The sequence below is a fragment of the Pinus tabuliformis genome, chromosome 9, assembly GCF_031772625.1.
Source record: "Pinus tabuliformis cultivar Carrire ecotype Pingquan chromosome 9, CPIR1, whole genome shotgun sequence".
NCBI classification, from domain to species: domain Eukaryota; kingdom Viridiplantae; phylum Streptophyta; class Pinopsida; order Pinales; family Pinaceae; genus Pinus; species Pinus tabuliformis.
In genome coordinates this window covers 1,032,432,431-1,032,504,519 of record NC_142307.1, presented here as the reverse complement: position 1 = coordinate 1,032,504,519, position 72,089 = coordinate 1,032,432,431, and positions in this window count along the sequence as shown.

Genomic DNA, 72,089 nt, shown 5'->3' with positions numbered 1-72,089 from the left:
AATGGTTATCAACAATCACACTATATTGGTTATGTCCAACAACCTTATCAAAGTTACCAGCATCAGATACATTATGCTAGTATGCAAAGACCTACTACTCAGGTGATTCCATCTTATCCTAGGTATGCTTCACCTAACCTGAATCAACAACTTCCTTTTGTAGCAACTCTAGAATTACCAAATTTGAACCGGCTGATGAATGATCTAATTGTGTATGCCCTTTGGTGGCCAATAATTCCTCATAAACTGCCTTCCGATATTCCTAAATTCAATGGAAATCTGTGAAGATCCATCGAATCACGTAATGACTTTTCGTTTGTGGTGCTCATCTAACACCCTAAACAATGATTGGTTAGACTTCACCTTTTTCAGAGAACGCTCACTAGTCTGGCAGCAAAATGGTATATTGCATTTCTTAGAGCTTCATTTGATAACTTCAGCGCCCTTGCCGCTACTTTTCTAACCCACTTTCAGCTACCCATAAGGTACGAAATAGGAACATAACTCCTTACCGACTTTAAACAGACCACGACTACTCACATATCTTATCATATTCATGAATGGCAACACCATCGTCGAATGGTAAAGATGTATGCTCTTAATCAACTTTTGGCTGAGTGGTTTATTAAGTCCTTATTGCCTTCAATTATTGCAGACATAGCGAAAGCAGGAGTTGTCATTGAAGAGCAAGTCATTGCTCGTGCCCAATATGTAGACTTGATCTATACTCAGTTTTTCACACTCTATGACAAAATTCCTGACGCTCCCAGACTAGAATTTTCCATTCCTCCCCCTCCTGAATCAAACAAGGACTCTCATGCCAGTGATGGCGTCATCGGTACCTCAAGCATGCAAACTGCAAAGGCATCATCTAGTAAAGCTCTTATAGTTTTTAGTAAAAAAGCAAATGACAAACCTCTTGCCTCAGAGATTAGTGTCATGTCATCTGACAAGGAAAAGAATCCTAAGCAACCAGGCGGAAAGAGGAAAGGGAAAGATAAAAAGAAGAAACAGGAGAATTCAACTCCTGAAAAATCTTCTGAGAATCCTCCTAGGTGAAAGAAACCTCGTGATCCATGTTACATTTGTAACGAGTACCATTGGACAAAATATTGTCCACATCGAGTTGAGGTTACAAAATTGTTAGAGACTTCAAATACTACGGCGGTGTTGACTGATCCATTTCCAAACCTAGAAACTAATCTGGTTGCTATCGATCATGCTTCCACATCTCAAGTTCTTCTGCTATCCATCTCAAAACCATAGAATGATGCTTTGATATCGAAAAGGAACAAAGATGATGGGAATCCACCATCATCAAACAACAAGGCTACAAATCAACCTAGTAGTTTGACGACGACTTCGCTCGAAGTTGTTACACCTGTTATTCCTGAATTAACTATAAAGCCACCAAAGGGAATCGTACATAAGTCAACATTTAGTCATCATGCTCAAGCTACACAGAATTATAACATAGTGGAGGATCTGGCTCAATCACGATCTGCTATGTCGACGCTAGAAGTACTGCAGAATTGCCCCTCCCAAAAGCAGGCTCTGTTATTAGCAATAGGTGGGATTGATCTAGCGGATTCCAATATTATGGCCTTTGACCATAAAGGATATGCACCTCAGTTATCAGCTCAACTCGCTTTCCTTATACAGGTAAAATCCCTCAATAAAATTGTTCATCGAACAATCATTGATGAGGGGGCATCCACCTATATTATGTCAATGAGTTGCTAGAAAACTCTAGGTTCACCACCCTTGTCGTGATCATCAACAACATTAAAGGAATTTGATGGAAGAACATACACGCTGTATGGGATTTTAAGTAAATTTCAAGTTGAACTAGGGGGCAAGGCAGTAGAGATTCAAGTCGAGGTCATTGATGGAAACCTTGACTACAATATCTTACTAGGAAGGCCCTAGATTTATGCCATGGCCAACGTTGTGTCTACATATTTTAGAAAGATTGTATTTCCCTTCCAAGGTTGAATTACAATCTTTGACCAATTAGCCTTCTTTCCTAACAGTTTACAAGCTTCTGGGAGCATTCCATTGATCCATGGAAGTTCTCAATCACTTCAAAATGTCGGAGTAAGTCTCCTAAAAGACCCATCCTTAATGGGTATTTTGCCCTCCCACTTCCAACTGACCTTGCGGAAGTGGCCACGGTGGAAACCTGTCATATGATCTCTTCTACATCGTCTAAGAAGAACTCTGACAATTTTGATAGTGTGGGTCATCGCGAGATGTTACCCCCAAGTACTATAGAATCTTTGTAGCAATCAATTTTCTGGGCTTGGGCGGCAAACCCAAATCAGCACTCAACAAGTGTTTGGATAGATAGGTCTCTAGAGTATGGTACCTTTTCCGATCCTTGGTATCGTATACATTCTACAGATGAAGGAATCATTCAGTTGATGATGATAGGAGAGACGCTATCGGAAGCTTACTACCATCATTCCCACCTTCAAGATAACAATGAATATTATTCAAGCGACCTTAATCATCCTTCAGTTTTTGATTTTCTATCAAATACTATAAATACAGTGGATTCTGAGTGAAATCTATCCAATATTGAACAAACTATTACCATTAATATCGCAACCAAACCTAATGTTGTAGAAAATATTCATGTTGGAAAATCTTGTTCTCCATCAAAACAGGAAATCTACTGCGCTCTCTTTCACGAATTTAGAGATGTCTTTGCATGGTCATATGAAGAAATTCTAGGCATCGACTCGAGAATCGTTGAACATGAAATTAGGATGTATGCAGATGTCAAACCAATACGACAACGGCTTCAACCTATTCACCTGAAGAAAGCCATTGCCATTAAGGCAGAAGTTGAAAAACGTTTGCATGTTGGTTTCATTTACCCTGTTCCTCTAACTAATTGGGCACTGAATATTTTTCCTATGATGAAAAAGAAAGGAACAATTAGAGTGTGTGTCGATTATAGGGATGTAAATCAAGCATGTCCAAAAGACAACTATCCTACACCCTTCATCGACCAAATAATTGATGAATGTGCCGGATGCAAAATCTTTTCATTTATGGATGGATTTTTCCGATACAATCAAATCAATATCCGCCCACAGGACCAGTTGAAGGCTGCATTTATATGTTCGTGGGGCACATTCGAATATTGTAAGTTACCTTTTGGTTTAAAGAACATAGGGGCAACTTTTCAGAGGGCAATGAACTACACCTTCCATGACATCAAACACATCGTTCAACTGTATCCTGACGATCTACCGGCTCATTCGCGAAAGCAAACTAATCGTCCACAACATTTGACAGCCATATTTCTACGTTGTCGACACTATAAGATACGACTCAATCCGCACAAGTGTGTATTTTGTGTCGGTTATAGTCGATTACTTAGCTTCGTAGCTTCTAAGGATGGAATTCGACTCGACCCATTTAAAGTTCAGGCAATCCTTGACATACCTCCACCTTCAAATTTGCTTTAGATTCAGAAACTCCAAGGGAAAGCTAGCTTTCTGAGGAGGTTCATTCCACATTACACCAAACTCGCTAAATTTTATACGCATATTTTGAAAAAATAAGTACCCTTCAACTGGGATCAGGCTGTGCAAGCTTTCTTTGATGCTTTAAAAGGTTCCCTAATAAAAGCGTCATTAATGTATACTCCTGACTATCAAAAAGGCTTTAACCTGTATCTCGCCGCCACAGATACAACCATCACCATGGTTTTAGTGCAAGAAGATAATGGAATAGAACATCCTATATATTATTTAAGTCACAACCTTAATGATACAGAAATCAAGTACTCTTATGTTGAAAGCTGGCTTTAGCAGTTGTTCAAGCAGTACAGAGATTTTGACACTATATTCTCTTTCAGAGAACTACCATTGTGTTAGATTGCAACGCCATGAACTACATTCTGTCGCGTCAATTACTTGGGGGAAAATATTCCAAATGGATAGCCATTTTGCAAGAGTTTGATCTGGAATTCACCAAATCCAAATCGAAGAAATCTCTCGTATTCACAGAGTTACTTTGTGACCTCCCATCGTCATCCAATGATTTAACGTCTAAAGTAACAATCATGGATAAGACTCTATTTCCGATATCATCAAGCGATCCGCGGTATGGAGATATACTGATCTATCTCCAAACCCAAACTTTTAGGACAAACACCTCTCGCTTTGAACAACAACATATTTGATACCAAGCCAAAGATTACCTGATCGTTTGTGATACACTTTACCATCATGGTGTTGATACAGTTCTGCGGAGGTGCCTCACACATGAGGAGGCCAGAAAGGTCCTGAATGACTGTCATTTAGGTGCATGTGGGGGGCATCTATTTGGTTATGATACTATGCAAAAGATCTTACGAGTTGGTTACTTCTGGCTCACTATATTCAAAGATTGCATACTTGCAGTCAGAAGTTGCCATGCTTGTCAGATTTTTTATCACAAAACCAGATTTCCACCTTCACCAATGCATCCAGTAGTTGTTGTTGGGCCATTTTCTAAATGGGACATAGATTTCATGACATGTAAGACCACCTTGGCCGAGGGGCATGGGTATATTATAGTCGCTGTCAACTATTTTACAAAATGGGCTGAGGCGATTCCTACATTAAACAACAGTGGCAAAACAACTGCTCTTTTCTTTTTTAATCATGTAGTCTCTAGATTTGGTGTTCCACAAGATATAGTCACAAATCATGGATCTCATTTTCGCAATCACATGATGGTTGAATTGACTACCAAATTAGGACTATCCCATGATATTTCTACTCCATATTATCTGCAGGCTAACAGACAGGTTGAGGCAATCAACAAAGTCCTTAAGTGCATGCTGCAGAGAATGATTGGAGTCCACAAACGGAATTGGCATTTAATCTTGTACTCAGCTCTGTGGGCATATAAGACTTTGGTAAGAAATGCGACTAGATTTATGCCCTTTCAGTTGGTGTATGTTCTGGAAGTTGTCTTACCAATTTAGTACGAAATTTCATCCGTCAAGCTCGCAATTGATCTTCTTCCCGAAACTTCAGAAGAAGAGGCTCATTTCTTGGAAATAATCCACCTGGATGAAACCCATCATGATGCCGCACTGGCTAATGAAGCACATAAGAAACGTGTCAAGGCACAATTTGAAAAAAATTTCAAGCCTCGTGTCTTCTGGGAAGGCGACCTGGTCTTGCTTTATGATCAGGACTCTAACAAACTGGGAGCAGGTAAGTTCGAACCATTATGGATGGGCCCCTACATTGTTAAGTGGTTATTGATAAAAGGAGCCTACGAGCTGGTCGATTATGATGGGATTCCACTGTCACAGCCACAAAATGGGTTGTACCTCAAATGTTACTATGCTTGATTAAGTGTAGAACGCTCTTTGTATATATGATTTTGTTACATTTTTATTTTCTTTTAGAGTTGACATTTTGGTTAGGTAATCCACTTTGTGTTTGTTGCATATGTTAGAATTTTTGGAATCGTTTGTTGGGTATGCCGACGAAACTAGTCGTAGTACGTGGAACCTGTCTTCTGCAGCTTAGGCAATTTTCGCTCCAAATGGCGAGTTAGTAAGTTTTAGGGGAATATGTATTGGCCGATTGACGAACAACATCGCTAAGTATAGTGCGTTCATTGAGCTTCTCTCTGATGCCATTTTGCATGGCATATGCCGACTTGTTGTCAGGCTAGATTCACAACTCGTCATCCTACAGCTTACTGGTGTTTATTCCGTTCGGAACCCAGCTATTTATCGTATGTTCCTAAGAGTTGGGATTTTGGAAAGAAAAATTGATTCCATTCAATATCAACACATTTATAAAAACTTAAACACATTAACTGATTCATTAGCAAATTATGTGTTAGATAGACATTTGCAGCATCTATAAAGAAAAAGAATTTCACATTAACTTTTGCATCAGGATTGCATAACTTAACCAAAATAAAACTCCAAAGATAAAAAATATATAACTGTTTATAGTTTTTACAAAATCTTTTGTGTCCAAGACAAAATCGGTCGTATGACTAAGAAACTCAAAAAATGAATGTAGGGAAGCATCCTAGACTAATTGTGCCGGTGATAACATCTCACTGCCTGTGCGATCATGTCCAGGAGCCTAGTCCATTGACTCTGCCTGCCAATGGTGTGGCGCTGTAACCTCAATGGTAGCTCATCAGTCCTAACATCTTGAATACTGAGAGTGAGGCCCTTTATCTAACCCAGCAGCACCGCTAGGGTCTCCAATATGTCCAGATCTTGAAGGAGGGCCCTCCGTATAGCCTCTCCTGCTAGAGCGTCATTGTCTGCCTACGGGCGCGCCAAGGGTCGCACTGGTCCAATTTATGCACACACATACAAGTTTGATTAAGTCTTGGTAATATTTAAAAACATAAAAACATTATAAAACTGATAAACAAAGACGTGGTCAAATCATTTTAGCTATAGCGCTCCACTGCTCGCCAGCTGGTAACACCAAATCTAGGTCGCCTCGAAAATCCATCCCGGCGTATGGATATTTTGCAAAGACCATCTCCTGGTAGTCGAACCACTCAAAAAAGGCATCAGAGAATGAAATCTGTGATTGATCGGCATGTTTGGCCATAATATTGACCCATCTCTACATCCGCAGTTCCCCCAGTGCTGGAAATCCTAGTGAAATATATTGAGGCTGCATCAATGGAATCCTCTCTAAGGCAAAATTAGTCAATATGGAACCATAGCCAAAATTCTTGGTTCTTCCATTCTTTACTTTGGAGAGTTGTTCTTTTATGACAGGAAGTACTGCGTCACACCAATTGAACACCTTCGGTTCCAGGTATTCCAGGGCTCTGAATAAAGATGCCCTTTTGCGCCCATCACACGACGCATACTGACTGGCCAGTTGGTAGCTCAGTATGAATCGTGCCTTTCGATACTGGAAAGTTGCAATGATTGGGGAACGAGTTGTTCAAACCCCAAGGGCCCAGAAATGTGTAAAAACATGCTCAGAATCAAGGAAGGATGGAATGAAATTGAAGAGCTTAGGGTTAGCTCCTACCTGGTCCTGACGTCACAGAGAATAGTCCATCGGATCTCCTGAAATAAACTGGTGTAATTTGAGGGGGAAAACAACACTAGAGCTCCAAAATCCCAAATTTGAAATATAATGATGAAAATGAGAGGTAAAACTACTTTTATGTTTACTATTCATGTACTTCAAGTAAAATGGTAGTTTTAATTCATTTTTCATATGTATATATGTATTTCTAATCAGTTTTATGGAGTAATTGAGCAAGTTGAATGACCGGCGAAAGAATATGATATGTGCTAAACCATGAGTTAAACATTTTGACAACAAACTGAGCATGTTGTCACATGGTTTAAGCTCATTAAAAAATAAACCTACCACTGAGCATGTTGTCGCATGGTTTAAGCTCGTTAAAAAATAAACCTACCACTAAGCATATGTTACCACAAGGTTCAAGCTCGTTAAAAAATAAACCCGCCTTTAGTGAACAACCTTTGTGATTGCCATGCTATCAGCCTTTTGAGACTTGGTTCTATTTTGCCATCACCTCCATCCTTTTGGCTAATCAAACACTTCCACTTGATTTTTTACCCTTTTGAGGAATAGCTGCAATGAGTGGTCCTATTAGCCAACCTCTTCACATCACCATGTTTTGAGAAGTTCCAAGCTCATCCGGAACTAGTTGCTACCCTAAATGCCACTCATTCCTAAAAAACGAGTCTCCTTTAAACTCTTTTCAGACTCGTTAAATATGAAAAAATCGTCAAGCTATTGGCTTTTCTAGGTCGTTAAAGTAATCAAAATGCCATCCATCCTGTATATTTTAATCTTTTTTCGGACATGAGGGATTATCTCATGAAAAAGTTTGAGCGCTTGTCCTTTTCGGCTCGCTAAAGTGATCGAAACGTCATCCCTTTTGTATTATTTTATCCTTTTTCGGACTTAAGGGATTATGCTATGAAAAATAACTACTGGAGTTTCCTTTTCGTCCCTTGTCAAACTCTCTAAACATGAAAAGGACTGAGTTGTCTTTTTCATAAAAACAATAGCAACAAACTTGTCCACCCAGGCAAGAATGAGTTTCACTGTCGCTAGACTCACTAAAATGTAGCAACAGGTTTTCCCGAAGGGCAAATTATAGAACAAGCATATGTTATCCTCCTCAAGCTTGACAAAAATAAAGAGGTACTGGTTATTAATGACTGGGGAAAAAGGGAATAAAACTAGAAGAATTTTATGGTAGCAAGTCACTCTTGAACATTACACTTTCATTCCATCACCATGATTGAGTCAGGTTGGGTTATTCTATTCACCGTTCATTTCACCATTGGTCCTCCACACCATCCATCATTTGGGGTTAACACTATAAATCCATCTCAATGTCCCCAATATTTTCAAGAGAAGTCATTCAGTTGAGAAACCACCATCTAGTTAATGCCTCATCCACTGCAATACCTTGACCCTCTATTTTTTCATGACTGCCATTCCTGAACCTTGTGTCGTCAGATCGTTTTCATCTATAAAAAAACATTTTCTTCATTTCGTGTCGTAGATGTGGGATACATTAAGGCCCTCCTATGACGAGTCACTTCTTTTGGACATCAGCTCATTATCCAAGAAGTTAACTTGGAAACAACCCTTTCAGTACTTTGAAGCTTGCATGCTTCAATGGAAATTTTCTCACTTCCGATGACAGGTTAACATCAATGGCCTTCAACCAAACTATTTTTCATGGTGTTCAACATCGGATCATATATTCACACCATGTGGACTGTACTGTAGTACCCTGAGGGTCATTATCATTATCGGTGATTCCTCTCGCATCTGTTAACAGCTTACATTATTGGCTGGTAGTCAGGCAACGTCTTTCCATGTTTGACTTCAAAACATCTCTTCACATGGTTCGACTTGTACTTTGAGCGAATATTGAACGAGATTGAAGACCCTGGATCTAGTTTCATCCATCCAGGCTGCAATATATTCAGGAATATAAAGACATCAATGCACACAAAAGCTGCACATATAGTCATCTGAACCAGGAGTGATAACTCTACATTTGAGGAATCACCAGTCTACATATATAGGTGACTATATTTTATATGTACATGAAATGAATTTATAAAGTTGATCATGGGAATTCCCACCTCATCTAGATCATGAAAATTATATTATGATGATGTATTGTATTGTATCTTATATAGGTCACCTTCTAGCTTCGTAAACCTCGGATCCTCATGATAAAGCATTTCACCCAACATCAAAGATTTACGACTTCATGCTTTAGGGGCCAACTGTTATAGACATATTTGGGCACTGCAACCCCAATCTTATATGTCGATAAAATAAGGTCTCTTTAACCCCTAAAATTTTTGTTTCATACCCTAAAGGATCATGGTCAACTGATTACATCATTCCCCAAAAGTTCCACTTGAAAAACCATTCAGAACTGGCCAAAACTGGACCATACTGACAGCTCCACTGTCAGGGTGTGATGCATACTGACTGCTACACTAGCCAGGTGCAATGCATACTGATGAAGCCTTCTCTAGGGTGCGATGAGCGAGTATGGACAAATGTCCAAGACAATTTTCTAAGTGGATGCTCATGGAATCTTCTAGAAACTTCTCTTATAACACTTGCCTCTCTGAATTCACCCAGGGATGAGTAAGAGATCCAAGAAATCTCCAAGTGGAACCAAGAACAACAAGTGGAATGACACTAATCAAAAACACAGAGATGACTCACACCCTTGCACACATCTATAAATGGATCCCTCATCTGAGAGGTCTAGAGGCTGGAATTTTGTAATTTGCGAGGAAGTGTTGATAATTTGTCTTTGAGAAGGAGCATTGTATTGTTGGGTGATCTTTCTTTTCATGAGGTGAAGAGGGCTTTGATGCTGGGAGGATGATGTTGGATCAGACAACTGGGTTGTAATTCTCCCTTCATATTTAATAAAGTTCTTTGAGCTTTCCTCCATACAATTGTGTATTTGTGAATGCCATTGTAGGTTCATTGTACTTTTGATTCTGCAATGTTTATGATATAATAGATCAAGATGCTTTGATGGTGTTTTGTTACCTTGTCTCTACAGGTATTCTCTAAAGCAAGATAAGTAGGAGAGGCGTTGCAAGCTCTATCAAGGGGGAGAGAGATCAAGCAAGGAGTCAAGCGGATGATCTAGGTTGGTTCCCTTGCCTCTCTTTTATCTATCATACATAGGGGAAATCCCAAATTTCTTTGATTTTTTGTTTCTAGGATAGCTGCCAATCCTAGAGGGCTAGCAGATTGAAAAGACACTAGTTTTCCCAGAAACACTGACTTAACATTGTTGCTGGGTTCTGGCCAGGAGCAATCATCCTCCTACTACCCACAAGCTAATGGTAAAGTAGAGGTTATCAATGATGTCTTAAAAACCATGATCCATAGGTTAGTAGGGAATCATAAAACCCATTGGCATCGAATGTTATATCCTGTGATATGGGCATACCGAACTTTAGTTAAGACTGCTACAGGCTTCAAACCATTTCAACTGGCTTATGGCTTGGAAGCAGTTTTACCAATCGAGTGTTAGATTCCTTCCTTACAAATTGCCGTTGAACTCTTTCAGGGCACTATTGCCGAAGAGGAGTGCCTGCTATACCTAAATCAACTCGATGAAACCCGTCAAGTTGCCAAATTTGCACTCGAGGCTCACAAGTGCTGGGTAAAAGTCCAGTACGACAAAATGGTCAAGCCTTGTTCTTACCGAGAGGGACATCTTGTTTTACTTTATGATCAAAATCATGACCTCTTGGGGGTAGGAATTCTTCAACCGTTATCACTATGTCCATATGTCGTCAAAAAATCCCTCTCAAAAGGGGCATATGAACTTCAAGACTAGGAAGGAGTCCCACTCACTGAGCCTTGAAATGGGCTCTATCTGAAAAGGTATTATGCCTAGTACTACACTAGGCATCTACTTTGTAATTTTATGTCTTTATAAGTTTTGATTCTTTTTTTATGTGATTGGACTGTTTTGGTATTTATTGAAGTATTTGTATCATACATCTTTCTCACAATGCATATTCCTTCATTACCTTTAACATACGTAGGATACGTGAATGGTGATAGTCATCACACACAACACATTGCATCAGTTGCTTGGGTCATTTACACCCCTGAGTTGGAACTATTTTGTTCCGGGCGAGTCTTCCTTGGTACTGCCACCAACAATATTGCTAATTACATGTTCGTAATTTCTTTTCTCACTGAAGGGTCATCAAGGGACATCTCCAATCTAGTGGTCAGGTTACTCTCATCTTGTTGTTATGTAATTGACAAATTGTTATCACATTCATAATCCAACCTTGTTACATCATTATTTAAGGGCACGACTCTTGGAACTCAAATTTGAAGTTATCACATATGAGCACATTCCTAGAGAATTTAATACAGTTGTTGATTCATTGGCAAACTATGTGTTAGATTGGCATCTGTCTCATTCACTATAGATACATGTATGAAAAGTAAATATTTACAAAGTTAAAATTTACAAAAAACACTTAAAAAACATTTACATCATAAAATACCAAAATATCTGTAGATATATATATATATATATCGAATCTAGTCTTTTACATCAAAATATTCCAAAACTTGGGTGCTTTAAGTACAAAATGGCTATAAAATAAGCCTAGCTATAAATACCCGCCGGATATGTCAAAGAACCTGCTAAATAGAGCCTATTGCTCCTGAAATGATAACACTGCTCTAGCTATCCTCTGAAGAGGAACCATAAACCGCTCAGGCACACCGACTATGTGCCGCTGTATATGAGTGGGGATCTCCCTCACAGGAAGGGGGTCACACCCATGCTCAAGCCCTCTAGGTTCCTCAGAACCGCGTGAAGACTGTTAGCATCACCCCCCCCAAGCAGGTAGTTTTCCTCCCCACCTCATGTGGTGAGGTTCACCAGTAGGTCGTAATGGCACCACATTTGTGTCAAGAAAAAAGCTTCATGTCATTACTTGTTCACCCATAAAATCAACAAAAACATAGCATAAATATTCAAAAGCATAAAAATACTTTAAGTACTCTCAAAAATCATTCTAACCTTGAGGACCCCAGTTGGTCTTGGGAGGCAGCATCAAGTCAAGGTCACCAGTGAAGTCCATGCCCTCATAGGCATAGTCGTCAATCATCACAATTTGGTCACGAAGCTACTCGAAAAACTCTTCCTCGAAGAAGTGTCAGATAGGTCCTCCTCCTGTGTGAGGACAAAGTGATGACCATCGCCCCTATCGCGAATCCCTTCGAACAAAGGGACCTAAGCTCCTCCTTGGGCACATAACAGGTACCCTCTCAAGTATGAATGAGACAATGAGAGTGCCATACCCAAAACTCTGTTGTGTTCGGGTCTTGCATGTGGTTAATTCTTCCTTCAACTGGCAAAGCACTGCTTCATAACAGTTGAACATTTGAGCTTGGAAATAGTCAACTAAAAGCGATAGTTGGGTCTTTGTTGCAACATGGGGACTCTTTGACCCCGCCAAAATGCACAATCAACCATAAAATGGCCCTCATAGATCTGGACCTAATCCTCTCTATGGGGACTCTGTTGCTGACGAGTCCACTCAGTGATACACTAAGATTGAACCAGCTCTAGGGTGGATTGAGGATTAGGCCTACCCCCGATCAGGTTTTTTTATGCTCCTCGACACAAAAACTAGTCAAAAAGTAAATATCATCACGGTCAATGGCCAACTCATGATCTACAATTCTGAACACCTGCTCATGTTTATCCTAGCACTGGATAATCCATCTCAATAAGTCCTCTTGCCCTTTCATCAAGTCCAACTTCGCATACTTTATCAAACCACATCAGCGCAATGTAAGTATACATGTTGGATCATTTCACATCAGCAATTCTTGGTTGTCATGGGCCCATTCTCTCCATAGACTAGTCATAATGGCTCGAAACTTGTGCAAAACAACCCAAAAATCAGTCAAAATGGGGAAAAAAATATTTTGAAATGGCTACTGGGGTTTTAAAATAAGCTCTAAATGCCTTAACAGTCCCCCTAGTGGTACACAGGGAGGATTAACAGCCTCCAACAGGTCGTAAAGGGCGTTTACTACTCCTTGCAGGCCTGCTAGAGGGCATTAATGCGCAAATACTAAGTTAGGGCTCCCCAAATCTGCAAAAATCCATCTCTGAAACTGATAAGAAAGGTTAAATAACGAAAAGATTAAGTTTTTAGCATCTACCTCAGACTAATGACATGTTGAATGGTCGCCCGGATCTCCCGCAATCGTCCGTGGAAAATCTGCTCCTTTTTGGCTCCAAAACACTCTCACGGTTCTCAAATAGTGAAAATGGTGAATGTGAAAGCTCAAGAACTTTCTTATATTTATTTTTGGAGACATGATTTATTGAAATCATTAAAGAGGAAGTAGTCCATTCCCTGTGATTTTTATCATGCATGATCTCATATTGAAAGAAATTGTTGCTTTTCTCTCCTTTTTTTTGATTTTTTGATGAAAGTACTTTCAGGAATGAATGACAGCAATCAATGCATGCAATTCTCAATGAGCACTTTCTTTTACGGGATATTTTCTTGCTCTTAAATCGAAAGAACCCTGAGTTTTTCATTGTTGGGCTTGTTAAACACATATGACGATGGTCCGAGCAACTGTTTTTCTCTCTTTTTCTAGCTCATTAAACTGAAAAGATCATTTAAGCATTCTTTTTAGTCGCTTTTTTCTCGCTCATAAAACTAAAAAAATCCCAAGTTTTTTCTTTAGGCTTGTTAAAAACTTATGAAGATGACTCAAACATTCTTTTAGGTACTTTTCTTACTTGTTACACTGAAAAATCATGAGTTTTTGTCACCGGGCTTGTTAAAAATCTACAGCAACAACAAGAGCACTTGCTTTTTTGGGACCATTTCTCGCTCTCAAATCAAAAATTCCCTGAGTTTTTCCCTTCTTCAGGCTTGTTAAATCTACAAAGAAGGAATGAATAGTTATTTTACCTCTTTTTCCTTGTTCACTGAACTAAAAAATATACTTTGAGTTTCTTCATTTGGCTCGACAAAATTTGATGAAGGTATTGAGTTTGTCGTCACGTGACTCATTAAAAAATCACGATGAATATCGAGTTTAGTTTGTCTCCTCGTACTCATAACAAAATGAGGTCAACATATATTGAACATAGGTTTCTCTTTATTCAGACTCAGTAGACTAGCTCACTGAAAAGTAACCAATCTTGGTATACTATTAAACCTTTGTCACACCCGGTTAACAAGTATGATAAAGGGACCACCCCCAAGTCATTCTTTACGATCCTTTCAAACTCTCTAAATATGAAAAGACCACTAAGTGGTCTCATCTGGACTCACTAAATTACACTGACGAGGTGTAGAGTTACTCCTTTTGCGATCCTTTTCAGACTCTTAAAACATGAAAAGGTCGATGAGTTTTCCTGTCTGGACTCATTAAACTAATCAGATAGGGCAAAGAGTCGCTCCTTTTGTTGTCCTTTTTAGACTCTTAAAATATGAAAAGATCGATGAGTTTACCCATCTAGACTCACTAAACTAATCAGATGGGGAAAGTGGAAAATACAACTGTGTTCAGTATTTGAACGCGTGGTCTGGAAACAGTCATTTCCTTAAACATGGCACTACCTCAGATAAACCTTCCTTGTGACAGCCTCACAATATGAATCTTACCATCCTATGAGTTTAGCCTATATACCCTGATGTTCTTGCATCCCTGTATCCTAACGCTCTTTGGTGTTCATGAGTCTAGTGCTGCATGGTTAAAACTATTGTCATGCCTTCTATTGTTCAAGGGAAAACCTTTTTTCTTTTGTTTCCTCCATCAACCCATCAAGCATATCCTTTCATCATGCCCTCTATCATTTTGACCCAATGCTCAAAGAGTCCTCAAGAAACAAATCAGTCTTGTCCTGTTTCGTGACGATTGATGTAGGACACATTATTTCCAACCTTTCAAGAGGTATCTTCCTATCGACTTTAACACTCGATCTAGGAAAATGACCCAAAAACACTTCAGTGCCTTGGTACTTGCAGACATCAGTGGCAGGTCACCTTGTGTTTGATCAGGGGTTCTCATTATTGGCTCCAGGTTAAACGATTCTACAGGTGTTCGATGACAAAAACATTTTTCACACTCGCTAGATTGTATTGTGAATCTTGGAGACCATCATCATTATTGGTGGCCTTCCTCACGTCTGTTAACATCCTCCATTATTGACTAGTAATGAGATGATTTCATGCATGTTCAACATCAATGCTTATATTCACATGTATCGATCTATGTTGCTCTGTGAATTAGAAATCAAGACCTTGGATAGAGGCTTGCATCACTCAGCCTTGTTTCCTCTGCCAAGTTGCGTATATTATTTTTTGGAGATATCATCAAAATGATCCTGTTATGACACTGGTTCCGCATTGTGCTTATCGGCAGCTAGGATCGTCATATCTCTTTTATTAGAAAATCACTCTAACATAGCTACTGAGCATGGGAATGCTCGACTCAAGACATGATTTTAGTTGTTTTATATATATGTGTTGTATCAAGTTTCTCATAGCACCTGAACCTCTGATCCTCTCTCTATTTTTGTCAAGAAGGAAGAGAACAGTTAAGTATAAAGTGTTTCATCCATCATTGCAGCCTCTGATCTCACAATTTAGGGGGCATCTGTTATACAAGAAAATGACCTCCTCATTAGTTCATAGGGAAAAGATAGCTTACTTGATTTCAAAAGATAGCTTACTTGATTATCGAGTAGAGTCTCATACTTAAGCATAAGAAGTTGGTAAGAAGGGAGAGAAAGAGAGGAGTTGTAGGGGTAAGGGAAGGTTGATGCAACCGATGGTTGTAATCACTCTTTCGACATTAATATAGAACTGCATTTGTACTATCTACTCCATGGTGTTGGTACTATAATTCATTTATATGTTTATTCAATTTTTTTTAGCATGAGTATCTTAGGTATGTGCAACTAGATGTATTTTGTATATTCATGCATTGGTTATCAAGGTTTTATGCTGTGATTTCACTTGTATTTTCTATGTGTAGGACTTGATCTAGAGCCAGCTCAAGGGACTTCCACCTAGCTGCATTGTGCTCTCCAACAACTCTACACGAAGACTCGAGGTAATGAATTCATCTTTCTTTGATAGTTAGTTATCGAATATGGGCATGCATGTATCTTTGTGACAACTATAGATAATCTTATAGTCTACCAAGGTTCCCAGGAAGACCCTTGAGGGTTCCTTCATTCTCCATACACCGTGCATTAATCCCTATAGTAGATGTTTAATGAGCCCAATGGTGAAAACTCGGGACTTTTTCAATTTAACCAGCGAGAAAAGTTACTAAAAATAATTCTCGGAGCTTCTTCATAAGTTTTTAACGAGTTTGAAGAAGGAAATCAGGGTTTTTTTGATTTTATGAGCGAGAAAAAAGTCCCAAAAAAGAATGCTCAATCAACCTTTTTCAGTTTAGTGAGCTAGAAAAAGAGGGAAAAAGAGTTTCTTGGACCATCGTTGTAAGTGTTTAACGAGCTCGAAAATGAAAAAATTAGGGATTTTTTAGTTTTAGAGTGAGAAAACTTCCCATAAAAAAAATGCTCATAGAAAATCGAACATGGTCATTTATGTCGTCCAATCCTAAAAATTCTTTCATCAAAACATGAACAATTTCTGCCAATATGGGGTCATGGCACATGATAAATATCATTGGAAATTGAATAATTCTACTTTAATGACTTCAATTAAGATAATTCATGTCTCCAAAGTGACTATAAGGGAGTTCTTGAGCTTCCACTTTCACCATTTGCATCATTTGAGAGCTATGAGAGTGTTTTGGAGTTAAAGAGGAGCATATTTTCCATGGAAGATTGCGGGAGATCTGGGCCACCACCTGACTTGCCAACAGTCCTAGGTAGATGCCAAAACCTTGATCTTGCATTATTCCACCTTTTTTTATCATCTTTGGTGGTGATGTTTTGGAGATCTGGGGAGCCGTATTTGAATAATTGTGCCTAACGCCCCCTACCAAGCCTGCAGGTAGCGTTAAACCCCCTTTACAACCTAGTAGAGGGCATTAATCCTCCCTGTGTGTCACTAGGGGGGGCATTAAGGCATGAGGGTGCACTTCAAAACCCCAGGTAGTGATTTAATGATAATTTTTGCCCCATTTACACTAATTTTTTGGTTGATTTGTGTAGAGTTTGAGCCATTATGACTAGTCTATGGAGAGAACAAGCCCATGGCTGACAAGAATTGTTGATTCGAAATGATCTTGCTTGCATACTTGCATTGTGCTATTGTGGGTTGATGAAGTATGCTCAAATAGACTTGATGAAAGGCTAGGAGGAGCTTTTGTGTTGGATTATTTCGCATTGGGTTGAACATGAGCATGTGTTCAGGATTATGGATCATGAGCTAGCCATTGACTGAGATGATATATATTTCTTGACTAGTTTGTCATGTAGAGGAGAATGATAAAACCCAACCAGGGGTAGGCTTGATCCTCGATCCACCCTAGAGCTGGTTTGAGCTTAATTCATCCCTGATAGCATACTTTTCAACAACAAAATCCCTATAGAGAGGATTAGATCCAGATCTATGAGGGCCATTTATGGATGATTGTGCATTTGGTGAGGTCAAAGAGTCCCCACATTGTGAAAAAGGCCCAACTATTGCTTGCAGTTGACTATGCCCAACCGCAGATATTCAACTGGTGTGAGGCAATGCTTCATCAGTTGAAGGGAGTGTTGACCACATGTAATACTCAAACCCAGCAGAATTTTGGGTATGGCACTCTCATTGTCTCATTCATACTTGAGAGGGTACTCGTTATGCACCCGTGGATGAGCTTATGTCCCCTCGATCCAAGGGAGCCTAGACAAAGGCAATGGGAATCACTTGATCCTTGAATAGGAGGAGGGCCTATCTGAAATTTTTTCGAAGAATATTTCTTTGAATGGCTTAGTGGCCAGATTGTGATGATTGACAACTATGCCTAGGAGGGCATGGAATTCAATGGTGACCCTGACTTGATTTTTCCACCTAGAACAAACTGGGGGCCTCAAGGTAAGAATGATTTTTGAGAGTACTTAAAGTATTTTTAAGCTTTTGAATGTTTATGTTATGTTTTTGTTTATTTTATGGGTAAATAAGTACCAACATGAATTTTTTTTCTTGACATAGATGTGGCACCGGTATGACCTGCAGGTGAACCTCGGCAAGTGAGGCATGGAGGTCAACAACCTGATGGTGGGGGGGGTTGATGCTTAAAGTCTTCATGAGGTTCTAAGGAACTTGGAGGGCTTGAGCATGGGTGTGCCCCCACTTCCTATGAGGGAGATCCCTGCTCATATGCAGTGACACACTGTTGGTGTGCCTGAGTGGTTTCTACTTTCTCTTCCGAGGATAGCTAGAACAGTGTTATCATTTCATGAGTAGTAGGCTCTATTAGTAGGTGCTTGGTATAGCCAGCGGGTGTTTATAGCAAGACTTAGTAGCCATCTTGTACTTAAAATTCCCTATTTTTTGGAATATTGTGATGTAAAAGACTGGATTCGATATATATACACACACACACACACACACACACACACACACACACACACACACACACATATATATACATACATACATATATCTATATATCTCTCTCTCTCTCTCTCTCTCTCTATATATATATATATATATATATATACGTATATTTTGGTATTTTATGATGTAAATGTTTTTCAAGTGTTTTTTGTAAATTTTTAACTATGTAAATATTTACTTTCATACATGTATCTATAGTGAATGAGACATATGCCAATCTAACATAGTTTTCCAATGAAATAGTAATTGTATTAAATTATCTAGGAATGTGTTCATATGTGATAACCTCAAATTGACGTTCCAAGAGTCGTACCCTTAAATAATGACATATCATGATTGGATTATGAATGTGATAATGATTTGTCAATTGCATAAAAACAAGCTAAGAGTCTAAGTTGACCACCATATTGGAGATGTCCCTTGATGACGGTTCAGTGAGAAGTGAAATTATGAACATGTACTCAACAATATTGTTGGTGGCAATACCAAGAAAGACTCCCCCGAAACAAAACAATTCCGACTTAGGTGTGTAAATCACCCAAGCAGCTGATGCAATGTGTCGTGTGAGATGATTGGCACCATCCATGTATCTTACATATGCTAAGTGTAATGAAGGCATCTACATTATGAGAAATATGTATGAGACAAATACTTCAAGAAATACCAAAAAATCCGGTCACATAAAAAAGAAGCAAAACTTATAAATACATAAAATTACAAAGCACGTGCCTAGTGCAGTACTAGGCATAATTCTTTTTCAGATAGAGTCCATTTGGGGGCTCAGCAAGTGAGACTCCTTCCCGGTCCTAAAGTTCATATGCCGCTTTTGAGAGGGTTTTCTTGATGACATATGGACCAAGCCATAAGGGTTGAAGTGTTCTTGCCCCCAAGAGATCATGTTTTTTATCGTAGAGTAAAACAAGATCTCCCTCTCGGTAAGAATGAGGCTTGACCTTTTTGTCATACTGGGTTTTGACGCGGTGCTTGTGGGCTTCGAGTGCCAATTCACCATCTCTACAGGTTTCATCCAGTTGATTTAGGGATGGCAGGTGCTCTTCTTCAGGAGTCGTGCCAAGCAAGAGTTCAATGATGATTTTGTTATACAGGAAAATGACCTCCTCATCGACTCAGAGAACAAAGACATGATGACTGAGGGATTGACTAAGTTCATAGGCCCAGTTGTCAAGCTAACACTGTCTAGACACTATCAAACTTCTTTATAAATCTTCTCAGCAAGCTTAAGGGTGCGTTAGTGACTAGGGTAACTCTACTTTATACCTTGGGAACAACATTAGTGAACCTACATCAAGTTCTATGGGTCAGAGGATCGAATTGACTGAGAAAATATCCCTATATTATCTCCTATGTTAGCTCATAAAATCATGGAAACATCAGAACTCAACCTGTTTGGGGAATTACTAATTCCTAATGGAGTATGCAAATGGGGAAGAGTAGTAAAGCATGGAAACATCACTGCTTTTGCCTAATGGAACTCATGAAGGACTTGGCAACCCTAAACCTACATGCTATATATGCAAGGCTTGGGCCATTGTGAAAGAGGTCGAAAAATTTAAAAGGATTTCGTATTTGACTGTCAAGCAGAATCTTAGACTAAGGCATCAGAAGAGGTTAAGAGAGAGAGAGAGAGAGAGAGAGAGAGAGGAGTTGGAGGGGTAAGGGAAGGATGATGCAACTGATGGTTGTAATCACTCTTTCTACATCAATATAGAACTACAGTTGTGTTTTCCACTCTGTGATGTTGGTAGTATAAACTTGTATATATGCTGATCTAATATCTTCTAGCATGAGTGGCTTAGTTATATGCAACTAGATATCTTTTATATGTTCATACATTTGTTCATCAAGGTTTTATGTTGTGATATTATGCTTGTCTTTGCTATGTGTAAGTTTTGATCTGGTGCTGGCTCATGGGTCTTCCGCCTAGCTGCATTGCACTCTCCAACAACACCACACTAAGACTCGAGGTAATAATTATTTCTCGCTTTGAAATTCATTTTTTAAACATAGATATGCATGTATCTTTGTGACAATCGTAGCTAATCTGACTGTCTGCTGAGGATCCCACGAAAATCCTTAAGGGTTTTCTACATCAACAAGCACCCATGCATTAATCCCTATAGCAAAATTGGTGACTCCACTTAGTTCCCAGTTTTTCCCAGAATGTTCCTAGATCTCTCTTTCTTCCAGGCCCTTCCTGTACTTCTTCATTCCCTTTTCGACCACTCAGGACCATACGACACCCTTCTTTTAGTTCTCAACCCTAGATCTAATCCCCACAACCTATTTTTTGAGCTTTTCCCCTCACTAATGATGGTTATCAGTGAAAACAGTGCGTTATAAAGCTTCGTGCCCTCACAAATAGAGCATTAGTGCTGAAGCTAAATCTTTGTAGCCTCTAGTAAAAAGAGTTAGTCAACCATTTCTTGATAAACAACTTACTCTGTGAACACATGGGTTGGGAAATCTTCTTACAAATTGATAAGGGATCTGCAAATGCACTTTTTTGACTGATCTGTGTCCTAAACATTTGTTTTTAAAGAAAATAGCTTTACTTCTTAAAGTTTTTGTTTTCATTAAAAGAAAAAACACAAATTTTTTTATTGTTTTCTGCTTAGCTGGTTAAGTTCTGCATTATTTGGTTTCAATAGTTGTTAGCGAGCATTGTAGTTTCGTCGGTTATGCTAGTGTTGTACTCAATAGGATGCATGGAATTAATATTGATATATGAATGACTCTCCCTTTGAGAAGCATATTATTCATCGAAAGTGAAAATTTACTAGCATTTTTTTTGCATGATTTGAGTCACATTCCCATATAATTTCATACGTCAACACCCCTATCGAAGACTCTAACAAAGTAAATTTAAAATCTACCTAATCAAATCAACCAGCAACTCTTTTTAGAGTAAGAACACTTTAGTTTAGGCTAGGATCTTGGGATAGGCAATGTGAGTTAACTGCCCAAGATCATACACTGAAACTAGTGTCATTAAAGAGAGAAATTCTTCTGCACTCATACTATTCGGGACCACTCCAGTAAAAGTCAAGCTAAATACAAGACAATAGCAGACTATAAATGAAGCTATCCCACCTTTTCTTACATCTCCTTTGGTTATTCTGTGTATTGGGGATCCCTACAGGGATATCGGAGTTGAGTCGAGGACTCAGGTATCCTACCCACACAGCATACTACTTGTGACTATGTCCCCCCTAGTAATGTCTATTATCTAAGCTATCCTCAGTGGCCATACTTTTAGGGACTAACACAAGGTGACTAGGATGGGCTACCTTGGTACATAACACAGAGAGACCTACTCTGTCTTCAGATTTTGGGAGGGTGCTCATCTTCACAAGAGTACTTGGCCCCTTAATCTGAGGTTTGGGCAAAGCTCTAGATTAACTGTAACTGTATATTTTTACATCTCTCTCTATTATTCATTATGGTGCTGGGTTTCATCTCCAATGATTGGTGCTTATTAGACAGGGTCATTTCCCTCTACTTGTTGATTGATTTACTTAGTGTATTTTTTATTTTTTAAGTGCCAGAGTGTTATCACTGAGACTTTAATAAACATCACTGTAAAATTTACAGATAAAAATTATCGGCTACCATGGCTACATCTGGCCCTCGTCATCAATCTAGATGGTTGTTAGGACTTCCCCCACTCACTTTGGAGGATCTACCATGCTCCAGTAAACCAGATTTCCCGTCTTCAGGAAACCTGTCTCCTAGATCTCACATAGAAACATTCCACGATTAAATCTTACCAAAGGATTTCTTCCTCCATAGAATCCTTCGATCATGAATCGATGGGACCACTCTTGGTTCCTGTTGCATTTGTACCTTCCTTGTCTTCAGTTGGAAAATTTCCACCCATCTCGTTGAAGACTAATGGGTCATGGCATTTTTTAGATACTTTTGGTCGACCACCATTTCCCTAGTCGACAGTCAATACCACACATCTAATGGCGAACCCCACTATCCCATTTGTCCCAGGTTTAAACCCTATCGTGACACCTTCCATGAGTGGAACCCAATCCATTCTGGGTTTTGCCCCTTTTGTGTTAGCCCTTGGACCTTTGACAAGTGCTACATATAACCTCCTTATAATGTTCAATACAGCACAGTTAGTGTGAGTCCCTTCAACCAACAATATGGTTGGAATCCATTATATAGTTATAACCCTCAGGTTCAAGTATCTCGGGGCACCACTCCCAATATGCATATACTGGCCAAGAGCGTAACAATTCACCCTTCGTTTTTAGGCATGCATGGTCAGTGAGTGATTGACATGAACCCTCCTTATGTTAGTGAAGGACTTATGGTTAGTTATGTGGCGAGCGGGAACACTCAAGGAGGTCCTAATCAATCCATTGGGCCACCCTAATCAAACCCTCAAATGAGTCAAGGGGGCATTGCTTATCCTGGGGGCACTTCTATCTCCTAGCCTAACAATCCCTATGGGAATTCACAATATAATACCATACCCCAAGGCACCTACTATACCATGCAACCTATGTATAATATTGGGAACAACATTATGGGAGGACCACAAGGATCCTCAAGTCATATGTCATCACCTTGGTCTAATTCCGGGGCATCAAACACTTTCGTTTCTTGGAAATGCTTGATATCCCCAACTTGTAAAAACTTACAAACAACCCCATTTATCATAACTTACTTTAGCGGCCAATCCTGCATAAAATATCGATAGGTGTCCCGAACTTCGAAGGGAAAGAAGGGGAGGATCTGGGTAGACACATCACCACCTATCATCTATGGTGTGTTTCTAACTCCATGGTGGATGATAATATCTGGTTACATATTTTTCCCCACACCCTTACTCACAACATAGCCAAGTGGTACATTGAGCTACCACGCACTTCAGCCAATACCTTTGGCGCTATAGCGATGGAATTCTTAAAGCACTTCCAGCTACCCATCCAGAATGAAATTGGGATGAAACTCCTCACTTCATTAAGTCAGGATATTGACACCCACATCTCTGGTCATATACATGAATGGAGACATAGGTGGAGGTTAGTCAAAGCTCCCCTCCCAGACTATCTATTAGCGGATTGGTTCTGCAAGTCTCTACTCCCCGAAATCACTAAGGATGTCACCTTAGGTGGTGTGGTCATAAAATACCAATCCATTCATTGTTCCCAACACTCAGATCTTATATATTCACAGTCTAGCACTCTATACAACATAATTCCCAATGTCCCTCGCAACTCCAATGCTCTCGCTACTCAGCAACCTAGAGCGCATGCTGATGGGATTATCGGCACAACCTCCAGGGCTGCTGTAAAATAACTCAGCGGTCACATTGCCCGGATGTTAGTGGACCCCTCTACCAAATCAACTTCTCTTTATACCACCGCGATAAATTCTATGTAGTCTACACAAAAACCCAGTGATAAGAACAAGAAGAATAAGAAAAAGACTGCTCCTTCTGAAGAGTAGTATACAAAGTAGAAAAACCCAAAGCAGAAGGCTTATGCACCCTATAACGATGGAAAGGATAAAACCACTAGATTCCCTTGCAAAAACTGTTTCGAAGACAACATGACCTATCATTGTCCGTGTCTTAAAGAATGCACAGATTTCATTGCTAAAAAGGACATTGGCAGAACACCTACTTTCCTGAATAATCCTTTCCCCACTCAACCACAACAACACCTTATTGCAAACCAACCCCAACCTCGGCAAGGGGGAATTGGTGGTTCACAACATCCTTCAGCTAGTGAAGGACCCTGTACTGTTTACACCTTTGAAACAGTAGATCTACAAACCAGAGCCAAATCTTATGGAGCTCCTTTCACTCATGCAGAGGAACCCTCCTCAAATCAAAACCAACCATCACCGAAGAATGTTCATATCGAAAGGTTGGTTTCTAACCTTGTTATTAAGCCCCCTAAAGGGGAACTTCAATGCACAATGCACAATACATCTGCATGTTCCCCCCAAAACTACAGCATTGTAGAAGACATGGCGCAAGTGCTGTCAGCTATGTCGACACTTGAAGTATTACAAACATGTCCAACACAAAGGAAAGCTCTACTTTCAGCTATTTGTGGTATCGACCCTCAGTATTCCATGCTTGCAATTTTCGACATGGAAAAATGTAAACCTCCCCTTTCTCACCAGCTTGCATTTCAGGTGCAAATCTTTTAGAAAGGCAAAGGAATACATCGAACTGTCATAGAGGAAGGTGCTTCAACCTGCGTAATGGCAGCTTCATGTTGGTTCACTTTGGGTTCTCCTACCTTATCCCCATATCCAAATTCCCTTAAAGCTTTCGACGACCACACTTTCATCCCAAAAGTTTACCTAGCTAGCTACCCCATCACCTTGTATGGGAAAATGGTAACGGTGGACATCAAAGTTGTAGATAGAAATCTCAACTATAATCTCTTGTTGGGTCACAGTTTGACTTATGCCATGAATACCATTGTCTCTATTGTCTTTCACATCATCCTATTTCCATTAGATGGAAAGGTAGTCACAGTGGACCAGCTGTCCTTTTGCACCTGTAGTTATTCCTCGTTACCAAGTGGCTCTGTACCCTTACTGGGTGGTGTACCTGACTCTTACGTCAATATCAGTACCAGTCTATTAGAGGGATCTTCCCTAATGGGTTGTTTCCCTCTTCTTCTGCTAGCGGTTCCATAAACAATCAATATGGTTTCATCCATTCCTCACGAACTGACTGATCCTTGGATCCTACTAGTCCCTTCAAACATTGACACTTACGGAGAACAAATGTCAATGTCACCAACTGAATTGGCCTACTAGGCCATTCAATCAACATCTGAGTCTCTAGTCACTTTGCTCATGGCCAATGGTACCACTATCCCTCACACAACTGCTCCTTCTTTCGATCCCCTCAATCAAGTCTTACCTATGGATGAAGATATTAGAGAGATCATGAGTTTAGAAGAGCAACCTTGGGAGGACTCGCACCATCGTGTTTCGATATCTAATTTGGAGATGATGCCTCTTCAAATCCTGTCATCTGACGCACCTGAAATCATTTCCTCACCATAGACGACTATCCAAACTTTGGACTCGGAATGAAACATGGGCAATATTTCAAAGACATTTCTCATTGATATTTCCATCACGATAGGCATCATAGAAAACATCTAGGTTGGAGCAGATTGAAATCCTAAGGAAATTGCAAAGTTCACCTACCTTTTTAAGGAATTCAGTGATGTATTCGCTTCATCTTACGAGGCAATTCCTGACATAGATCCTTCTATTGTCGAGCATGAGATCAAGATATACGATAATGATAAACCTGTCTGCCAAAGGCTTCGACAAGTCAACCCCCGCAAAATGGAAGCCATCAAAACTGATGTGGAAAAGTTGTTACATGTTGGTTTCGTCTATATCATTCCCTTAATGGAATGAGTTTCGAATCTGGTTCATGTCGATAAGAAACAAGGAACCATCTGCATATGTGTCAACTATTGAGAATTGAACATCGCATGTCCAAAGGATAGTTATCCGACACCATTCATCGACCAAATCATCGATGACTATGCTGGTTGTGAATCATTCTCATTCATGGATGGATTCTCATGATACATCCAGATTTCTATAAAACCCAAAGACCAGCACAAAACTGCCTCCATTTTCCCATGGGGAATCTTTTCCTATTGAAAACTCCCATTCAGTTTAAAGAATGTTGGAGAAAAATTTCAAAAGGCCATGGAATACGCATTTCATGATATCAGACATATCGTTCAAGCTTACTTGGATAACCTTCCAGCCCATTCCAAGAAGAGAACGCAACACCCAGGTCATTTAAGAGCTATCGTTCTTAGGTGTCGGTTTTATAACATATGTTTGAATCTACATAAATTCATTTTCTTTTTCGAGTCTAGATGCTTATTTTGATTCATTATCTCCAAGTATGGGATTAGGGTTGATCCCGATAAGGTAAAGCCAATTACTCAATTTCCTGAACCACAATTCATTCTGCTGCTCCAACATTTGCAAGGGAAAGAAATTTTTTTATGATGGTTCCTCGTAAACTATGTTGAGTTGACAAAAAGCTTTATGTGTCTACTTAAGAAGGAGTGTCATATATGTGGGATGATCAAGCTCAACAATCATTTGATGCCTTGAAAAAGCACTTATATCAACCCCACTCCTTAGCACTCCCAATTATGGGTGCGACTTTCTTCTATTCTTGGTAGCCTCACCATCCTCTATAGGAATGGTCTTGGTTCAAACTCATGATGACTGGAGTGAACATGTGATATATTATCTGCCAAAAGGCCTAGCTAGGCCTGACCTCAGATATTCACATGTGGAAAAGCTTTCCTTGGCAGTTGTCTTTGCTGTCAACCACTTCCGACATTACATGCTGCTGGGATTGACTACTCTCATCATCTTGTAGCATCCAATGAGACACATTTTCTCTCGTCAAGTAATTGGAGGGAAATATTCAAAATGGATGGTGATCCTCCAACAATTTGATTTGGTTTTCACCACTGCCAAGGTGAAAATTTCCTTAGTCTTTGCCGAGATTTTGTCAGATATTCCCATTTTCGATCCTAACGAGATAGCCCATGATCCTCTTCTGGATGAAGCTATCTATCTTAGAGACACTACTGAACCTTGGTATGGTGACATTCTTTTCTACCTCCAAGCACAACAATTCTGCCTTGAGCTATCATCAAGTGACCATCGTCACATCCACCACCAAGCGCGACACTATTTAGTGCTTAACCATATGTTATATCGCCATGGTGAAGATACAATTCTTTGATGTTGCCTCACTCATGAAGAGGAGGAACACATTTCAAATGAGTACCATGCTAGGGCATGTGGCGGTCATATTTCTAGCATATCTACTACATGGAAAATATTGCGCACAGGCTACTACTAGCTAACCTTGTTCAAAGATTGTATCAAGGCTATCTGGCAATGCCATCCTTGTCAAGTGTTTACAAATAAAATGTGCACTCCACGGTAATTTTAATTCTCACTAAATCGTCATCAAGGGACATCTCTAGTCTGGTGGTCATGTTAGACTCTCAGCTTGTTGTTGTGCAATTGACAAATCATTATCACGTTTCTAATCCAACCTTGTTACATCATTATTTAAGGGTACGACTCTTGGAATGTCAATTTGAAGTTATCACATATGAGCAAATTCCTAGAGAATTTAGTATAGTAGCTTATTAATTGGAAAACTATGTGTTAGATTGGCATCTGTCTCATTCATTATAGATACATGTATGAAAAGTAAATATTTACACACTTAAAAATTTACAAAAACACTTAAAAAACATTTACATCATAAAATACCAAAATATATGTATATATATATATATATATATATATCGAATCCAATCTTTTACATCAAAATATTCCAAAACTTGGGTGTTTTAAGTACAAAATGGAAAATAAGCCTAGCTATAAACACCCACTGGCTATGCAAAGCACCTTCTAATAGAGCCTACTACTCATGAAATGATAACACTCCTCTAGCTATCCTTCGAAGAGGAACAAGAAACTACTCACGCACACCGAATGTGTGTTGATGCATATGAGTGGGGATCTCCCTCATAGGAAGGGGGGGGCACATGCATGCTTAGGCCCTCTAGGTTCCTTAGAACCTCGCGAATACTGTCAGCATCAACCCCACCATCAGGTAGTTGGCCTCCCCACCTCACCCTACAGGTCATACCGGTGCCACATTTGTGCCAAGAAAAAAGCTTCGTGTCAGTATTTGTTCACCCATAAAATCAACAAAAACATAACATAAATATTCAAAAGCTTAAAAATACTTTAATTTCTCTAAAGAATCATTCTTACCTTGAGGTCCCCAGTTGGTCCCAGGAGGCAGAATCAAGTTAGGGTCACCGATGAAGTCCATGCCCTCATAGGCATAGTCGTCAATCATCACAATCTGGCCACTAAGCCATTTGAAGAAATCTTCCTCGAGAAAATGTTAGATAGATCCTCCTCCTATGCAAGGATCAAGTGATGGCCATCGCCCCTGTCTCGGCTCCCTCGGATCAAAGCGACCTAAGATCATCCTTGGGTGTATAATAGGTACCCTCTCAGGTATGAATGAGGAAATGAGAGTGCCATACCCAAAACTCTGTTGGGTTTGAGTCTTGCATGTGGTCAATTCTACCTTCAATTGGTGAAGCACTACTTCATACCAGTTGAACACCTAAGCCTAGACACTTTCAACTGCAAGCAATAGTTTTGCCTTTTCTGCAATGTGGGGACTCTTTGACACCGCTAAACGCACAATCATTCGTAAAATGGCCCTCATAGATCTAGACCTAATCCTCTCTATGGGGACTCTGTGGCTGACAAGTCCACTCTCAGGGATACAGTAAGCTTGAACTAGCTATAGGGTGGATCAAGGATCAGGCCTACCCCCGGTCAGGTTTTCTCATGCTCCTTTACATGACAAACTAGTCAAAAAGTATATATCATGACGATCAATGGCCAACTCATAATCTCCAATCGTGAACCCCTGCTCATGTTCATCTCAGTGCCAAATAATCCAGCTCACCAGGTCCTCCTGACCTTTGATCAAGTCCAACTTAGCATACTTCATCAACCCACAATGGCGCAATGCAATTATGCAAGTAGGATCATTTCGCATTAGCAATTCTTGTCGGTCATGGGCCCGTTCTCTCCATAAACTATTCATAATGGCTCAAAACCTGCACAAATAAACCTAAAAATCAGTGAAAACGGGGAAAAATGCATATTAAATAATTTCCTAGGGTTTTGGAGTGTGCTCTCATGCACTAACACCCCCCATAATGAGATACATGTTATTGGGAAAAGTATCTATTCAAAACGCCCCTATCCTACTCTAAGGTGTGACAGTGCCTTAGCAACAAACAAGGAAAACTACTTGCGTATTCTTCTTTATGAAATGTAAACGAAGAGGAAGGATAAACTAACCTGTGTCTTGCGCTAGTTTTTTGATCCAATCGCTCTCCTCTTCGACAGCTTCCAGCTACCTACTCCCTTACCGGCCCAGCTTCACCAAATTCCTGCAAGATCACAGAAGAGAGAAACTACACGAAGATATAGATTTACATTCATAAAAAGCTTAGGATCAGATTAAGCTAAACATGCAAATATAACAAAACATCACTGATACACAAGCATGTAGAAGAAACTCAAATAGTTTTATTGATGCAACAAGAAGATCCAGGAGGAGATACAACCAAGTGAGTCCCGATCCAGCATCTACCACCCAGCAAAGGAATCCCTTCCTCACCTCCAACAAAGCATAAATTACCTAATACACTAATCTCAATCTCAAAACCAACAGCAATTCTCTGCAAAGTACAAAATTCCAGCCTCCAACCTCTGGATCTCTGGGATGAGAGATCCATATATAGATGTAAGCAGAGAGGATGAGTCAGCTTATGTTTTGACTTGTGGCTTCTCTCTGTCAGTTCTTGCTTCCACTTGGAGGCTGAGAGCCTCTTACTCATCCTTGGTCGAACTCAGTGAGGCAAGTGTCATTGGAGAAGATTCTGGAAGCTTCCATTGTCTCTCCACCTCGTTGAATGACTCTGCCACTTGTCATTTCCCACTCAACGCACCTGGGTAGTGCATTCAAGTGCGTTGCAATGCACCTAGCCAGTGTATTTGGGTGCTTTGCAACGCAGCCAGCTAGTGGAGCATCTGAATTGATCCTGATTTGACTAGTTCTGAGTAGTTTTTGGTGGAGAACTTCTGGGAGAAGCTGTCATTGGTTGACCTTGTTCCTCTAGGGGTAGGAACAACACTTTTAGGGACTTTGGATCCCTTGGATTATGGACATTTCATGCTTAGAGCTGTAAGGCACAAAAATGTCTATAACAGTTGCCCCCTAAAGTATGAGGTCGTTTATCGGGTGAAATGATTTATTAGGAGGATCCGAAGTTCTTTCAATGCTGGGAGGAGACCTGTAATAAGATACAATACAATACATTATTTTCATACTTTTTTCATGATCTAGCTGAGGCGGGCATTCCCATGCTCATCTTTATAAATTCATTTTTATGTACATAGGACAGACAATCGTCTGATGGTAGACTGATGATTCTGATGAAGTCATCATCCTTTTGGTAGGATGATCATCTGTGCTGTAATGCTGTACATGTCAATGTCTTTATTTTTCTTGAATATATATCGCAGCCCGGATGGATGAAACTAGATCCGGGGTCTTCAATCTCGTCCGATCTTCACTCGAAGTACAGGTCGATCCATGTGAAAAATGTTTTGAAGTCGAACATGGAAAGACATCGCTTGATTACCAGTCGATGATGTAAATTGTTAACAAGCACGAGAGGAATCACCAATAAGGATGATGACCCTCAAGGTAATGCAGTACAATTCACGTGGTGTGAATAAAGGACTTGGTGTCGAACACCACGCAAAATCTTTCGGTCGAAGGTCATTGATGTATACGTGTTGACGGAAGTGAGAAACTTGCCATTAAGGCATGCAAGCTTCAAAGTACTGAATGGGGTGTTCCTAGATCAACTTCTTGGATAATGGGCTGATGTCGACAAGAAGCGATCCGTCAAAGGAGGGCCTTGATGAATCCCACATCAATGACACGGAATAGAGAAAATGATTTTGATGGAGGTGAAAACGATCTGATGATATATGGTTCAGGGTGGCGGTCATGAAAGAATGAAGTATAATGTATGGCAGTGGATGGGACACGGTTGACTTCTCTGGATGACTTCTCTTGAACATGTCGGCAACACTTATGTGATGGATCGGTAGCATTTACCCCAATTGTGGATGTTATGGCGAGACCACGGTGATGTGACCGGTGAATGAAACAACCCAACCCGACTCAGGCATAGAGTGGAAGTGTCATGTTCAAGAGCGACTTGCTACCAATAAAGATTCTTTGAGTTTTCTTCCCAATTTTTCCCCAGTCATTGCTGACCAATACCTCTTTATTTTTGTCAAGCTTGAGGAGGATAACATATGCTTTTTCTATAATTTTCCCTTCGGGCAAACCCATCGCTATGTTTTAACAAGCCTAGCGATAGTGAAACTCATTCTCGTCTAAAGACAAGTTTCTCGCTATTAATCTTTTTAACGAGTTTAACGACAAAGATAACTCGGTCCTTTTCATTTTTAGAGAGTCTAAAAAGGTACGTAAAGGTAACTCCAAAATTCCTTTTTCGTCATCTAATCCCTTAAGTCCGAAAAAGTATAAAACAATACAGAAGGGATGAATTTTCGATAGTTTTAACGAGCTGAACAAAACAAGCGCTCGATCTTTTTGTGTAATAATCCCTCAGGTCCAAAAAGATTAAAATCTAGAGGAGGGATAGCACTTCCGGTCTCTTTAACGATCTGGAAGGCAAAAACTCGGCAATCTTTTCATATTTTATGAGTCAGTTGAAAAGAGCTTAAAGAAGACTCGTCTTTTGAGGAACGAGTGATAAAATGGGTAGCAGCTGATTCCAGGTAAGGTTTGGAATTTTCCAATCACGGCAGTGTCACAAGGATGGCTAGTGAAATCACTCTTCGCAGCTGTTCCTCAAAATGGGTAAACAATCAAATGGAGGTGAATGATCGGCCAATGAAAAAGTGGAGGTGACGGTGCAAACACGACCAAGGCTTTAATGGCTGAAGTACTACATTCACGATGGTTATTTACCGGGGAATCATTCATTTTTTAACGAGCTTAAACGTGGGTGGAAACATTTGCTCGATGCAGGTTTATTTTTTAACGATCTTGAACCTTGCAGTAACACTGCTCGATAAGTTTGCATGCCCCCAGCATAATAACTCAAATCGAGGTGCATGCCCCCCAAGCTTCATTGCATTCAACTCGGTGGTTGGAATGAAGGTTTACCTTTGAGACTTGGAAAGGGGATTTGTTTCATTTTTTTATTGAGGTTGACACAGTAAAAGAACTATCCTCATAATCCACTGTATTTACAGTGTTTGATAGAAAATCAAAAACTGAAGGATGATAAAGGTCATCTTGAGTGTCTTCTCCACAATTTGGGAGAAGGGAACGATGGTGGGAATCATTCCATGGTGACCGTCAATTACCATTGATTGGAAAATTCCTTTGTCGGTGACATGCACTTGCGACCAAGGATCTGAAGGGGTACCATATTCTTTAGACCTATCTATCCAAACGCTTGATGAGCGTTGATTTGGGTTTGCCCCCCAGGCCAAGAAAATTGATTGCTACAATATTTCTATTAGGGCGATGATCCATGCTGGCAAAATGTTTAGGAATCTTCTGAATCCATTAGATATAGAAGATTTCATATTGCAGGTTTCCACTGTGGCCACTTTCGCCAGCTTACCCGGAGGCGGCAGGGCAAAAGTACCCATTAAGGTAGGGTCTTTTAGGAGGCCTACTCCAATATTTTGAAGCGAATGATTGCTTCCATGGATCATTGGAATGCTTCCCGTAACTTGTGAACTGTTGGGGAGAAATGTTTGTTGGTCGACGATTGTAATTCCTCCTTGGAAGGGAAATGCAATCTTCCTAAAATAGGTCGACACAACAGCAGCCATAGCATATATCCAGGGCCTTCCCAATAGGACATTGTAATCGAGGTTTCCGTCGATTACTTCAACATCAACTTCTACTGTTTTTCCCCCCAGTTCAACTTGAAAGTTACTTAAAATCCCGTATGGAGTGTATGATCGTCCATCAAATGCTTTTAACGTCATTGACGATCTCGACAAGGGTGGTGAGCCTAAATGTTTCTAGCAACTCATTGACATAATACATGTAGATGCCCCCTCATCAATAATTGTTCGATGAACAGTTTTGTTGAGGGATTTCACTTGAATAAGGAAATCTAGTTGAGCTGGTAACTGAGGGTCATATCCTTTATGATCAAAGGCCACAAGATTGGAATCCATTGGGTCAATCCCACCTATTGCTGATAATAAAGCTTGCTCTTGGGAGAGGAAATTTTGTGGTACCTCAAGTGTCGACATAGTGGATGGCGATTGGACCAGGTCCTCTATTATATTATAATTCTGTGCTACTTTTGCACGAGGATTAAATGTCGATTTGTGTACTACTCCCTTTGGTGACTTTATCATTTGTTAAGGAATGATGGGTGGCACAACTTTGGTCAAAGTTGTTGTCGAACTACTAGGTTGTTCATTAGCCTTGTTATTCGACAACTGCGGATTCTCATAATCTTTATTCCTTGTCAAAGCATCATTTTGCTGCTTTGAGATAGACAACATAAGCACTTGGGATCGAGAAGAATTTTGATTAGCAACCAGTTTGGTTCCTGGGTTTGGAAACGGATTAGTCAATACTGCTGAGGTTTTTGAACTCTTAAAGAGTTTCTTAACTTCAACTTTATGTGGACAATCTCTCGTCCGATGATCCTCATCACATATATGACACCCCGCAGGGGGTTTCCTTTGCCTAGAAGGGTTTGCAGAAGCTTTTTGAGGAGATGACTCATCCTGCTTCTTTTTTCTCCCTTTCTTTTTCTTCTTGCCCCCTGGTTGCTTCAGTTTTTTGCCCTCGTCAGTCGACACAGCATTTACTTCCGAGGCAAGAAGTTCCTCATTTGCATTTTGACTGGAAATATTACGGGCCTTTTTAGATGTAGCCTTTGTCGATTTCGTGTCTGTTGCACCAATCACGCCATTGCTGGCATGAGAGTCATTGTTTGATTTAGGAGGAGGAGGAATGGAAAATTCTGGTCTATGAGCATCAGGTATTTTATCGTAGAGCGTGCCAGACTGAGTATAGATCAAGTCTAGATATTGTGCACAAGCAATAACTTGCTCTTCAGTGACGACTCCCCCTTTTGCCACGTCTTCCGTGATGGAAGGTAGTAATGACTTGATAAACCATTCAGCTAAAAGTTGATCGGGAACATACGTTTTTACCATTCTACGACGACGTCGCCATTCATGTATATGATCAGATATGTGAGTGGTCGTCGTCTCTTTGAAATTGGTAAGGAGTTCCATTCCCGTTTCGTACCTTATCGGTAATTGAAAATGGGTTAAAAAGGTTGTGGCTAGGTTACTGAAGTTGTCAAACGAAGCTCTGGGTAATTCGATATACCATTTTGCTGCTGGACCAGTTAACGTCCTCTGGAAAAGGCGAAGCCTAATCGAATCATCGTTTAGGGTGTTTGTTGAACACCACAAATGAAATGTCATCACATGATTCGACGGGTCTTCACCCGGATTTCCATTAAATTTAGGAATATCTGACGGAAGTTTATGCAGAATCGCTGGCCACCAAGGGGCATAAGCAATTGGATCATTCGTCAGCCGGTTTAGATTTGGTAATTCTAGAGTTGCTACAAAGGGCAACTGTTGATTCAGGTTAGGCGAAGCATACCCAGGACAAGATGGAATCGCTTGAGCAGTGGGTCTTTGCATACCAGCATAATGTATTTGATGCTGGCAACTTTGACAAGGTTGATGGGCATAAACATTATAATATGGTTGTTGATAACCGCTTTGGAAATGCGATTGCCCATTACTTACAAAGACTTGTTGCTCAGGTCCTTGATATGATTGCTGGAATGGGGGTTGTTGAGTTTGAACCAGCTCTGGTTGTTGGACCATTTGCTGTTGACCAATACTGGATGATTGACCAAGATGAGGAGTCACAGTACTTGTTTGAGCCTGAGTCGCTCCAGATAAGGAGGCACTAACCTGAGGTTGTGATTGATTCATTGAGACAAGAGGTTGTTGTATTGCAACCTGAGGCTATTGGGGTTGACATACAACAGGTAGCGCTTGTACTTGCGACGCAGTCACCATAGCAGGTATAGTGGGAATATTCGACACAGGGTGGACTGGTTGCATTGAATATACAACCCTTGGTTGTTGAGGCAGTATTGGTACCCAACCGCTTGATGTAATTCCAGTTTGACCTGAACTTTGTTGTAAACTCCCATATGGTTGTTCTCCGGGAGGGAACAATGAAAAGGCATACTGCCCTCCATATGGTGGAAATCCAGTACTTAAAGGGTAAATTGGCCTTTGAAGACAAATTGGATCAATTTGTTGAGTTTCAACATAAGAAATACCAGATGATAATCCGGATGAAGAAATAGGAACTAACCATGTCGTCGAAACAGTCCCTGATTGGACTCCAGCTTGTTGTTGACAACTTGTCGGGACAGATGGTATGCCAACGAACATTGTTGGAGTAGCAGTAGGAGGCTCTGCCGCTGCTGCGTTGGATGACACATTCCTCGATGTCGACGGTTGTTCAGACATATCTAGTCTATCCAAAAGATTTTCTAGCGATTTCGATTGACTTTCTTCCACGATCGTGGATTACTCAATCAACTAAAATAAAGGGGAAGTATGTTTCCGAATTAAATGAATTTTAGACGCTTTGACACAACTTGTTTTTTCAGTTTTTAAGAGTCGAGAAAAACAAAAGATGACTCTAGTCTCCTTCAATTTTTAATGAGCCTGAAGTGACAAGTGCTCAGATGGACCTTTTCCGTTGAGTCTGAAAAGGAACGAAAGGGACTACTCTGGAGATCTAGGTAGAGGGAGTACCAAACCAATCGCAAAACTGCAGAATACTTTTTACGGTACGGCAGTCAATCTTCTCGAATGCTGTGTTCGGTGCATTGCGATCAGTAGAGCGGCCGACACGGCTTCCTATGGATAAAAGGTTTTAAGCCTATAGGGGTCTCCCAATATATACTCCACGGTACGTGGGAGCACAAGTCCGTACTGGCACTTATCGTCTCAAAGTGGAGGAATCACCCAACCATCAGTGAGGACAACAGTTACCAGGCTTTACGACGCCAGAATACGTCTCTAGCCTAGACCTCTAAATGTTGTGCGTTAAGTTCCAAAGCGTTGTTAGATTCATTCAATTTATTTTAAGTTGATCTTTCTTAGAAGTTTGCCTTTTTGGATCACCACGAGATGTAGATGTAATTCCTAAATGCAATCTAAATATGATAAGCAAGCTCTCATCTCTTTTCAACAATGAAAATCCTAGCTACAAGGGGAAAAGAAAGACACAATCTTTTCTCAAAGAGAAAAGAGCACACTATAGATGGACTTTTCCTAAATCAAACCATACAAACTATCAATATGCAAATGCACAAATGCATGTATTTGTTTTCACTTTCTTAATATTGATGCCTAAAAATAAAGTTGATGTACAAATTTGAATTTGCTTTCAAGTGAAAAACACAAACAAGCTTCTTTTCCGAAATCAAAAGGGTAGAGAAGATTACGACACTTTATGATTTTGAAGTAAACACTCATTTCGACACTAGAAAGAGACAAATTCAAACCAAAGAAAAAGTAAAAAGTATAATCAACTGTCAACAGCAAAGAAACTTTCTCCTAAGATCAAAATCGACACTCACGACAGATCTAAATATAAGGACGACAGTATGACTATTTTACTTTTCAATGGAAGACTGTAAATGATGTAACAAATACACAAAGAACACCTACAGTCTTTTTGTACAAAGGAGGTGGAATTAAGGCAAAGAAAAGGGGTTTTCAGATAGTTACACACACTGATAACAGGATGCAAAAATCAGAGATAAAACTGAACAAAATGAAGCAAAGAACCTCAGCTGCACAGGGCAAGGGCTGATCAGCGCACCTGTTGTACAGAGAAACTGAATTGCAGTGCAGGTAGCCCTCTCGGAACCTGCGTTGAAATGCAGAACCTCTTCACAGAGCCTGTGCTGGGGCAGAAACAAGACTTCTATCCGGGTTCTGGATCACGGTTTGCAGTTTAATCTATGGATTTTGGCTGAGTAAAAGCAATCAGTAAGGTACAATTAGAGGGATGATTTAAAGGAGGACTAAGAGCTATCACAAAGGGAAATTAGAGCATTTGTGGATCAGCTCTTCAAACCATAAACAAATCCAGTGAGTGGATTGAAGTAGCAGCTACTTTGCATTTGATAATGGCAAATGAAGTTCGATTGCTACTTCTGTGTTTATGAAGCAAAAAACAAAAGAAACACAAACAAACTAACTAGACACGATCCCCAGCGGGGTCGCCATTTTGTTGTTGGGAAAAGTATCTATTCAGAATGCCCCTATCCAACTCTAAGGTGTGACAGTGCCTTAGCAACAAACAAGGAAAACTACTTGCGTATTCTTCTTTATGAAATGTAAACGAAGAGGAAGGATAAAATAACCTGTGCCTTGCACTAGTTTGTTGATCCAATCGCTCTCCTCTTCGACAGATTCCAGCTACCTACTCCCTTACCGGCCCAGCTTCACCAAATTCCTGCAAGATCACAGAAGAGAGAAACTACACGAAGATATAGATTTACATTCATAAAAAGCTTAGGATCAGATTAAGCTAAACATGCAAATATAACAAAACATCACTGATACACAAGCATGTAGAAGAAACTCAAATAGTTTTATTGATGCAATAAGAAGATCCAGGAGGAGATACAACCAAGTGAGTCCCAATCCAGCATCTACCTCCCAGCAAAGGAATCCCTTCCTCACCTCCAACAAAGCATAAATCACCCAATACACTAATCTCAATCTCAAAACCAACAACAATTCTCTACAAAGTACAAAATTCCAGCCTCCAACCTCTGGATCTCTGGGATGAGAGATCCATATGTAGATGTAAGCAGAGAGGATGAGTCAGCTTATGTTTTGACTTGTGGCTTCTCTCTGTCATTTCTTGCTTCCACTTGGAGGCTGAGAGCCTCTTACTCATCCTTGGTCGAACTCAGTGAGGCAAGTGTCATTGGAGAAGATTCTGGAAGCTTCCATTGTCTCTCCACCTCGTTGAATGACTCTGCCACTTGTCATTTCCCGCTCAACCCACCTGGGTAGTGCATTCAAGTGCGTTGCAACACACCTAGCCAGTGTATTTGGGTGCTTTGCAACGCAGCCAGCTAGTGGAGCATCTAAATTGATCCTAATTTGACTAGTTCTGAGTAGTTTTTGGTGGAGAACTTCTGGGATAAGCTGTCATTGGTTGACCTTGTTCCTCTAGGGGTAGGAACAACACTTTTAGGGACTTTGGATCCCTTGGATTATGGACATTTCATTCTTAGAGCTGTAAGGCACAAAAATGTCTATAACAATACAGGGAGGATTAATGCCCTCTAGCAGGTTGTACAGGGCATTTAACACCCCCTACATGCCTGCCATGGGGCGTTAGGCACATTTTAAGAACTAGGGCTCCCAATATCTCCCAAAAATCACCGCAAATACTGGTAAAAAAAGGTTGAATAATGAAATATTAAGGTTTTATCTCCTACCTGGGATTGACGATACATCGAATGGTCACCTGGATCTCCGACAATCATCCGTGGAACTTTAGCTCCAAAACACTTTCACAGCTCTCAAATGATGCAAATGGTGAAAATGGAGGCTCAAGAACTCCCTTATAGTCAGTTTGGAGACATGAATTATCTTAATTGAAGTCATTAAAGTAGAAGTAGTCCATTTCTAATGATAATTATCATGCACCATGACCCCAGATTGATAGAAATTGCTTATGTTTTGATCAAAGAATTTTCAGGATTGAACGGTAGAAATAACCATGTGCAATTCTCTATGAGTGCTTTCTTTTATGGGATTTTTTCTCACTCTAAAACTAAAAAATCCCTAAGTTTTTCATCATCAATCTTTTTAAGCACATACGATGACAGTTTAAGCAACTCTTTTTCCCTGTTTTTCTAGCTCATTAAACTAAAAAAGATCGATTGAGCATTCTTTTTTGGGACTTTTTTCTCGCTCACAAAAGTGAAAAAACCCCGAGTTCCTTCTTCCAACTCGTTAAACACTTATGAAGAAGCTCTAAGCATTTTTTTTAGGAACTTTTCTCGCTCATTAAATTGAGAAAACCCTGATTTTTCGTCATTGGGCGCGTTAAACATTTACGATGACGTTATGAGCGCTTTCTTTTTTGGGACTATTTCTTGCTCTTAAATAGAAAAATCCTCAATTTTTTCCCTTCTTTGGGCTCGTTAAATCTACGAAGAAGGAATGAGCAGTTTGTTTACCTCTTTTTCCTCACTCACTAAACTAAAAAAGATACCCTGAGTGTTCTTCATTTGACTCGTTAAAATTCAATGAATGTATTGAGTTTGTCATTGTGTTACTCATTAAAATTTCACGATGAAAATCAAGTTTACTCTATCTCCTCGTACTCATAACAAAATGAGACAAACATCTATTGAGGATAGGTTTATCTTTATCTGGACTCAGTAGATTAACTCACAGAAAAGGAACCATTCTGGGTATGCTATTCAACTTTTGTTGCACTCGGTTAAAAACTATGACAAAGGGACCACCATGGAGTTGTTCTTTATGATCCTTTTAGACTCTCTAAATATGAAAAGGCCACCAAGTTGTCTCGTCTGGAATCATTAAATTACACAGACGAGGTATAGATTCACTCTTTTTACGATCCTTTTCAAACTCTTAAAACATGAAAAGATCCACGAGTTTTCCTGTCTGGACTTATTAAACTAATCAGATAGGGCATAAAGTCACTCTTTTTGTGGTCCTTTTCAAACTCTTAAAACATTAAAAGATCGATGAGTTTACCCATCTGAACTCACTAAACTAATTAGATGGGGAAAGTGGACAATACAACTCTATTATGTTTTGTATTTTGAAAGAGTTTTTTGGCACTAGTCGCTCCCTTGAACATGGCACTCCCTCAGATAAACCTTCCTTGTGATGGCCTCTCAATATGAATCTTACCGTCCTATGAGTTTAGCCTATATACCCCTATGTTATTGCATCTCTGTATCCTAACACTCTTTGGTGTTCATGAGTCTAGTGTTGCATGGTTAAAACCATTATCGTGCCTTTTATTGCTCAAGGGAAAACCTTTAGCTTTTGTTTCCTCCATTAACCCATCAAGCATATCCTACCATCATGCCCTCTATTGCTTTGACCCAATGCTCAAAAGATTCCTCAAAAAACAATCATTCTTGTCCTGTTTCGTGTTGACTAATGTAGGACACCTTATTTCCTACCTTTCGACAGGTCTCTTCCTATCGACTTCAACACACTATCTAGGAAGAAAACCTAGAAACACATCAGTGCCTTGGTACTTACAGACATCAGTGGCAGGTCACCTTGTGTTTGATCAGGGGTTTTCATTATTGGCTCTTGGTTAAACGATTCTACAAGTGTTTGATGACAAAAAAAAATTCGCACTCGCTAGATTGTACTGTGCATCTTGGAGACCATCACCATTATCAGTGGCCATCCTCGTGTATGTTAATGACCTCCATTATTGACTGGTAATCAGACGATTTCATGCATGTTCGACATCAACGCATATATTCACATGTATCAATCTATTCTTTTCAGTGAAGCCGAAATCAAGACCTTGGGTAGAGGCTTGCATCACTCAGCCTTGTTTCCTCTCCCAAGTTGGGGTTATTATTTTTTGGAGACAGCTCATCAGAATGATCCTAGTATCACACTAGTTCTGCATTGTTCTTTTCGGCGGCCAACATCATCATATCTCTTCTCTGAGAAAATCACTCTGACATAGATATTAAGCGTGGGAATTCCCGACTCAGGACATGATTTTAGTTGTTTTATATATATGTGTTGTATCAAATTTCTCGTACAGCCTGAAGCTCTGATCCTCTCTCTCCTTTTTCCAAATAAAAGGAAAGTTAAATATATTTTGGCCATCATCACAACCTCTGATCTCACACTTTAGGGGGCATCTATTATACAAGAAAATGACCTCCTCATCAACTCAGAGGACAAAGACATGACGGCTGAAGGACTGACGAAGTTCACAGGCCCAATTGTCATGCTAATGTTGTCTAGACACTATGAACATGCTTTATAAAGCTTCTCAGAAGCCTTAAGGGTGCGTTAGTGCCTAGGGTAACTCTACTTGCTACCTTGGCAACAATGTTAGTGAACCTACATCATGTTCTATGGGTTAAAGGAGAAAATTGACTGAGAGAATATCCCTACATTCTCTCCTATGTCAGCTAATAAAAGCAAGGAAACATCAAAACTCGACTTGTTTAGGGGAATTACTAATACCTAATGGAGTATGCAAATGGGAAAGAGCACTAAAGCATGGAAACATCACTACTTTTTCCTAATGGAAATCATGAAGGACTTGGCAATCCTAACCCTACATGCTATATATGCAAGGCTTGGGCCATTGTGAAAGAGGTCGAAACATTTGAAAGGATTGCCTATTTGACTGTCAAGCAGAGTCTTAGACTATGGCATCAGAAGAGGTTAAGAAGAGAAAGAGAGACAAAGAGGAGCTGGAGGGGTAAGGGAAGGCTGATGCAACTGATTGTTGTAATCACTCTTTCTACATCAATATAGAACTATAGTTGTGTTTTCCACTCTATGATGTTGGTAGTATAAACTTGTTTATATGCCGATCTAATATCTTCTCACATGAATCGCTTAGTTATATGCAACTAGATATATTTTATATGTTCATATATTTTTTTATCAAGGTTTTATGTTGTGATATTATGCTTTTCTTTGCTGTGTGTAGGTTTTGATCTGAAGTTGGCTCAGGGGTCTTTCACCTAACTTCATTGCGCTCTCCAGCAACACCACGCTAAGACTCAAGGTAATAATTCCTTCTCGCTTTGATATTTGTTTGTTAAACATAGATATGCATGTATCTTTGTGACAACTGTAGCTAATTTGACTGTCTATTGAGGATCACAGGAAGACCCTTAAGGGTTTTCTACATCACCAAAAACCTGGGCATTAATCCCTATAGCTTAATTATAAGGAAGTAATTTGACACTCGATTGGTAGAACTACTTCTATGCTATAGGCTAGTTGAAAAGGTGTGAATCCTGTAGCAGTTTTAATTGAGGTTCGGTATGCCCATAGCGTAGGATATAACATTTGATGCTAGTGGGTTTTATGATTCCCTACTAACCTATGGATCATGTTCTTTAAGACAACATTGATGGCTTCGACTTGACCATTAGCTTCGGGGTAGTAGGAGGATGATTGATCTTGGCGAAAATGGAGAAATGATGTTAAGTCAGACATCATGTGATTTTGAAAAATGAGACCCATGGTCTGTAATGATCGTGTGGGGCACACTGAAGTGTCAGATGACTTGATTAAATAGGAATAGAATCATGGTTTCTCCATCGGCCCGGAAGGTAGGAAGGGCTTAGGTCCATTTCGTGAAATTGTCCATGGCTACGATAATATAGTTGTGTCCAACAAAGGAAATGGGGTTGCAAGTTACGAAGTCTATCCCCCATTTGGCAAAGGGGTTGATGCAGATAACTGGGTGAGGTAGGGCCAAAGGAGCATGCATTTTCTTTGTAAACACTTGACAAGGATGGCACTACCATATAGCCTTGATACAATCTTTGAATAAGGTTGGCCAGTAGTAGCCTGTGCAGAAAATTTTCTGAGCAGTAGATATGACAGAAAGATGACTGCCACATGCCCTAGCATGGTAGTCATTTAAAACGTGTTCGGCCTCCTCATGAGTGAGGCAATCCGAAGAAATTTATCAGCACCACGGCAATACAACATACCATTAAGCACTAAATAGTGTCACGCATGGTGGTGGATGTGACGATGGTCACCTGATAATAGTTCAGGGCAGAAATGTTGTGCTTGGAGGTAGACAAGAATGTCACCATACCAAGGGTCAGTAGTGTTTACAAGATATACAGCTTTATCTGGAAGAGGATCGTGGGCTATCTCATTAGGATCGACAATGGGAACATTCAACAAAATTTCAGTGAAGACTAAGGGATTTTTCACCTTGGCAGCAGTGAACACCAAATCAAAATTGTTGGAGGATCACGATCCATTTGGAATATTTCCCTCCAATGACTTGACCGGAAAAAATGTGTCTCATGGGATTCTTCAAGGTGATGAAAGTAGTTTGTCACAGCAGTATTTAATGTCAAAAGTGGTTGACATCAAAGACAACTACCAAGGATAGCTTTTCCACATGTGAATATATGAGTTTAGGCCCGTCTAAGCCTTTCAACAAATAGTATATCACATGCTCACTCTGGTCATTGTTATTTTTAACCAAGACCATTCCTAGAAAGGATGGCGAGGCTGCCAGGTATAGAAGAAAGTCGCGGCCATAGTTGGGAGCGCTAAGGCATGGTGCTAATATAAGTGCATTTTTCAAGGCATAAAATGATTGTTGAGCTTGATCATCCCATAGATACGACACTCCCTTCTTAAGTAGGTGCGTAAAGCCTTTTGTTAACTCAGCATAGTTGACGATGAACTGTCATAAGAAGTTTTCTTTCCCTTGCAAACGTTGGAGCTGCAGAATGGATTGTGGTTCGGGAAATTGAGAAATTTCCTTTACCTTATCGATATCAACCCTAATCTCGTACTTGGAGAAAATGAATCCAAGTAAGCATCTAGACTCGAAAAAGAAAACGTATTTATGTAGATTTAGATGTATGTTATAAAACTGACACCTAAGAAAGATAGCTCTTAAATGATGTAGGTGCCATGCTTGGTTGTTGGAATGGGCTAGAAGGTCATCCAAGTAAGTTTAAACGATATGTCTGATATCGTGAAATGTGTAGTCCATGGCCCTTTGAAATGTTGCTCCATCATTCTTTAAACTGAATGGGAGTTTTCGATAGGAAAAGATTCCCCATGGGAAAATGAAGGCAATTTTGTGTTGGTATTTTTTTTATAGCAATATAGTTGTAACCTGATAAATCATGCATGAATGAGAATGATTCACAATTGGCGCAGTCGTTGATGATTTGTTCGATGAATGATGTTGAATAATTATTCTTCGGACATGCAGCTTCATGTCTCGATAGTTGACACATAGGCGAATGGTTCCTTGTTTCTTATCAATAGGAACCAAATTGGAAACCCATTCCATTAAGGGAACATGATAGATGAAACTAGCATGTAACAATGTTTCCACCTCAGTCTTGATGACTTCCATTTTGTGGGGTTGAACTAGTCGCAGCCTTTGGAGGATAGGTTTACCATTGTCATATATATTGATCTCCTACTCGACAATAGAAGCATCTACTTTAGGCATTTCCTCATAAGACCAAGAGAATACATCGCAGAATTCCATAAAAAGGAAGGTGAAGCTTACAATTTCCTCAAGATTGCAATCTGCTCCAACCTGGATGTTTTCTACGATGCTTGTCATGATAGAAATATTGATGAGAAATGTCTTTGAAATATTGCCCATGTTTCCATCTGAGTCCAAAGTTGGATAGTCGTATAAGGTGAGGAAACGATTTCAGGTGCGTCAAATCATAGGATTTTAAGAGGCATCATGTCCAAATCAGATATTGAAACACGATGGTGAGAGTCCTCCCAAGGTCGCTCTCGAAACACATGATCTCTCTAATCACTTTGTCTGTAGGTAGGACGTGATTGAGGAGATTGGAAGAAGGAGAAGTTATGGGAGGGGCAGTGGTACCATTGGTCATGACAGAAGTGACCGAATATTTAGATGTAAATTGAATGGCCTCATAGGTCAATTCAGCTGGTGACAACAGTATTTGTTCTCTGTAAGTGTCAATGTCTAAAGGGGCCAGTAGGATCCAATGATTGATTGGTTTGTGGGGAATGGATGAAACCATATTGACAGTCTATGGAACCATGGGTGGTAGAAGAGGGAAATAACCCATCAGGAAAGAGCCCTTCAATAGACCGATACCGATACTAATGTAAGAGTTAGGTACACCACCCACTAAGGGTATAGAGCCACTGGGTAACGGGGAATAATCAGGGGTGCAAAAGGACAGCTAGTCCACTATGACTATGTTTCCATCTAATGGAAATAGGATGATGTGAAAGACAATAGACATAATGGCAGTCATGGATTATGTTTAACTATGACCCAACAATAGATTATAGTCGAGATTTCTATCTACGACTTCGATGTCCACCGTTACCGTTTTTCCATTCAAGGTGATGGGATAGCTAGCTAGGTAACCTTCTGGGATGAAAGTGTGGTCATCGAAAGCTTTACGAGAATTCGACGATGGGGATAGGGTTGGAGAACCCAAAGTGAGCCAACATCAATCCAACATTATGCAAGTTGAAGCACCTTTGTCAATGATAGTTATATGTATTCCTTTTCCTTTCAAAAATATTTGCACCTGAAATGCAAGCTGGTGTGAAAGGGGAGGTTTACATTTTTCCATGTCGAAAATTGCAAGCATGGAATTCTGAGGGTCGACACCACCAATTGCCAAAAGCAAAGCTTTCCTTTGTGCTGGATAGGTTTGTAATACTTCGAGCATTGGCATAGCTGATGGCACTTGCGCTAAATCTTATACAATACTATAGTTTTGGGTGACACGTTCAGATGTATTATGCATAGTACGATGAAGTGCCCCTTTTGGGGGGTGAATCAAAATATTAGAAACCGCTTTTTGATATGAAGATCATTAGGTAGCGTTGGGTTTTGACTTGAGGAGGGTTCCTCTGCATGAGCAATTGGAGCTCCATAAGGTTTGGCTCTGGTTTGTAGATCTACCATTTCAAAGGTGTAAATAGTAGATGGTCCTTGACCAGTTGAAGGATGTTGTGAACTGCCATTTCAACCATAGGATTGCAATAAGGTGTTGCTGCTACTGAGTAGGGAAAGGATTATTTAGGACAATGGGGGTCCTATGAGGTCTTTTTTAGCAATGAAATCTATGCATTCCTAAAGATGCAAACAGTGATAGGTCATGTGGTCTTCGGCATAGATTTTTCAAGGTAATCTAGTGGGTTTATCCTTTCCATCGTTAGATGGCGCAATAGCCTTCTACTTTGGGTTGTACTGCTTTGTCGACTGCTCTTCAGAAGGAGCAGCCTTTTTTTTATTCTTCTTTTTCTTACCACCATGTTTTTGTGTAGACTGCATAGATTTTATCGTAGTGGTAGGAAGAGCAGTCGATTTGGTATAGCGGTCAACTGACATCTAGGCAATGTGACTGCTGAGTTGTTTTATAGCAGCCCCAGAGGTCGTGCCAATAATTCCATCGGCGCGCGCTCTGGGTTCCTGAGTAGCGGGAACAATGGAGTTGCGAGGGGCATTGGGAATGACATCGTATAAAGTGCTAGACAGAAAATATATCAGATATAAGTGCTAGGCATGATGAATGGATTGGTCTTTTGTGATCGCACCACCTAAGGCGACATATTTAGCGATTTGGGGGAGTAGAGACTTGCAGAACCAATCTACTAATAGATAGTCTAGGAGGGGAGCTTTGACTAAACTCCACCTATGTATCCATCCATGTATATGATCAGAGATGTGGGTGGCAGTGTCCTGACATGATGAAGTGAGGAGTTCTGTCCCAGTTTCATAGCAGATGCGTAGCCAAAAGTGCTTTAAAAATTCCATCGCTAAAGCACTAAAGGTATTGCTTGACGCGCATGGTAACTCATTGTATCACTTGGCTACATTTCCATTAATGGTGTAGGGAAAGAGACGTAGCTAGATACTATCATCCACCATGGAGTTAGAAACACACCATAGATGATGGGTTGTGATGTGTGTACCTGGATGCTCCCCTTGTTTCCCTTTGAACTTTGGGATGTCTGTCGGCTTTTTATGTGGGATTTGCAGCCAAAGTAAGTTGTGATAAATGGGGTCATTTGTGAGTTTGTACAAGTTGGGGATATCAAGTGTTTCCAATAATGGTAAGGTGTTTTGTGCCCTCGAATCAGACCAAGGTGATGACATATGACTTGAGGATCCTTGCAGTCCTCCCATCGTGTTGTTTCCAATATTATACATAGGTTGCATGGTATAGTAAATGCCTTGGGCTATGGTATTGTATTGTGGGGTTTCCATAGGGGTTTTTAGGCTGGCGGATGGAAATTCCCACAGGATAAGGAATCCCCCTTTATGTCATTTGAGATTGTGAGTAGGGTGCCCTTATGGAGTGATTGAGACCTTGTTGAGGGTTCCCACTCGCCACATAAATAACCATAGCTCCTTGACTAACATAAGGAGGGTTCATGTCAATCAATGACTAACCATGTAGACCTGCAAATGGAGGGGGAACTGTTACTCTCCTAGCTGGTATATGCATATTGGGAATTGTTCCCCCAGATACCTGAATCTAGGGGTTAGAACTATATAATGGATGCCAACCATAGAGTTGGTTGAAGGGACCCATGCTAACCATGGTATATTGAGCATTCTAAGGAGTGCTATATTTAGCACTTGTCAAAGGTCCAAGTGCTGACAAAAAAGGGGTGGAACCTAGAATGTACTGGGTTCCACTCGTGGTGGGTGTCACCATAGGGTTTGAACTGGGGACAGATGGGATAGTAGGGCTCACCATCAGAGGTGCAATACTGATTGTCAACTGGGGAGGTGGTGGTGGACCAAAAGTGTTCAAAAAATCCCATGACCCATTAGTCGCCAATGGGATGGGTGGAAATGTTCCAACGGAAGAAAAAGGAGGTGCAAATGCAATGGAAACCAAGAGTGCTACCAATGGGTTCGTGATCGAAGAATTGTATGGAGGAAGAAATCCTTCAGTAAAGAAATCCTCCGGTAAGCTAGAATCATGGGATGTCCAAATTGATTCTGTGTTAGATCTCAAAGACTGATTGCCCAAAGACGGGGAATCTGGGTCACTGGGGCTCAGCGGATCCTCCACAGTTAGTGGGGGAATTCCTAACAACCGTCTAGATTGATGTCGATGGCCAGATGTAGCCACAGTGGCCGATAAATTTAATCAGGAAATTTTATAGTGATCTTTATTAAAGTCTCAGTGATAACACTCTAACACTTAAAAAATAAAAAATACACTAAGGAAATCAATCAACAAGCAAAGGAAATGACCCTGTCTGATAAGCACCGATCACTGGAGATGAAGCCCAGTATCACAATGAATAACAGAGAGAGTTGGCCAAATGTATAGTTACAATTACTCTTGAGCTTTACCCGAACCTTATATTAAGGGGCCAAGTACTCTCCTGAAGATGATCACCCTCCCAAAAACCAAAGACAGAGTAGGTTCATCTGTGTTAAGTACCAGGACAACCCACCCCAGTCACCTTGTGCTCATACCTAAAAGTATGGCCACAAAGTATACCTCAAATCATAGACACTACTGGGGGGGACATAGTCACAGAGAGTACGCTGTGTAGGTAGGATACCTAAGTCCCTGACTCAGCTCCGATATCCCCAAAGGGATCTCCGATACACAAAACACCCAAAGGAGATGTAAGCAAAGGTGGGCTAAATTCACTTACAACCATATGTTTTCGTGTATTTAGGTCTACTTTTACTGGAGTGGTCCCAAATAGCATGAGTGCAAAAGGATTTCTCTCTTTAATGGCACTAGTTTAAGTGTATGATCTTGGGTAGTTAACTCACACTGCCTATCCTAGGATCCTAGCCTAAACTAATGTGTCTTTACTCTAAAAAGAGTTTCTAATTGATTTTATTAGTTATATTTTAAATTTACTTTGTTAGAGTCTTCGGTAAGGGTGTTTACGTATGAAATTATATGGGACTCTGACTCAAATCATGCAAAAACAATGCTTGTAAATTTTCACTTTCAATGAATAAGCTAATTCTACAAAGGGAGAGTCCTTCATACATCAATATATATATACCATGCATCCTATTTAGTAAAACACTATCATAACCGAAGAACTTCAATGCTCACTAACAACTATTGAAACAAAAGAATGCAGATCTAACCAACTAAGCATAAAACTGTAAAAATTTTGTTTTTTTTCTTTAATGAAAACAAAAACTTTAAGAAGTAAAGTTATTTTCTTTAAAAAAAAAAATTGTTCAGGACACAAATTAGTCAAACAAGTGTAGTTGCAGATCCTTGATCAATATACAAGTAGATTTCCCAACCAATGAGGTCACAGAGAAAGCTGTTTATCAACAAATGGCTGAATAACACTCTATACTAGAGGCTACAGAGAGTTATTTTCAGCACTAATGCTCTATTTGTGAGGAAACGATGCTTTATAAAGCAATGCTTACACTATTAATCAGAATTAGTGAGGAAAAATACTCAAAATTTGGGTTGTGGGGATTAGATCTAGGGCTGAGCACTGAGAGAAGGGTGTTGTATGTTCCTAAGTGGTCGAAAAGGGAATGAAGAAGTACAGGAAGCCCTGGAAGAAAGAGAGATATAGGACCTTTCTAGGAAAAAATGGGAACTAAGTGTACTAGTCCCCAGTGGAGTCGCCAATTCTACTATAGGGATTAATGCATGTATGTTTGGTGATGTAGAAACCCTCAACGATCTTCCCAGGATCCTTGGTAGACAGTCAGATTAGTTGCAGCTATCACAAAGATACATGCATATCTATGCTTAGCAAATGCATATGAAAGTGAGAAGGAATTATTACCTTGAGTCTTGGTGTGGTGTTGCTAGAGAGCACAATGTAGCTAGCCGGAAGACCCCTGAGCCAGCTCCAGATCAAAGCTTGCACATAGCAAAGACAAGTGTAATATCACATCATAAAACCTTGATAAACAATGCATGAACATATAAATATATCTAGTTGCATATATCTAATCCACTCATGCTAATGATATTGAATAAACATACAAACAAGTCATACTATCAACATCTCAGAGTGAACAAGGCAATTGTAGTTCTATATTGATGTAGAAAGAGTGATTACAACCATTAGTTGCATCAGGCTTCCCTTACCCCTCCAGCTCCTCTCTTTCTCTCCTTTCTTAACCTCTTCTGATGCCTTAGTCTGAGGCTCTACTCGATGGTCAAATAGGCAATCCTTTCAAATGGTTTGACGTCTTTCACAATGGCCCTAGCCTTGCATATATAGCATGTCAGGTTAGTGCTGCCAATTCCTTCATGAGTTCCATTAGGCAAAAGCAGTGATGTTTCCATGCCTTTGTGGTCTTTCTCGTTTGCATACTCCATTAGGAATTAGTAATTCCCCTAAACAGGTCGAGTTTTGATGTTTTCCTACTTTTATGAGCTAACATAGGAGAGAATCTAGGGATATTTTATTAGTTAACTCGTTCCCTTGACCCATTGAAATTCATTCAGGTTCATTAATGCTCTTCCCGAGGTAACAAACAAAGTTACTTTGGGCACCAACGCACCCTTAGCCTTGCTAGGAAGCTTTATAAAGCATGTTGCTAGTGTTTAGGTAGAATTAGCTTAACAATTGGGACTGTGAACTTGGTCAGTCCTTCAGTCATCATGTATTTCTCCTCTAAGCTAATGAGGAGGTAATTTTCCTGTATAACAAGGTGTTACTAGAAGCATATCCCACTAATCCTACATCTAACTACAAATAATTTTTTGGCCTTGGTTCCCAAGTGGGATTAATATATGTGAGTTGTGCTATTAAGGTGGATTGTTTCAATTCTTGGAATTTTGGTATTAACCAATCTCATGTTCACAATGGGTGTGTACATGTGCTAAATGTGTCAATTGGATGAGTTAACTGAGCATGTTTTGATGATGAAAATGTTGTTGAAAATAAAGTGCATAAACTATAAAAAATATTGAGAATGGACAATAAATAAATAACAAAACTAAGCACACAATGTTAGAAATCAATGGAAACTGAGACACTATTGAGGTGGGGGGGGGGGGGGGGGGGGGGGTGAATCAGTAGTGTGGCCAAATTGTACAAGTTAACTGTTTAATCTCTTTAGCAATTTATTCATGGATGAAAACACAACACAATCACGTAAAATATAACATGACATGCACATGAGAAACACATTTACATAAGACACCATTTTATTTTTATTTCAAGCTACAACTTGATTACATCATTGCCCCACAAGATATGACTTGTAGGTTTATCGGTTGCTAATGAAAAGAACTTCTATCCCTTCTAATTTATTAGCTACCACTAAAAGGTATTGTTTCCCCTGCTTGTTTACCAATACTCATTCGAAGGGAATCTTACCCATGATCATTTACTAGTATTCACTTAAAGGGACACTTTCCCCTGCTCGTTTATCATTCTCTGTTGAAACAAACTCTTGCCCCCAAAATATTTACCAGCACCCACTAGAATGATATCCTACCGCTAATCTATAAGATACCACTTTCCAGCCCTGCTAATCTAGCTTTCATCCATTTTCAAACTCAGATCAATAGGCCTTTTACCAATAAATTTTTTATTACTAGAACTACTCACCAAAGCCACCATAAAACACCTTCAACAATCTCTTGCTACAGACACAAACATCATCACCTTCAACAATTTATGATTGATGATAAAAACACTAAGCTATGCTTTACCAATAGCATCAACGCCTTAGCATTATTATGTTTCTCTCACAATTTTACTACACACGCCAACAATAAACATCTGCTTCTCTCACTCATTTAGCCACCAATAACTCCAGCTTTGACAATCCTATGTTGTGCACACCTAAGCAACAACCAGTAGCTCACACACAGCTTGTGGTTGTTATCACCAAAAAATGATCACCTAGACATTTATAACTAGGTGGATCGGAATACATCATGTAGGATTAATTTTACCATAGTCAAATCACTTTCACCATGGGAAATAATTTAGTAAACTAGTTTTACTAAATTATGTCTGATCAAAATTAAAAAACACCATGAGAATAATTGAATGAATCATTATTTATTTATTTTTCTCTAGGAATAATTATTAAATCATTGTTTGATAATTATTCTTTGTCACATTCGAGTAAATCACCTAGGAATAATTAAATAAATCACTATTTATTTATTATTGATTAATTCCATTATTAGAATAATTGTTAAATCATTATTTAATAATTATTTCAATTCCATACCATTCTTAATCTTCATGAAATAATTAATAAATTATTTTATTTGTCAATTATTTATAAATAAAGAAATTTGACCATTTTTAATATATTTTCCCTCTCCAAAAAATATAATAAAGTGTTCCTAATGGTTAGATCTTGATTTGGTTAATTCAATTTTTTTTATTCTCCATTTTCGAGATCAATCCAATACTTTGTTATAAATAATAGGGTTTTCCGTTCATTCTTCACCATGATCATTATCATCTTTTTTCACTTGAGCTCCCTCTTGAGTTCTACACATTGTTTTGGGTTTTTCACACATTGAGAGAGATAATTGATTACCAAGGAATCAAGGATATAGAAGGACATGTCCCACGAAGGGGGATGTGCAGACCCTTTTGTAGATCTCCTTCACTAGGTGTTATCAATAAAGATTTATTATTCATTTTCAAAAGTATTTCTATTTGGGTTATTACATTGGATATATATTATTATTTTTTTCTGTTTTGGATCTCATATGTTGCTTTGTTACAGTTTTTTCTAGTTATATTATTGCAGATCTGAAGACTAAGCAGTAATAAATTATTGTTAGGGTCACACGTCACCAATGACTTAAGTGGAATGTTTCTGGTACACCTTCCAAGAAATTCCATACAAAAAGTTGCATTCCACCTCTCATACAACCCTTGTAGCACCCTTTGTTGCTATTCGAATAACATCTCAGATGCCCCCTCTCATGCAACATCCTAGCAAGATTATGCTGCTCTCATAATTCTACTACACATGCCTATGCAAAAAGAAACAACTCTTACATCTTACTCAACCTTATTATTAATGCAACATATAACTTTCAAATACAAAGTACTGCTACAACCAGCACAAAGCTACAACATCCTAGTTTTTCAGCTGTAACTGAATGGAGCACCAACCCCAACCATTCTCTAGCACCCACTAGAAGGAGCACCAAACCCTGATCAGTAATATACAACTTTCCAAGTTACTCACTAGTCCATTATTCATCCATTTTCAAACTAGGACCCATGACTACCTTTCCTTCTTTTAGAAATAATTTCTTTCCTCAAAGCACCTTCAGTAATCACACCACACCCATATCTTGCTGCACCACGAGCTCTATCTCAATAGCTAATCTCAAAACCTATGTCTCATTCTCCTTGTCTAGGTCTTCTTATATAATTCCTTCGTCTTGTTATTTTTGGCTTCAAATTTATGCATGAAATCATATCTTTTTCCTTTGTTATGCTTGTTGTAATCTTCTCGATGTTTGTTTTCTAATTCAAACTATCCTTCTCTCCCTTTTTCCATTTACCTGAGAGTTTATACTTATTTTATGCCTTCTAGAATTTTTACTGTCTTCAATAGTTTTCCCGCTAAACTTAATTACAGTTAACATGGCTCGAACTGACAAAAACTAGGAATTTTTCTATTCTACCCTTTAGCTCCCTTTTCTTGGCCCCTTTCACCTATTTTTCACCATAGAACTAGTATTTATGGCCATCGGCTTACCTCTTTGAGCACTTAAGCTCTTTGAGCCCTCTGCAGATCAATTTCATTTGTAAATGGCTCTGCGCCATATGGTCATGATTCTATGCAAAGCAACCATGTGGCTGGTGCTTGGACAATCTAAGAGCCTTTGCAGCTCCTTACACTACCATGCCATTGGTCACTACTGGCATAGTATTGAGTGCAGGAGCTCCCTCTAACCTAGTGTATCCCAATTCGCCCTTATGTTAACCTTCTAGGCTCCATCTGCCAGGATGGGTCATCCTGGTGGGGACCACCTGGCATTTTCTCCATTGGTTTTTGTTGTCTATCTGTTGATATACCATGTCCCCTCTCCACCATAAAAACCATATATCTATTATTTCATCGATTTGGGAATTATGCATTGACTTCTCTCCGTGAGGTCCTCCTAGTTCTAATTCTATTGGTTTCTCCTATGTACACATGCCACTGTGTCATCTATTAACATTTCTAGACACCTTTGTCACCTAGTGCTTTGAATTTGTGCACTTTTCATAACCCGTCAAGATCCAACTAGTGGGATCAAATCACCATGATGTCACCTTCACCATGTGTCATCCTCTAACTAGTGACACATGTCACTCAGAAAAGGGCCACTTGCATACCTAAAAACACCATATCCCCATGCCATGTGTCCGCCCCTAAGTGGATGTGTTGACATCATCATCCAATTCTTCTTAAGTGATTCATGTACTACCACCTGTTTTGTTGTCAGATAGGAGAGAGGAAAAGGTCCTTCAGCACCACTTTTGAGCAGATTTTAATTTTGGGAGGGGTACCCCTAGAGTATCTCTCCATTGTTTATCTACATGATTAGTTGTGTGGGGAGCCCATCGAATGGGCTATTTCTAGTTCCCCCTGGAATGCCACCATGTAGGCCAGCGCTTTCCTCCCTGGGCTTAGCCTAGGGTTCTAAAATAATTTCACCAGAGTGAACCCTCCCAACGAGAATGTCAGGCGAGCTCAACCTCTGGCTAATAAAACGTTGTTGGCTGCTACTGTGGCCTCCACATAAGCCTAGATCTCTTGTTTAGAGGCTCTATCAAACTTTCCAGTTTATTTTAAAAATGTTCCAAACATGGCTATGTGTCAAGTGCTCACCCAGAAACGTCTAAACTCTGGAATCTTTGACTTGGGGTCATATAACTTTGACCTGCTGTAAATTTTGATCCATAAGGTCCTTTTTAGACTTCCGCATACCACTAAAATTGTTTCCTAAGATCTTTGCATATGTGAGTGTTCCACCTACACTTGAGATGGTCTACTACTTCAAAACGGGCTCCAAATCCTCTGCACCATACCTTTTCCACGAATGATTTCCATCCTTTGCCTTTTCCATTTCCTTTTCTTTTTCTTGTGCCACCTTTTCCATTACCTTTTTATTTTGCATGTGCCACCTCTTTCAATATTTACCTTGATCACCAATGACAAACAATGCAGATCCCTTTACCAATATTGTCATTTTCCTTTGTCATCAATCATCTTTTACTTTTCCATCAATGAAAACACATTTCCAACAATCTCCCCCTTTGGAATTGATGGAAATACCATGATTAAAAAACACATCAGTACCATCTTGTGTTTGATCAACACTACCTCTCCCCCTTTGGCATCAATGGCAAAGATACTAACATGATTCCCTATAAACAATATCCCCTTATGCTTTGATCCTATGGACCTATCAATTGCATTTTCTTAAGTTGAGAACATCATATGCCTCTGATCTGATCCAAGCAGCTTCCTTTATTTCCTATGAATAATATTGAATAGAAGGGAAAGGAGTATTCACTCCCAATATTTACCTCACGAAAACAAGAGGAATATCTTGTTGAAACAACAATTGCTTGTGCAACTTAGTGATGACAAATGACTCTTTCTTGTCTAAGACTTAGCTAGGATTACATTGATAACAATGCTTACCTAAACACATATGCCTATCCTATAGAAACATGAATAACATTTCCACGAAAGTACAACACTTTGAAAAACATAGAGGGACTCTCATCAATGCATACTTAGATCAAAAACTCAACTTGTACTTCACCCGGCAGACTCTTAATGAAAACAAACTTACCATGACACATTTTTCATGAAAAATAGTCATATCAATACTTTCCTATCAACACTAGATCACATGAACACCATACTCTGACAAGGAGTCTAATGACTATAAATACCATTGGCAACTACCTTTACTACCGATTGATATTAATTCGTCAATCGATTCCATTGTTAGCAATAGTTGAGCACTTGATGACTGAGTGTCCTTTTCCTATGAGCATGCTCTTGTTACCATAGATTTGATGTTTGACACCAATTACCAATTGGAACAACATTATGAAAACCAATCCATTTTGATTACTCACATATGTAGCGAACTCCATTAGCCTCTGTAACACATAATTGATCCCAGTTATTGATACCAATTGTCGATGCATAATATGATACTCAAATTGTGTCTTGAGTAAACTCCCCCTATGGCCATGCTCCCTCTTTACATTAGAAATATGTAAGCAATACTTGCTAGAAAATCTTGTAAATAGATCATCACCAACTACACATGCTTAGAATACCAAGCGATTTGGAAACAACAATCAATAAGCCATATTTCTCAGCAATCAACATGAAAAATGAATAATTCCCTTTATCCTTCAGATTCATTCCTTGGCATGCTCCTTTCTTCTCCTTGTATCTCACTTTTCTGGCTTCCTTGAAGCCAGCCCCTTCTTTTCAATGAAGAGGAACAATAGATCTACTCCCCTTGAGTATATTATCTTGCTTTTTCTTCCATGCCTACACATGATCAATTTTCTTGTGTTGGTTTTCCTAAATGGGTTATTTCTTGCCATTGTGTGAGCATATTTACCACTATTTCTCTTATTTCTCACTATCTTCCTTTGGAATTTTAGATTATGAATCTTCAAAATCCAGCATTGTTTTTCACTACCTCCATGCACCATTCAATCTACATTTCTCGTGGGTGATGGAAATATCTCCTTTGTTGTTCTTTTTGTTGGCTGTCAACTCTATTTGCAACATTTTGGAAAAATAATGTCTTATAGATTTGCATACAACTTCTTTGTGCCCAAATTTCTTACACATGTAGCATGAAATATTATTCAATAAGGGGACAGATAAATTAAACTTCTTACTAAAGCTTGTGCATGTCCAATTTATTGGACTATAATTCACTCTCTTGCTACTATTGGAACACCAAAAATATTTCCTTTGTGGTGAAGAGGATCTGTGTACTTGGCTGTTCAAATTTCCCTTCTGACAAATTCATTTTTGTGGCTAAAATAGCACATTAATCTTTTGTTGTTGCACCTTATTTTTCCTCTTTGGACACTTGGAGGAAAATTTCCCTATGTTGTTGCAATAGAAACATATAAGGGGTTGCATACCTTTATATCAATTCCTGGAAGTCACTTTATCTCCTTGATGTTGCATTGTTTCACTAGTGGGTCTCTTTGTTGTTTCTAAATTACCATTATCTCCAATTTTTATCTCGGTCTGGGAGGAACACTGTTCAAAATGGCAACAAGAAATGCTAAAAATAGAAGTGCTAAAAATAGAAATGCTATAAATAGCAGTTTGGGTGCCAGTTCTGGATTGGGCAACAGGGAATGAAAAATGGAAGTGCTAAAAATAGCATTCTATTTTTAGCAGTTCAGGATGGATTCCAATTTTATTGAGTCCCTAGACTAAAAGTAGGAAGTAAAATTCAAATTTGATATTAACATTAGTTTGTAAATTAATTAATTAATTCTTCTTGAGTTAATTAGTTAAGGATAAACAAACTTGAAGTCTATGTGAGGACATGCAAAAGTTTATCTATTAATTGAGGAATTTATCCATCAGTTAAAGAGATAACGATGAGTTCTAATTTGAGTAGTAATTAGTTGGCTCAGTTAACAGAGTCAAGTCTAGTTATATTTGATTTAAACAGTTTGTTTGAATTAAGTAAGTTCAGTTAGTTAATGCATGCTAGCATACAACTACTGTACTTCAAATAACTAAAGATTCTCTCATGAATAACCCATGCATGTCAGTTCAGACAGAGATCCAGTTGAGATCAGAGAAGGGACAGTGTACTATCAGTTGGATGAATATTTTTCCTATACAGAAAGCTCATCCATGATGAGGATTTATCTCCTCCAAGACTACGTAATTGGATTAGAGGTTAGTGAGTGTGTGAAGAGGCCAATTCACACAAGTGGCTGCACTGGACCCCAATCAGAATTGCGCAAAGAAATAGGAGGCTTGGAGGGTAGACTAGAGGTTATATAGAGGCCTTTGACTATTTATGAGAAGTAGAGGTATTGCAGAGAGAGCAAGATATCTTATGAGCTGATTCTTTTTGTAATACTGGACATATTTCCACTTGTATGATAATACAAAGTTGGGGTTTTAGGTTGAGGCTTTCCCCAGGTAAATTCTTTTGTGTAATGTGTGATTGATTTCTCCATATCAGTTATATGTGTTCTTATTGATGTTTCTCATGTTCGATTAAGCTTCCGCTAAATTGGTTGTAGGAGTAGATTAAGTATTTTTCTTTAGTCTATTGCGTTATCAGGTGATCTACAGGTGGGAATTTCTACATGGTATTGGAGCACAGGTGATAAAGGAAGAAGAATATACAAGAAGGAAGAAGTTGAAGTTTGTGATTCCTAAATATAGAAATTGAGTTCTTATCACATCTGTATTTTTCCTATGGCATTCTATGGTTTGAGACTCGAATATGCCCTTGATGGCAGTTCGAATTATATAGCCTGGAATGATCGCATGGAAGCACTACTAGTAGATAACAGTCTAAAGGACTTCATTGATCAAGAAGTCCTCAAGCTGAATGGTGCTGCTGAGTTGGCTGAATGGAAGAAATGTGTGGCTAGAGCAAGGAGAATCCTTCTAGAGGGAGTTCGAGATCACATAGTCTCAAGTCTCCATGGGAAGCAGACACCATTTTCAATGTGGAAAACATTGAAAGATCTATATCAGAATAGCAGTGATCAGAGGAAGCTGGCACTGAAGGAAAAACTTCGAAAGATCAAGTGTGAAAAGCACGACACGATCTCTATGTATCTGAACAAGCTCACCACATGCAGGGACGAGCTTGGAAGTGTAGGGATCATGACAACTGATGATGACATGGTGAGTCTTGCACTCCTCGGTCTTCCTAAGAGCTTGCATAGCTACTAGGACTTGGTTAATGGAAGAGAGAAACTGCCATATTGGGAATGACTTTGGTCAGATTTGATGTAGGAGGAGTTAAGAAGAAGCACCAGAGATGGTTCTTCATCCATGGAGGATGAAGAAAATTGCGCCTTAGCGAATAAGGCGAAGAAGGGGAAGGAGAAGGTTTCTCTTTATGAATCCAGTTCATCGCATGGTAGGAAGAAGTTTGACAAATCGAAAGTGTGATGCTTTTGTTGTCATGAGGTGGGCCATTTTGCTACAAATTGTCCATAGAGGAAATCCAAGAAGGGATCCAGGGAAATATCTAAAGGTGAGGTACTTGCTTAACAGTTCGAGTTGGATTTCACACTCTTCACATGCATGGTTTCATCTATGGTGGGAAGTGGTTGGTTTCTTGACAGTGGAACTTCTTTTGACATGATCAGAGACAAGAGTTTGTTTAGTACTTTGGAGGAGAAAGATCTCTAGATACTCATAGTGATGGGTAATGATGAGAAGTGTAGTTTCTTAGGTGTAGGCACGGTTATTTTTCAGAGGGAGCATGGAGCTTGCCTTCCCTTGACTGATGTCAAGTATGTACCAAGACTAAAGAGAAACTTGGTGTCGATCGCGATGCTAGAGGATAGAGGCTATGATGTATTCTTCAGTAAGGGAAAGGTTTTCCTTAGACACATCATCACTAGACAGGTGAAGCAGATTGGTTCATGAGTCAAGAACCTGTATGCTCTTGAGGTTCAAGATGCATGCAAAGACTTGAGAAGCAAGCCAACTGATGGAGACTTGGTGGTTGAGAGGGAGATTATATTACCTCTCAACATGTAGTGCCAGAAGAAGTCTCAGATGATTGTGGAGGAGCCACGATTGGTGCAATAGCTTCAGGAGGTTATGGAGCAGCCACAATAGGGGAAGTTGAGTGGAGATCGAGTAGAGACATCTACTCATGCAGAGAACTCCAGTAGGGGGAAACTTCAAGCAGGTGGGTTGAGGGATCACATGCAGCCATACCTCAAGGTAGGAGGTGGGGCGATGTGGAGTGATCGTCCCAAGGAGGAGGGGAAAGATCCTTGAGGTACCCAACCTCTTTGATTTGACCTTGCTACAGGAGCACCAATGAGGAGTAGCAAGACTGACTGTTTGGGTAGAGATAGATGCGGATGGAGCGGCAGAGAGAGATACAGTACAGGAATCCCAAGACATCGCAGAGCTAGCAGGTTACAGCAATGCGAGAGGCACAAGTGTTTTGCACCAGTGCAAGATGGCACAGAGAGGTTTGAAATGATGCAAGATGCTTGGAGATGTTGCAGTAGCAAAGAGGTCAGAGAGGGAGCACTTGTCAGTAGTAAGTAGAGCTTTTGCATCAGAGTATGTTTCTATCCCAACAGAGAGGTCAGTTGGGAGTTTTTTTTTTCCGAGAGTTGCCGGAGCAACCACACTTGGTAGAAGTGTTGCATGCAGAACATTCCGAAGGTATAGGATCAGGTTTGAGAGGAAGCCTTTCTTGTTGAGAGGGAGTGTTGAAAATGGAAACAAGAAATGCTAAAAATACAAGTGTTAAAAATGTCACTGCTTTAAATAGCAGTTTGGGTATTAGTGTTGGATTGGGCAATAGGGAATGAAAAATGGAAGTGCTAAAAATAGCATTCTATTTTTAGCAGTTCAGGATGGATTCGAAGTTTAGTCAGTCCCTGGACTAAAAATAGGAAGTAAAATTCGAATTTGATATTAACAGCAGTTTGTAAATTAATTAATTAATTCATATTGATTTAATTAGTTAAGGAAAAGAAAACCTGAAGTCTATGTGAGTACATGCAATAGTTTATCTATTAATCGAGGAATTTATCCATCAGTTAAAGAGATAAGGATGAGTTCTAATTCGAGTACTAATTAGTTGGCTCAATTAACAGAGTCAAGTCCAGTTATATTTGATTTAAATAGTTTGTTTAAATTAAGTAAGTTTTGTTAGTTAATGCAATGCTAGCATATAACTGTTGTAATTCGAATAACTAAAGATTCTCTCATGAATAACTCATGCATGTCAGTTTAGACATAGACCTAGTTGAGATCAGAGAAGGGACAGTGTACTATTAGTTGGATGAATATTTTTCCTATAAATAAAACTCATCCATGAAGAGGATTTATCACTGCATAGTTGGATTGGAGGTTAGTGAGTGTGTGAAGAGGCCAATTCACACAAGTGGCTGAACTGGACCCCAATTAGAATTTCTCAAAGAAAGAGGAGGCTTGGACGGCAGACCAGAGGTTAGATAGAGGCCTTTGACTGTCTATGAGTAGCAGAGGTATTGTAGAGAGAGCAGGATAGATTTTGAGCTAATTATTTTTGTAATACTGGCTATATTTCTACTTGTATGATAATACAGAGTTGGGATTTTAGGCTGAGGCTTTCCCTGGGTAAATTCTTCTATGTTATGTGTGATTGATTTTTCCATATCTATTATATGTGTTCTTATTGATGTTTCTCATGTTCAATTAAGCTTCTGCTAAATTGGTTGTAGGAGTAGATCAAGTATTTTTCTTTAGTCTATTGCATTATCAGGTGATATACAGGTGGGAATTTCTACAAACATTGGTTCGATTGTTTCTCCTTAAATTCTCTATAATTTTTTGTGTACTTCTAAAGATTCAACATCTACTCTTTTAGTCCTCTATTCTCCTATTTTAGCCCCACATTGATGGCTTTCTTTTTCTTGATTTCCTTAAGAGATGATATGAGCTCCTTCTTCAAATAGATATTTTCTTTAGGATATACCAAATCACTAGAGGAGAAACTAGGTTCGCCACAAGTATCATTCTCACTTTCAAAATTTTGTTCACGTATGTCTCTAGGGATAATTTTTCTTCTTTTTCAAAATAGGTAGATCCATTTTCTTCTAGAGCTTCTATTTCTATTAAGGTAGTACTTTATTCTCTACAAATTGATGATGTACTCTCACTTTCACCAATATTTGCAGCTGAGAAATTTAAAATTTAATGGCCTGTAGTTCTATAATAACAACAACTTACTTGTTGATTGCATCTCCTCTCAGTGTTGACCAACGATTTGGCCTCTTGATATAGGAGAATGATCATTATGTTTGTGATATTTAGTGCTTTTCAAATCTTTGACTGAGTCATTGATTGCTCCATCCACCAGAGAAACCGTTTCAACATCACATGCAGCTTGCATGTTTACTTCATAGATGGATTGCAATTTATCCCATATCTCCTTGCTAGTCTTATAACATATTACTTTCTAGATTTTTGTCTTATATAACTCCCTCATGATATCCTTCCTCTCTAATTTATCAAAATTGTTATTTATTACTCTATTCTCCACAGATATCCATACATAAAAATCAAGAGCTTGTAAGTAGATTCTCATCCTTAACTTCCAAGTTGTATAATTTGAGTCATTCAAAAATGGAACTCCATCTGATGTGATCCAATTTTGGTTCTCCATAATCCTTGATATTCCTTCTAGCTATTAAAATGATACTAAGGTACAATCTTTTTGATACCAATTGTTAGAAAACTATGGAAATCGGGACACTACTAAGAGGGGGGTGAATCACTAGTGTGGCAAAATTATACATTTTTCACAAATTAACTCTTCAATCACTTTATAAATTTATTAATGGATCAGAAACACAACAAAATCATGTAAAATATAACATTACATGCACATGAAAAACACATATACACAAGACACCCTTCTGATTTTTATTCCAAGCTTTGACTTGATTACATCATTTCCCAACAAGATAAAACTTGTACGTTTATCAGCTACTGTTGAAAGGACCACCCTTGTTGGTTTATAAGATACCACTAAAAGGGACTACTTCCCCACTCATTTACCAGTACTAATTAGAAGGGACTCTTTCCCCTGATCATTTACCAGTACTCGTTGGAAGGGACACTTCGCCTGCTCGTTTACTAGTGTCTACTGAAGGGACTCTCTCCCCCAAATATTTACTAGCACCCACTAGAAGGAGATCCTACACTTGATTTGAAGGCTATCACTTGTTAGCCTTGTTGATCCATATTTCATACATTTTCAAACTCAAATCAATAGTCCTCTTACTAATAATTTTTTTCTTATTGCAACTTCTCACCAAAGACACCATAAAATAACTTCAACAATATCTGCTTTCTCACACGAACACCATCACCATCAACAATTTATTATTGTTGATAAAAACACCATGCTTTGCTTTAACAATAACATCAACACCTTGGCATACTTATATTTCTCTCACAATTCTATTGCGCACACCAACAACAACCCTCTGTCTCTCTCGCTCATTCAACAACCAACAACTAGAGCTCCAACAATCCTCTGTTATGAACACCTGTGCAAAAATCAACATCTCACACATATTCTATTGTGTTACACCTCTCATACAACCCCTATAGCACCCTTTACTGCTATTCGAATAACACCTCAGCAAGCCTCTCTCGTGCAATGCCTTAGCAGTATTCTGTTGCTCTCACAATTCTAGATGCATGGACCTATGCAACAACTAAAAACTCGTGCAACTTACTCTACTTTATTAATAGTGAAAGTGACATATTCTAAATACAAAGTATTGGCTACAACCAGCAAGAAGCTACAACTTCCTAGTTTTTCAGCTTCAACTAAATGGAACTTGTTATATATGAGATTACCTCCTCATCAGCTCGGAGGAGAATACTAAGTTGTTGGTTGAAATACCCCTTTTTTATAGCCTATATAAGACTATAATACAAGTTATGTACCATGAGGACCACGTTATCCTAGTATATAACAGGTTGTCCCCTTCATCTAACTTGTGTTACCAAAATTCTCACTCAATCATGATGAAAAAAACGTGAGTTAACTAGACTTTAAAATCTTGTTCACTTTTGGAAACTCATATGGTGGAATGTTATCTCTTTATCCTCATCCTGAGATATTTCCTAAACTATAAAAGCATACAAAAGTAGGAAAGAACCATAAAATTGGGAAATATTTTTCCTAAGCACAAGAACATCTACAAAGTGGAAAAATCCATTTTTATATGAGGAAACATTATTCATCGAAAAGGTTTTTCCTAAATCGAAGTAAAAAGGAATTTGGGAAATATTCATAGCCTTCACTTACTTATATATTGGAGGCTTGGATATTGAGAAAGGGATGTGGAATCCTTATATTGTAACAATATTAAGATCTATCTTGAGAGGGAGAGTTTTGGAGCTAGGAGTTGGGGGTGGTGTTGTTGCAACTTCATCTTATGGCTGTAAATTTCCTCTAGCTCCATTAATAATATAGATCAGTTGTTCTTACTTCCATATGCTGATATTAATTGTTTACTTCTTATGTATAACTATTGTATGTATGGAAGTTTGCAAGGAAAATTTTAAGGATGGAAAAATTTCTTGAAGTTTAAAAACATTGGCGAATCTCACTAATCCCTAATATGCAAACTATAAAATGTTTATTGATATATTTGTAAAATTATTCAAATTTATAATGATTTTATATATAGCCTCTATACAATGTTGGCGATTTTTAAGGTAAAATAATTTTATATTCTAAAATTTGGGCGAATCATCTTTTATAAAATTGGAAATTGGCGAATCTTTTTTGTGGAAAAATCATGGAAAATTAGCCCACTGGGCGAACATTAGCCCCTAAAATTTTCCATGGAAGTTTGGTTTATATTTATTCATTTAGTTATGTTTAGTTGTTTCTAAAGGTTTTGATTGATAATATTATTATCTTGTGAATATTTTTTTTGTTCTTTCTTATGTGCAGGACCAAAGCTTTGGAGCTAGCTAGGAGTGCTTCCCAACTACACTGTGTTAGGGTCCTATAATTTATAGGATCTCAAGGTGATTGAGTATTTCATAGTTTGCATATTTCAAATTGTTCATAGATTCCAATATTCAATTGATTTCACAAAAAAAAGAGAGAAGAAAAGTTTTGAAAAGAGGGTATATAAAGAGAAAAAAAGAACAAAAGAGAAAAAATAGGAAGAAAAAGAAAACCCCAAATGTTGTTAAAATCATACAGTCTAGGCATGATTGGAAAAATTTCAATTTCTATTGATAGGGTAGAAAATAAAGATCTGCCAAATAGTTTAATCTTGGCAAATTAGTAGCTAGGTAGAAATAAAATTGGTTCAAATGTTTAATCTGGACCAATCGGAGAAATAAGTGATAGAGTAGGTTAGAAAGGGTCTGCCAATCCAAGTGCACCCTGAAAATGAAAAGGAAAAAATGCTAGACTAGAAAATAAGGGTAGGTAGACTAAGAAAATTCAAAGAAAGAAAAACATGAAACACTCTTTTAAGGTTGGAAGAAATATCCCATTGTTTTTCTAAGGTTAGGAGAAGAAATTAAAAGGGGAAGGAGTTATTTTCCAATATCATATCCCTTAACCTTACTCTATACCCCTATTTTCCTATAGTCTGCCCCCCTCTTTATTTCCCTACCCCACCACGTGCTTACTTTCACATCCCATCTTACCTACCCCCCATCTCTTACCAAATCCCCGCTCACTCCATATGATTTGACGACCGTGTGTTTTTCGCCCCCCTCCCCCCCCCACTCTTTGAAAGTTAATCCCAAAGGGGGGTCCGAAATCAGTGGTTTCAAACCTCTGACATGTCGCACTCCCTTGACTCCGCACCCCCCTCCTCTCATACCACTTACCACTCCCCAGGCCCCCCAAAAAATGGTTTATTCCATTAGTCAAACCACTTTTTCATTGTGACCGTTTGTCGCTTGCACCACCTCACAATTCCAACCCATCCCATTCATTGATCACCTTCATTCCCATCATTCTGCATTTAATTGGCTGGACCGTTAGCCAACGGACCCATGCCAACTAAGGCCAATCCAACAACATCACTCCAAAGCTACAAAAGCACCATTTCATATCCATTTCAAATTTTAATGAGCTCTCACTGTTTGCAGGCATAATTCATCTCCCTCTAGACATACACAGAGAACGCACAGTGCATACAGAAACAACATTATAGTCGTAGAGAGCTTCATTTTTCTGCAATTACAAAGCATTCCCCTTCACGAATCCCACTTCTAATTTATCCCTTTTCTTTCTCCCTCACTGAATTCCCATTTCTTCTCACCCCTTTCTATTGCAGGTCTACTACAAAATCAACATAGTTAAATTTTCAAAGGTTTTTATAGAAGACAGCCATGGCATCCAAGAAAAAAGAATAGGAGGTATTTAACCCTATGGTGCATCCACCATTAGATTTGGATCACATACCATTGGCAGGCAAGGATTTTAAGATACATGAAACACTCTCAGAGTTTGATTTATTTTACATATACAGCTGGTGGGAGAATAAATTTGTGGATGAAGTAGATGACATAGGCCTTTGGGACACTAATTTAACTTTCTATATCTTCCCTAAAACCCAAAGTTTCCTAGAATTGATCATGAAATTCCACTCATGCTACAATCCATAGCAAAGGGCAGTGATTTCCCCAACAGGACATATATTGTTTACCATTGATTCCAAGTCTATTATGAAAATGATTCAGGCTCCCATTATTGAAGGAACTATTCCCTTTTCCCATGAGATTCTTACCGAAATGTATCAGAAGCTAGATTTTTCTAAGAGAGATAAAACCTTAGAACTCTTCAAGACTAAGAAAGCACCTCTGTGAAATAAGAATCCTTTTTATTCCTCCTCTATTTTCCCTGACATAACCAGACACATTGTCACTATTATTTATTATTTACTTGGCTATTATTCAGATCAACGACTTGATAAAGCTATCATAGCTTTCATGTCTATTCTGTCAATAGAATCCAAGCCCTCCGTGCTCTTTAATTTTAGCCAATTTTTAGCAGATTCCATTCATGAGAAGTTTGTCAATTTCTTTAGAGAGGAAGTATTTTCAATACTCAGTTTTGGTGTATATGTTTGTTTATTTTCAGGCAGACAGGTTCCAGTTTACAATGAGCAAGATGAATGAAGAAAGTGAACCCCAATATGTGATTTTCTAGACAACATTAGTGATGAAAGAACAAAATGACTTCAGATACAAGACATTTGTAGAAATGTTTGTCACCCAACAATGAACCTCCTCAGTGGGACTTCAGAACCCAGGATCAGTGAATAAATAAGAAAAATTATGCAGTTGACTGACCAAGCAAGAACAGGTGACTGGTACTTGTACCAAAATTACACTGAATTAAAAGTATATGGTTGTGACTTGGCCCCTTATAAGCTACCAAAGTTCCTCTCCATGAGGATATTTTCACTTTAATACGTTAGACAAATGATTAATGGAGATGGAGTGGATTTTTTGGCAGCTAAGAAAAAGTCTCAGTTCAGGATTAAATCTCATATTGATCCCTTCATTTGTAACAACATAGCAGTAGGGGAGGAGGAAGATAAAATATTGAAGGAAATGAATTTCACCCACAGTTTTACATGGTCCTATGACCCATGGGGTATCATCTCCAAGAAAAGGGTGGAGAACAAATCAGCAACCTATATTCACACGAAAAGGCTTTAAATTGAAAAATACATGAACCAAATTGAGTGGATGCCTAATACATTGCAGGAGGCCAAGGAACAAGTGATTTCTTCTTCCGGTGCACAGACTCCAAGACAGTAGGAAAAATAGACCATTGAAGATAGAATTGAAAAGGGAAAATAACAAGAACAGGGAATAACAGAGAAAAGGCCTAGAGAAGATCAGTCACTAGGGACTGATACTTCTATGAGGGAATTCAAACTGAAATACAGGAAAAATCCCAGAAAGCACATGGACATAGATAAAGGATCACCACAGCAAATAGTCATCAATATCATTGATATTCTAGATTCATCCCCAACTGGGGGATAATCCTTTCCTACCACTCTGATTTCAGAAAGGAAACAGTCTCTTCAAGTGTCTTCATCTATAAATGTGACTGGTGAAAAGGAAGAGATAGTCTTTGACACATCCAGGGAGATTGAAATCAGGAATGAGTTATTGAAAAATAACACTTATGCTCAATTTTGGAAATAGAGTGCAACTTCACAAGGAAACCTTCTCTCTGCCTTTGATTCAGAAAAAGGAAAAATGCATATGGCATTTTTGGAAGCACGGACAACAGAGCCTAAAATTCTAGTAGATTACAAAAAAACTTATTTTGAGTTTGATGGAATAAGTGTTCATCCAATTGATTAGCTAAAAATGCACAAGAAAATAGGTGAAATTATTTCATCTACTCTAACCAACACTTCTATGAACTTGTTTAAAATGCAGTTGGCACTATCAAATGCTCAATCCTAGTTAAAGATGGAAAGGATTTCATCACATTCAAAGCACAATAAAATTAAGTCTTTAGAATAATTAGTAGTGAAATTTATGTATGATCCCTTAGATGTGAAAGTAGCTGAAGAAATGATAAAGAAAAAAGAGATGGATATAGTAGCTTTGAAGAAGCAACTCCAGATGCCTACTACACAAGACCCACTGACCAAGGAGATAGAGGAAATAGAGAGCTAAAAGGCTAATATGATGAAATTAATAGTGGAGAAGTATCTCCAGATCAAACAAATGGAAGCCGAAATGGAGAATATGGTACAAGAGAAAGAAAAGGTAGCACAAATGGCCAACACAACAATAGAGGCCCTTCCTCTAACGACTCTTCCCATAACCACTCCAGCAGGTGCTGCCACAGGAGCAGGAAAGATCACAGAATAACTAGTTGGATTAATGAAAGGAATGAATCTGCAGAATGAGGAGATTAAAAGACTGGAAACTCAAGTTAATGTGCTACAAGATCAAATCAAAAGAGATGAAAGAAATCACTTGGTGGAGATGCAAAGGGAAAAGACTTTGATAGAAAAGTTGCAAAAGCCAGAGAAATAATCATCCATTGGGAACACCGTAGGATGAGTTAAAGATATTATTTGGAACAACATAATAAATGGTATGAATGAAATTTTGCCTAGCATCCAAATTATCTTTGAGTAGAAAGAATTAGTGGAGAATGCTAGAGAAGCTATTTCAGCTACTAATGAAGAGCCAGGAGACATGCCAGCAACAACTAACAGGATAATCAAATTTTTAAACTCAAGAAACAAGTATGAGTTGGAAGAGTTGGGAGTGGCAGACAAGACAGAGACTATACTTCAAGTCAAGAAGGTACTGACTAAGAAGAGCTTAAATGTGCACCTAGAAGAAAAATGTCAAAATATGGAGCTGACACTCAACATGTTCTTCAACAAAATTCAGCCTTTAAATTAGAAAGGTCTCCCCTCTGTGTTTGTCATAAATGAAAAAATCATGGCCAGAGAGGATTATGTCAAGAAACTCCAGGGTATAGCCACGGATGCTGCAAATCTTTCTAACATAAAAGGAAACATAACAAGAAAGGCATTGTTGGAAGTTATCAACAATCAAATCTACATTGAGCATGAGCTAAAACATGTTTTTGTGGTTAAACCCACTTTTGGAAAATAAACTGAAGCTGATGAAATATACAGGAGGTTAATGAAGATCAAAATTCCAGATGAAGAAGCGTGGAGTGACCTGTATGATTATCAGGAGGAATGAGACAAAGATGATTGAAGTGATAGTGTAAATCTGTGTTAGCACTAGCCATGTCAGCAGAGTCACTATAGCAAAATTAACTTCTCAGCAACAACATCCCTGAAAAAAAGGACCAGGTGTCCTAGTTTTCTCAACGTGGCCACTTCGTGGTTACACTAGTAAATTTTATTTTGTTGTCATTAATAACAAATTTCCAAGTGTATAAGGCAAATTGTTATAGGTTTTGAGTTAAATACTTCATGCAATGGAAGTGTTAGGGGTTGGACCTAAGTCATTGGAACCATATTTTCTCATTGGAGTATTGTAATCCTAAGATGGAGCATCAATAAAAAAGGACCATTTGGAAGATACTTGATCTGTTTTGACCTCGTGATGTCTTCCCTTCTATGCTGAACGTATCTATGTTTTATTCATTTATGCATCGTTAAGTCTTACTGTAAAGTAGAAATTATAGATTAAGATATGATGTTGGAGCACCTTATTTCTATCTGTGTTTACAATCTATATGTTTTCTTCTAATGTATGATTAAGAAATAATTAACTAATTTTTAATAATTAATGATATCACTTTTTTGTCATCTCATTTCTCATTCTGATTTTAGATCCAGTATAAATAGTTATAGCTTGCCTTGTAAATTCTCTAGAAAATTGATGTTACCACCTAGCCTTTGACTCCATATCCCAATGGAAAGGATTCATATATGATCTACCGCAACCAGACAAACAAAAAACCAAGAAATCAATTAATAAATCTCCTTCATTTTTACATCTAACCTAACACATTAGAAAAGTGAAAATAAAGTTAAATCCTAAAAATACAAAGAGAGCCTTGTATGAGTCTAGGAGGGCTAGATCCTAGATGCCTAAGCGGTTTGATGTATCTTCGGTGAATTTTGTCTTGCCAATCTTCAAAATCACAGAATGATAACACACTGAAAAAACCAATAGCCTTGCATGCGAGGACTCACAAGATTCTATTTCACTTTTGTTATTGATCTCTTCCTTACTTCTTGCATCACTAAAATGATCAAGCTTTGAATGACCTTTCCCTTACTCGATCTGTGTTGGGTCAAGAAAAAGGTATATTTTCTCCTCAGTAATTTCTTTATTTCACACTCATCCTTACATGACTATCTCTATTTATGGATTGAAATAAAGGAAATAATAGCTAAAGTTGGATGAAAGCACTTGGTAACAAATTAGATAAATCTAGCACAAAAAACTGACTTTTTACTATCCTTGTGTGTAGAAGATGCGGATTGGTCAATAGCCATTCAATCGACAAAGCAGCACTAGGCTGTAAAAGGAAAATATAGCATCTGAGGTAAGCAAGGTAGTGAGAGACCAGGCAGACTGATGCTATTGCATGACAAGATCAGATTATGTCTAGAGAAATAGTCAGGATCCCCTGATCCTGAGGATTCACTTTTACCTAGTTTACCCTTTTAATGTTATATATAAGGCCGAAAGGCAAACGAGTTCGGAGTTCATACTTTCATAATTTGTAATTATTTATTTTGAGACATATAATATTGTTATCTCAGTGATTTTGTAATCTTGTTACTTATATTAATGAAGAAAGACTATGTTTGATCCATACTTATATTCTTAGTTCTTAGCGGAGACTTCTGGCGACTCTGGGCTCGGTCAAGAGAAGTTCTACTGCTTTCTTGTGTTATAATCTTTCTACTTAGTCTTTACTGGTTGTTAATGTTCAGTTAATATTATTTCTCTTATTGTGAATATTGATGATTTTGATTCATATTGTTGTTCATTTAAGACTTAGTCGTGTGACATATTTGAGTAACGCTTTGATTGGATTGGTTATGTTAGTTTCAGTAGTAGATTGCTGTTCATTTTGAGTGATGTTACCATAGATCTTAGAGATAGCATTAATCGATTTCCATGATTTTCTTACATAGATCAATTGCTTCTTAGAGATCATTTACCATTATATGCTTGCTTGTCGTTTAATTATCATTTGTCGTTCAATTGAGATTGTGGTTTAATTACCATTTTCTGTTCAATTGAGATTGCCGTTCAATTAGGATTTTCTGTTAAATTGGATTTGTTGTTCAATTCGGATTTGCTATAGATTATCACTGGTGTTCAGTTGTTATAGTTCTCTTTCTTGATTGAGTGAGTTAGTCTTAATTCTATTTAAAGGTTGCCAAGTGTGATTATTTGCATTCGCATTAAAATCCATTTGATTTTGGAATAAGTTAAATAGAATTGCAGAGTGTGTTAAGAGTTCTTTCACATTTATTTATTTCAGAATTGTGTGGATTGAGTTGAAGAGATAGTTATTAGTGATTGCAAATTTACCATTAAATAGCCTATGAATTCACTGCATATATTTTGCTGACACTCTTGAGATAAAAAAAACTTACTTTGGGTTGACAATTAATGTAGGGATTAAGATTACCTGTG